At 41.0% G+C, this 72089-nt stretch overlaps 2 protein-coding genes across 5 annotated transcripts; one reads left to right on the forward strand and one right to left on the reverse strand.

Annotated features, from left to right (window-relative positions):
* The first annotated feature begins 12824 nt into the window (after positions 1-12824).
* Positions 12825-21439, forward strand: fgf16 (fibroblast growth factor 16). Its single transcript, XM_067598994.1, has 3 exons — positions 12825-14730; positions 16408-16511; positions 20166-21439. Exons 1-3 carry the CDS (start codon positions 14427-14429, stop codon positions 20409-20411), a joined length of 654 nt encoding a protein of 217 aa, XP_067455095.1. The 5' UTR covers positions 12825-14426; the 3' UTR covers positions 20412-21439.
* Positions 21440-25538: 4099 nt separating this feature from the next.
* atrx (ATRX chromatin remodeler) lies at positions 25539-56382 on the reverse strand. Of its 4 annotated transcripts, none has more exons than XM_067598996.1 (34): positions 56172-56382; positions 54878-54939; positions 54700-54749; positions 54470-54591; positions 54291-54371; positions 54019-54119; positions 53786-53853; positions 51209-53373; positions 51048-51120; positions 50201-50346; positions 49932-50102; positions 49686-49800; positions 49474-49573; positions 49013-49189; positions 47776-47917; positions 47548-47657; positions 47108-47254; positions 46814-46991; positions 46290-46427; positions 46019-46194; positions 45812-45929; positions 44329-44459; positions 43969-44063; positions 43703-43839; positions 42314-42464; positions 42118-42218; positions 41156-41264; positions 40430-40607; positions 40038-40229; positions 31450-31599; positions 29584-29700; positions 28374-28469; positions 28078-28206; positions 25539-27153 (listed from the first exon to the last, which is right to left on the reverse strand). In XM_067598996.1, the coding sequence occupies exons 2-34, from the start codon at positions 54932-54934 to the stop codon at positions 26929-26931; spliced, it is 6246 nt and encodes a 2081-aa protein (XP_067455097.1). In that variant the 5' UTR covers positions 54935-54939; positions 56172-56382; the 3' UTR covers positions 25539-26928. The 4 variants fall into 4 exon arrangements, with proteins under 4 accessions (XP_067455097.1, XP_067455098.1, XP_067455096.1 ...); XM_067598997.1 differs by having other exon boundaries at positions 56165-56382; XM_067598995.1 differs by lacking the exon at positions 56172-56382 and adding an exon at positions 55331-55431.
* Between the last annotated feature and the right edge of the window lie 15707 nt (positions 56383-72089).

A 72089-nucleotide genomic window follows, 5' to 3' on the forward strand; every position in this document is an offset into this window, starting at 1 on the left:
TGTAGTACAGTATTTCTTGTTGAGAGGAAGCTGGTCCTGGAAGTGACCATATTGGTTAGGGTAACCAAGCTGCTCTGTTCGGCTCTCTATTGGTGATTTAGTATTTTAAAGTTTACCTTTGCCCAAGAGACCCCTTTTACATGATTCTTGTTTTAAAACAAGTCAGCTGGAAACATTGAAAAGGCAGCTGATAACAGCATTTTCAACTAACTCATTGAGCTAACATTAGCTTTGCTAGCTAGCTAGTTACAGCTGATAAAACTGCCAGCGACAGTTATCATTTCAAAATAAGCCTGCATTTATCTACCTCCGTCTGAAATCAAAGACACATTGTAAGGAAAATTTCTAAGAATTTCATGTGGTAAATCTGCCCGCTGTTATCATTGTAAACTGTGACACATAGGAACATAACGCTTGACTGCTGTAGAGACAGTAACTAAGAGACAAGCCACGTCAATTGTCATTCTGGGTTCTGGTTGGAAAACATGTTATGCACAATGAATTTCAAAAGAAACTAAAGTAAATGTTAGTCAAACAGATGCTTCATCGACACTTTTCTGCCCTATTCTTTTAGTCACTTCGGCTCTGAAGAAATGGCAGTTTGTGAGCAACACCTCTTTCTGAAGCACAAAGGTCTATTTTTGGTCCCTCTCTTTATATACAATACTGCCTGCAAGTCCTCTATGAAATGCAGCTGTTGCCTTTACTAGAGCTGAGAGACCGTGATAATTAATAACCTCACTTGTGCCTCACACGCAAAAGCCAATAAGAGCACGTTTAAAGTCAAAATACACACAATACCATGACAAAGAGTTCCATATTTCAACCATGAAGTTGCTGTTTTGGTCGGTGATAGCCAGAGTCTCTGGTGTGGCTGGCAGCGAGGGGCTGTTGTGTACTCTATGATATTGATTATGTTCTAACTTTCTGGAAACATGAAATGCAGTCGATGATATCAGAGAATGATTTAAAAGGGATGTTGTCAGACTTTCAGAACGTGACAAGGGCGGAGAGAGAGACCAAACCACTTGTGGACTTGAGTGTCCTTTTCAAGTTTGAGAAAACAAATATGCACACATACACGCAAGCAGAAAAAATGCAGAAAACATACACATGTACCTCATCTCTATGTCTTAAATTAGAATGTTGCTGTTCAAAGAAACCGGCTGCTGTCTTTTCCCACTGACAGATTTGAACCTGCGCCCCCTGAAACCACAAAGGGCATTCAGACTGTGAGTTTGAGTCCAACTCTGGATTGTAAAATAGACTAAAGATGTGAATGTGAGTCCTTTAACCACAGAGAAGGGCCAAGAGGGCAGTGCTGTTTAGAACAGCCTGATCTCACAAAAATACGTGAAATGACCATGACCTCTTAACACTGCATTGCGTGGCGGTGGTGTTAAAATTACGTGCTGGTAACACGGAAACAATGCCAATGGAAAGTCAATTAGGATCCATTGTTGAGGCAGACACACAAATATGACCCAGAGAAGTGACGCAGTTCAGATGGCGTCCAAGGTGACAAGTGTCCATTTTCGGAGGTGGCAGTTTGGGTGGATGGCTAGATAGATAGGTGGCAAAAAGTGGCCTTAGTGTCACATTTCTAACTGCGAGTCGGGACAGTTTTTTAAAAACCGTAACTATGATTTTCATGGTGTTTACTGTAGCCATGACAACCACGTTTCGAGTGATCATTTTAACCGAAACCATATCTTTCCCTAACCCTAACTACGTGGGTTTTTTGTGCCTAAACCTAACCAGACCTTAACAGCGTTGCCACACCATAAAATACAATTATTTTTAACAGTGAATTGTAATGGTTTTGGAAAGCACAGACAAATACAGCCTGATCTCACAGAAATACATGAAATGACTACAACCTCTTAAGGCACGTAAATTTAACACGTTACATGCCACCACCACGTAATGTAGTGTCAAGAGATCGTGGTTGTTTCACATATTTCTGTGAAAACAGGTTGGTTTAAAACATGCATTCAGCACCTAACAGCCTGAAATATTTGTCCATTAGATTTATTGTCATTGTGAAGAGGGAACCGTTTAAAGGAATAGTTTTGGGAAACAAGTTCATTTGCTTTCTTGGCGAGAGTTAGATGAACAGATTGATACCACACTCATATTTGTTGTTCAGGTGCAGCCAGGAAACCGCTAGCTTAGCCTAGCATAAAGATTGGAAACAGGAAACAGATGGCAGGCTCTGCCCAAAAGTTACAAAATCCTCCTACCAGCACCTAAAGCTCACTAGTTAACATTGTAATTGTTTGTTTGATCTGCACGAACACTGAAGTGTAAAAATGAAACATCCAGTACATAATCTCCTATAAAGCCACATGCTAAGCTAAGCTAACCATCTCCTGACTATAGCTTCATATTTAGCCTAGATACAGACACGTTATCAATCCTCTCATATAATTCTCAGCTAGAAAGTGAATCAGCATATTTCCCAAAATGTCTAATTATTCCTTTAATAACTGGACTGACTGATGTTTGCTAATGCCTCCCTTCAGTGCTGTGCAACAGGAAACCAAATGCTAATTCATGCATAGCCAGTTCTGCTGGTGTCTAAACGTATTTATTTGTGCTGATCAGAAGTGCTGCAGAAACACTGCACACAAACACAGTGATGCCAAGTCTCTTCTGCAGAATATTAAACACTTACATAAGGAGTGGACAAGGGCTCATGGAATATAACAATGACTGTTGCAATCATAATTACATAAATAATCAATTACCCTCCTCAGTCTTTTAGCAAAGTTTTCGTTATGTCAGAAATTAACTTAACCTAAAATAATACTGATTTATTGCATCTGCATGGTGATCTCATGATTTTGCTCATTGTATATCAGTTTAACTTTAGTTGTCTTTTTTGTGAGATGTCTTTATAAGCACAATTAAGTTTTTTTTTTTAAAATCTTGTCCACACAATTCTCTTTTAAAAAAATATTTCATGTTTTTTGTGTGTGTGTGTGTGTGTTTGTTTGTTTGAAAGTAGTTTGAAAAAGTTGATAAATAAGCTTTTTTAACTTCTCATGAGTTGATCCATAATTCCATAAAAAATATAACCCTCTTGAACTATTAACCAAACCAAGTGCACCATAAAGACACTGTTCAAAGCAAAATGGAAAAACAGAGCATAACCAACCGGTAAACCAAAGAGCCTTTTGTTCCACCACGGTGTGTCTGATAACTACGTTTATCTTTGCCCACATTTTTCCCCTTCTAATCCCCTGCACATTGACTCAAACAAGGAAATGAAAACTTCTTTTTGATTCCATAAATCCATTTGGCACATAAACAAAGCCTCCTCTCAGTGTGTGATCCCAAAGAGAGGCAGCGCCTCATCAAATTACCACAGCTATTCATATCTGCCTTTCCTCTACTGGAAAGATTTAGGTAGAAACCAATCCCATCTTTCCTCAACAATCTTCAGTCTCTCTTAATTGTCCACGGTTTAACCACTGGATTAAATAGCATCAGACATACAGCCACCAGGAGTGAGGTCAGGCATCAAAGCTCTAATAAATCTAATAAAATTATCCTTAACATGCAAATTCTCCGATATTTCACCTTTGACTATCTTCTGTGCAGGAAAAACTTCATGTTTCATACTTAAAATTGTTGTTTCACTTATTTTCTTTGTTTCCTTTTCTCCATTTATTGCTGCCTTGTTCCCATCGCTGCTGTTTTTTAATTGTGTTGTATGAAACCAAAATAGATTTGGACCTCAGTGTACAAAGTTTAATTGTGAATTGATTCCAACCTCCTGTACATTGAGACAAATGTCTTGGAAATGGAAATGGCAGAAAGAAGCTTTCAATGCAAACTTAATAGCAAATTTTCCAAACCAGACAATTTCCCAACTGTTTGGACAAATTATAAACCTGCAAGACTCAACAAACTTTTACAAGATGTCCCAAACCGATGTTGGCGTTTGCAATTTGTATGTAATTAACGCTATTACATTTTTAAGCCAACCAGTATTGAATTTGAGTTCAACTTGTTTTGAATGAAAATTCTACCTCTGGCCTTCATAAGCTGACGACGCCTAGTTGCTGTTCCCCAGAGAAGAAACACAATCAACCAGTGTTGTCCAAAGATAATCAATGGAATTACTGTGCATGTCATTTCTCATAACAAGTAAAAAGTAAGAGGGACAAGTAGCCGTGAACCAAGTGAGTCCACAGTGACTCTGCAATAGCAACAAGCAAACACTCTCATCTCAGCTTGGCTTCACTTGCTGACTCCCGCTTTTTTACGAGAAAAAATACTTCATTGTGGCAAAATTATCTGAGGGCTTTTCAGTATTTGTAAAATAAGGAAATGAATAGGAATGAAAAGAACAAAAGAAACAAAATAAGTGGTTATCAATCACAATTTTGACACATCCTCGGCTTATTCAGCATGGACAGCCATAAGGTTTTGTAAGAATTCTTTTCTGTGGGAGTTGTAAGTTCCTGTGAGTTTGAAGACAGTGAGTACATCCTGGTGTCCTGCAGGGCTGAAGTTTCCTCTTGCTCAGAAAATGTATTACCTTACTTTAAGAGACCTACAGCTTAGCACAGTATGACTGTCTCATTCATGTGGCAGACTGACATTGAAGGGCGAATCATATTTGTTTAAAATTGCTTCACAACGCTATGAGGCCCATAGCCTGATGTTAAAAACTGTGTGTAATCAGTGCTTTGGCATTGTTATTCCATCACTGCAACAGGCCAAGGGCAAAACACAAACATGTACATTTTTTTCTCATCATGTGAAACTTAACAAACTGAATACAAGATGGCATTTGTGTTTGTTTGGCTGCAAACACCTAGATTGATTAAGCCTTTGTATGAGAGTTGAACAACAGGTGTCTTTGTGCATATAAGGCTGCAGCGGGCAGAGAGAGGCCGGCGCTTAGAGTTTCACTCTTTGAAACTGATATGGGTGAGCTGCTTTTCTCAGGCCTAACCCCAAATCTGCCGTTGATGGACAGACCACCCAACACTCCGCTCTTATAGGCGCACAGTGGGGCCGCTCGCAGCAAAGGCAACCCCCTGTCATTCTCCTTTGGGAAGGAAATGGATCAGCCGACTGTTTGTCAAGTACACTGTCAGGGTCTCCTTCACAATCAAACGGCCAGATTTACCAAACAACAGCATTACACTAATGGAAAACCACTGAAATACATGCAGTGCTTTACAAACCCAACCTTTACATCGGCCTCAAAAGGGTTGAAATGTGACAGCAGTGGCACCAACACAAAAAAATGTTAATTCCGCGCTCTTTGCTGAAGCACAGAAGGCAAGGCAGCTTTTATATAAAGCATGTTTCATACACAGAGGTAGATTCAAGATGCTGTACAAAGATAAAGCAACACAAAACAACACCATTGAAAAAGGTAAAATCTATATAGAAATAAAAAATAATAATTAAAGAATAGAATACTAGTGTAAAAGAATAAATAAATGAAAAGATTAATAATAATTATAATAATACAATGATGATAAGACCTTTTAACAACATTTAGTTAAAAGCGCTTGAGAACAATAAGGTTTTCAGTCTGGATTAGAAAGCTGCAAGGGTTGGGGCATTCCTATGAAAGGTATCTTGTAGGGAGAAAAAAAATAGGACGCTGTGATCAGTTAAAGTAGAATCCCCAAAGATATATAACATTTTTATGGTAATCTGTCTTCTTCGCCTCTCTAGTGAAGTCCATGGTTCCTCTTTTTCACTTTATTGTGAGACTTTATAGGAGGTTTCTGCCCTGTATTCTGATCAGAGTAAAGATTCCCCCAGGACATTGCAGTGCCAGAGCTGAGGATGCCAGAGCCATTGGTCAGAGGCAGAGGGCCGGGGGTTAGCCTCACTGGGCTGCTCAACTGACAGCGCCTCGTCGCCAAAAGTGGACTCAGACTGAGACAAAAGATTCACGCCCATCCTCTTCTTTCCAGAAGGATCCTTTCCCTGAAGTATTCGTGATCAGTCACAGGTCCAACAAAGCCACCAAATACACTCAAGTCTCTGCCTGTTCCTAAATTATCTATAACAATAGGCAGATTTACAGCAAATGGTCACATATGCTGAAACAAATTGGCTCTCTTAAAAATATGAGGGTATAAGTGGGAATTTGGCTCTCTGTATCCCCTACATTTTTGCCTCAATAACAAGAGGAAAGACCTGAGAACAGCCAAATGTTGCATCAAGTCCTGAGCCAAATCAAGCTGCTCTACCTCTTGTCCTGGCACATCAAACGCACTATCTTCTTGGACACAACCCCTCCATCTATATTTCTTCCAGATCGTTTTTTCTGTCAGTGGACATGTTGCTACATACTCAAACTGTGCGCCCAGTGAGAGAAAGGATACAAGTTGTGTTTGGCTGGTGATGGGGGGGCAACCCTGTGAGTCCAAATCCCAAACATATGTTACCCCCTCGCTGGATGAGATCTGAGATACTGATAACTTCTTTCATGACTTTCCTGGGGTGAGTGCTTATAAGGGAACTCCTCCCCAATTAAACTGGGGCCCAATGTGTCTCTCCAATCAATAAAATGGGAACTGGATCGAACAGCTCAGCCAACAAACAACACTATGTGAGCCACGCAAATTAAAACCCACCCTCAAGCAGACAAAAAAACAATAGCTGGCCTCTAGTTTATGCGGTTTGTGTCAAAAATAAGAACATAATCTCTATCCTTATGAAAGCGTGAAATGTTACAAATATTCCAAAAGCTTGAGTTAAGCTTTAAAACTGACTTTCTTACAGTGATGTAGCATCTCTGCTCTGAAACGGATCAATCCATTGCCACATAAGTCATACAGCGTATGAAACAATGGGGCTGTGAAGAAATTAAGCTCGTGATTAATTTTTCTCTGGACATTTTTGTCAAAACGCTTACTTCATCCTACACTTTGTTCATTACTCAAACACATCTGGCTGACAGGTGCCCCGTCTGTTAAACGTTAAGTAATTTCATTCCAGCAAAGAGGAGCAAATGGAGAGGAGTGGAGGATAAGGTACTCTATCTTCTATCTGTGATGACATCAGAGCTCTGAGAGCTTGTTAGAGATGGAGAGTTAGTTGCTCGGTTTCTATAGACAGTAATCCAGCCCACCGCTGTCAGTGCCCTTTCAAAGCACTGATTACTCCATTTCCAAGGGCCTAATCTCTGTAAACAATCTCTGTTTTCATTATCTTTTAAACTGATTAGCCCTATGAATATAACTTTCCAGCGCTGGACTCAGACATAAAAAAGCCCTGCCATATTGATGCCAGCTGTAGCTGCATGACCTTACAAGAGAAATAAAGCTGCAATACAAACACAGATATAGGAGTGGACTGGGAGGAACATATGTGACTAAGGCATACTTGAAAAGTATGACAGACGTTGAATAAAAAAAAAATATTTCCTGAGGGAAAATCTTTAACCTGCTTGTGGTTTTGCACAATTTGCAGCTGGATATTATAGTCAAGACCTAGGAATAAACAAAGTCTCGACCATTTTCTCTCAGACTGGATTGACAGTTAAAACACAAAAAGATTGCTCACTATTACAACTATACAGTATATTATCTACAACTGCAGTGTCTCTTATCTTTTTCTCTGCCTTTCTATCTATCTTGATATCCTTCGTGCCATTGGAAATTAAATATTGCTTCCACCCGATCCTTTTTCTCTCTCCGCTTTCTGGACAAAGTGAGGTAACGTTTGCCAGCACATGTCTCCATCTGTTAACAAACACTTCCAATATGTTGAGAACAACATCTTGGCCCTCAGTCTCCTCCATCAGGATGTGATGAACGCAGTGCACCTGTCTCAGCCTCCAGCCTTGTTTCTGGCAGCGGAGAGACTGCCTCAACCTAACAACTATTTGCCCCCATAACATCAAAGACGGCGAGGTTGAAGACTTCACATGAAAACAGTAAGTTTCTGTGGTTTCTTTTCCATTTTTGCCTCCCAATACAAATCATCAACAATGAACCCACTGCCCCCATTAGTTCGTTTGGCGTTTCCTCATTTGCCAAAAATCACTTTAAGTCAATTAAAACGTCTCTGGTACAGGAACTGCTTAACGTCATTGAGCACGCGAAAGACATGCCTTCTGTTAATCCTATTTGGTAAACAAACTTTAAGCATTCTCATGCACAGGCCCACACAATCACCCTGAACTGTAAATCACTCTAGACAGTAAATTACCTCCACTAATATACCAGATCTGAGCGTTCACTTGAGTCAACAACAGAGGGGAGAATAACAGCAAAACTACGTCAGAAGCTGAAACAGCCTTGATTACAGAAACTGAGAAAGAACTCATCCAAACATGCCAGGGGAGTCAGCGAGTTGGACTCAGCTCTGCCTTCGCATCGTGACACGCAGGAATGTTTAAGAATGAAAGCAAAAAAAAAACAAAAAAAAAGGGGACGACCTGCGTCACCCTGCTCTGAACTCCCCGCTTTAATTAACTAATGAATCTCCATTTGTCATAGCGTGACATTGCATGATTCTGAGGCAATCTGAGATGTTGGCTGAGCTCTGTGAAGGGGGAAACATCAGCACCCTCTACTGACGAGCCGGCCAGCTTCAGGGCCCCAGCGGACTTTCATTTCCTTTCATTTACATGAAGGTTGCTTGTCTAATTGTCATCTTATGATAATGCTGCCACTGAGCTGCCTTCTAATGAGGACCAGATCCATCCTCTGAACTTGAAACCTCTGGGCTCTGTTTTGAATCATTTAAGTCACTCTGCCTGTTATTAAACTTCAAGTATTATGACAATTATCAAGGGGATGATCCTAAAAAGTGGACAAAATAGACACTTAATTTACGATTTCTAGCAACCACAATTTGGCTCCTGCCCTTAAGCTCTCTCAACTTGATAGATGAGTTAAAATAAAATGAAACAACTCACTTTACAAATGACTTTACTCAAGTTGTGCAGCTAGCAAAGGCCATGCTGGCTAAAATGCAAAGCATTTTATATCATCTCAAAAGATTAGTGAGAAAGCAAATATAAACTCAGATTCCAGGAACGGTTATCATTATAAATCCTTCCCTCCCACATCTGCTTGGACTGGAGGGGACAATAAGTCAGTGTAGCAGGTAGAAATTTCAGGGATATATTTGGCTTTTCTTTGAAGGGGAATGACTAAATATAAAGTGTGGGGTAAAGGTTTGTGTCAGCACGGAGATATTCTGAGATACGGGACGCCTGGCCTTTTTCATCTCTCTGTAACTGAACCTGCAACAGTATGTCACTGTCTCCTCAGTTAAACAAATTAGAGCATTTGATTGATCAAAGTTTATATGAGAATGGGTATTTGATTTCAAACAGTAAATGGGGAAAGAGGGAGGAAGAGAAAGAGGGGGAATGCAAATGTATAGACACAGGCAGAGCGAGGGAGCAAAAGCGAGGGAGGGATGAAAGAAGAAAAAAAGAGAGAGACCGAGCAGCTGGATTGCCATGTAAATAGCTGTGCAGATAGGTAGGGTTGGGCTCCGTGCCAAAGGCTCTACAAAGGGCTCCTAACATCTGTTTGAGGGTAGATTCCTGCTCTGTGTTGTAGTAAGAATAATAGTCTCGCTCTGAGGGCCTGTTCCCTCATCAGACAGGATCATGATCACGCATATACACTCTCCAGTCTGGGCTCTAACATCAGACCGCAACCCTTCAGAGCTGTTATTGCTGTTATTACACTGCACCTCAGTCATCAGTGTGGACGGACAGGTGGAACACTACTCAGATAGCGAGGGTTTAGTCATGAAGCAGGAGCAAACTAATGTGAGGCTCATTAGCCAACATCACTGCCTGTATAACCCTAAGTCCACTCATTGATCAATCAGTGTCTTTGATAATGATCAGAAGAAACAGAGAGAAAAATGTTGAAAAATCATGCTTGTATTATGGCAAATTAGTAAATTTACAATGGGAAACATAGCATTTATCATTACAGTTTCATATTCAAGTCAGCCAGCAGATGAAAACAGCAAAACCACAAGTTTGGGGTACAAATAATTGACAGCTAAACCAAAATGTTGGCGATAAAGTAAAAAAAAAAATCCTACTAAGGTTTCCCCATTGAGTTAAAAAAAAAAGAAAAAGAAATAGTGGGACATCTCTGTTGTCATGTCAAGGATCTTTTTTCTTCTCCCGAGAACATATGTAAGTAATTTGTACGACAAATGTTGGTTTTAGACTGTGTTCCTTGCATACGAGTGGCTTCTCGAAACCTGGGGGGCTCCATTCGTTAGTGCTTGAAAGCAAAGCAAACTAATTAATTAACACTCTCTTTACAGGGGGCGGCCAGGGAAAGCAGGCGCTGAAATGTTACACCATTACCTAAATTCGCATGCATCTGTCTGTCCCCCCCCCCCCCCTTTCCCGGTGTACCCTCCCACCCCTGCCCCAGTGCACACAGCGCCCTTGAACAAGGCCGAAGGACCACCTGCGTGAAAGAGGAGACCCTCTCTGTTATGTCTCTGCTAGGGAATGAAATAACACGGAATCCAGCTCTGCAAATAACTCACAGTGAAGATCATTTTCCACATGCTGCTTGACAAAAGGTAAAATAAGAACAGATGATATCCTTTCTCTTCTCTCTCTCTCTCTCTCTCTCTCTCTCTCTCTGTCTCTCAGGGAGTTTGTTGTAGCTCCGCTCTGCAGCTCCACTCAACAGTCCTCACATTTTGTTGTGCTGCTTTGCTAGCCGGGAGACGCAGGGGTCTGACCCGTTTAGTGGCCTTGTTAACCGGGTGGTATGAGATACAAGCTCTCGTTCCTAATAGCCACTGACATTGAGTCAGCCATTTTTTTTTACATGCCCTCACTTGGCTGAGGTTAAGAGGGGTTTGAGGAACCTGATCCCAGATCTGATGATTACGTGTGAGGCATCAGGAGCAGCAGGAGGCCTTTTTCTAAACTGGGCATCCATCACGGGAGAGGGAGGCTGCAACTGGCTCCACTTCAACCAGTGCCGCACTGTGAGAGAGATTTTGGGGGGGGGGGGGGGGGTCTCTGTTTCAAGACATTCAGAGGCAGAAGATGGCATTTTTTGAACATCATGTTGAGGAATTTACACAGATCATATGTAACAACATCACAGCACATCCTTAAATTCCTTAGCTTAAAGGAATAGTTCCATATGTGGCTTTTTCAGCTTCTTGCCAAGAGTTAGATGAGAAGATTGATACCACTTTCATGTCAGTTAGCTTTTAGCTTAGCAAAAAGACTGGAACAGTGATGACAAGTCTCCAGGAAGTTACTGCACCGGGCCAGGAAATAGTCTGTTACATAACCCAAATGAAACAGACTAAGCAGCTAACCAGAAACAACAGAAATGAAGCTAACCAGCTGCTGGCTGCTGCTTCATATTTACTATACAGACTTGAAGGTGGTATTAATTTTCTTATCCAACCCTCGGTAAGAAAATGAATAAGCAAATTTCTCTAAAGCATGCTCCATAATCGAATCAAACACATATTTGTCTGCTTTATTTGTCCAGGCGGACCTTTGCTAACCCCTCTGAAGAGGACGCATATGAAGTTTGTCTATTCCAAATAAACAGGTGAGGCACTTATTAGCCTCCAATTCAGACAGCGAGTGTAACTTCATTTTCAATTTGGACTCTTTCTGTGACTCATGGGAGAGCAACTTCAAAGCTGTAGCCATGCACTTGAGGTCATTATCTTCATTTCTATATCCTCCGCAGGTTCTCAGCATATGGGAACATTTTAACTCTGGATTTGTGTGTGTGTGTGTGTGTGTGTGTGTGTGTGTGTGTGTGTGTGTGTGTGTATGTGTGTGTGTGTGTGTGTGTGTGTGTGTCTGCAGCCATAAATCTGCCATGTCAACTATAAAATATGGCTGACCAGCAACAGATGTAGTTGTAATAGCTACCAAAAAAAAAAAGAAAAGAAATCAAAATTTACCACCTTTAGATTTTTATACTAACTCCTAATCGCCATTAAGATTGATTTGAGTTTTGTGTGCAGGAGATAGACAGAGAGCGAAAGTCAGAACTTGCTCATGAGAGGGGAAGAAGAGGGGGTTGGGGTGTTTCCTTTTAATTTTCTATTACTCTGCTTCACTTGCTCTATCTCTATCTCTCTCTCTCTCTCTCTCTCCTTCTCTCTTTTCTTTAATCTCTCTCCTTCCACCCTTTTAGCTGAAACGAATCCTCCTTTCATCCTCTTCTGCAGCGAGGGCCCTGGTGTCTGTTCGCACAAAGCCTGACCATCCCTGACTCCTCGTCAACCCCTTTGCCCAATTCATCAAGCGGAGGCCCATGGGCATTCATCACCCCCACCACCTTTCATATCCCGCACCAGCTGAAAGCCACTGTCCCTCCTCTGACTTCAATGCAGCCATGACACACCCGTAAGATTTATAGCGGCATAATTAGTAGCAGTGAAAAAGGCCTGCGTGCTTTGGAGGGTCAATCATACTGTATCCCACTCTGAGGAGCTCTCAAAGCCCAGTCACATCTGCTTCAAAATAGATTGCGCTGCCACCACAAAAGTTGATAAATTAGCCCAAAAACAAGGAGCGACAAAATTCATCAGTCTGACAGTGACATAAAAAACAATGATACATGCTTTGTGTGATTTTAACATACTATTTGTCACCATTCGTGGAGGCGAGAGACTGTCATAAATCCCATTTCTCCATAACTGCTGCTTATGATGAGCAGCTCTGAGGTGAGAACTCCCCCTCAGGACGGGGGTTTCCGAAAACAGCTCGAAGGAGGTCTAAAATAACATGCCTAATAGTTAAACGGTGTTATTGATGTAATCATGCCCTCCCCTCCCACCCGTCCTGCTGTCACTGACATCTCAAGAACAGTGAACTAATTAAAACACTCCTGGAGTTTGTTTTCATTTCGATCCTCACAGAAGTAAAGTCTTCACCAAACAGCTGCGTTTTTCTTTTTTCTGTGCATCCACAAGTTGGGACCTGTTGCCCCATTGTGCACAGAGGAGATACAAAATCCCCATTCAATCATAAATTACACCTATTATTCATTATTCCTGTTGTGGCTCACTCTTTGCTCTCTTTCATGTGCATGATGGCACAGCTCGCCGTGCACCTGAAACATCAAAATGCTTGACATCCGTGGAGGTGTTTCAGGTGAGAAAGAGGTGGAAATGTGGCGTTGACTAAGACAGGGCTTTTTTTTTTTTTTTTTTTTGGACCATGACGGTAAAGTAGTTAAATATATGCCTGCATATCTTTCCTCTCTCAGTGTGTGATGCTTACTCCCCTGTTTTATGTACTTACATAATTACTAAGCAGCAGAACATTTGTGGGTGTGTGTAGAAACTTTGCAAGTCAGAAGCAGCGATCAACATTTTGGATAACCTCATTTTTTTTTCTTTATACTGTGAAGATTTATGTTATAAAAACACACTTAGCTCCTCTGATGACTCCAAAAGTCCACACAGTCTCTGCACCAGTCAGATTTGATGGTGCACGTCATCAGAAGTTGGATTTTCCTTTTTTTTTCCTTCCTTCCTTGCCAGTAGTACAAGTGGTTAAGCTGCTGGTTTGTTGGAGCACATTGCAAACGTTGTGCAGAGGGGCGAGGAAGCACCTGCTTCCAACAAGGAGGTGGAGAAAATGCTCTCATGAAAACGTCCAACTGCAGTGGTTGGCACTGACACTTGTGCAGGAGGTTGGATTGCTCTGAGATTATGCACAGGTTATTGTGATAATCTTGTTGGGAAACGATGGTTTGCGGTTTTCCTTTTTTTTTTTCTTTTTTTTTTTTTGTTTCCAGAAGAGGTGTGACCAAAAACCAGGCAGTATAAATTATGGATTCCCTTTGTGGTGGAGTGGTTGTTACAGTTTATGATAAATGTAGCTTTTCGGCTTTCTGTCAGCTGCCATTTGTGTTTTAACAATGATGGTCTTTGCTTCTGCATCTGTGTCGCATTTTAATGCACCACAAACTGTTGCCAGAGTTTCCTGCCCCTGGGTAGGCTATGTGGTTTTATCAGAGAGCCTCGGACCGAAATCAGGAGCGCAGGAGCTATGAGAAGATACTTCTGGACTTGGATTTGAGAATAGATACAGCTTTCTGAGAGGGCAGTGACAGAAACGTACAGACAGCGGCATCATCGGTAGTAAAAGTTGGATTGAAAGTACACATTCAATAAGGAAACTGATGCGCGTAAGAAGGGATGCCAGCCAGGCGTGGCTTGTGTTTGAATATCCAATGTGAGAATGCGTGGGGAGTATGTATATAATAGAGTCTTTCCATCTGATAAACAGAGATATCAAACTGGTGATTATAGCAAAGGACGATCAATAAACTGAGAGGACTCCGCTTGATTTGGAGGAGCACGGCGCGCTGGGTACGCTTTGTGCGTGCATGGACCGGACTTCTGTAAACTTTTTTCCCCTCCTTGAGTCACCGTAGCCTACATTTTAAATGCCTTCGCTTAATTTGACAGCTGTGCACACAATGGCAGAGGTCGGGAGTTTTCTGGGGGCACTCGACTTGGATTTACAAAGCTTTCCTGCACTCGGGAATATGCCCTTACCGGAGTCTCCTGTAGGGTTGAATGAGCGGCTGGGGCAGATTGAAGGGAGGCTGCAGCGGGGGTCGCCGACGGATTTCGGGCACCTCAAAGGGATCCTGAGGCGGCGGCAGCTCTACTGCAGGACCGGCTTTCAGCTGGAGATATTCCCCAATGGGACTGTGTATGGGACAAGACAGGACCACAGCAGATTTGGTGAGCGTATTTCTTTATCATTTACTTCATTTATTGATGTGAGGCATCTCAAATATTGGATGATTTTTCACATTATTTACCTCAATTAACAGAAACAGGTCCAGGCTTTGGTTTGATTTAGCCTACCTTTCTCAATTACTGACTATAATTGAGGTAGTAAATGAAGAAGGGTGAACTGTGGCCTCCGGTATAATCATCATCTTGAGGCAAGTAATTATCAGTATTTCAAAATTTAATTACCGTTTTTGGTGATTTACGAGGCTGTTTAATACTTGCTGTCACTCTAAACCTGTTGAAGTGAGTTTAATTAAGAGGCTTTTTCCTGCCTCACATCCCCGGTGGATACTCGTTCGTGCGTCACCATCACCTGGCGCGCAGGGAAGCAAAGCCACACACACCTTTCTCTGGCAATCCCCGCTGCGCGTGGGGCACAGGTGTCTCTCCTCAGCGGCAAACAAGCAGCGCGTGCGTGTGTACGTCTCGCGCTCACAGATAAACAAGGAGCCAGCACAGGCGTGTGTGAGTGCGCGCGCGCCCGCGGCTCTGGAGATTTGTGCCGTTAATGTAAATGGAGCGAGGTGCGGCTCGCGGGAGAACGATAAACAAATGAGGTCAGAGGGCAGATACGCACATGTCTCGCGCCTCATATCCATGCAGTCATCTCACAGGTGCAGGCCGCCTCGCTCGCTGCGGAAAGAGCGGAATAACTCTAAATTAAAGCATGACCACTGCGGAATTCAGGGAAGGTTTAATGTTCAGACTTCAGCCAAAACAAGCCGGTTTACAGGGATGGGTGGTCCTCGTGTTTGTTTCTGGCTTCACTTAGCTTTAAAATGCAAGGTCTTTGTCAGAGCTGCAAGGAAGACATGGCTTTGATTAGAGGGATATGAAACACACTCTTCACCCCCCAAAAATTAGAGGGATGTTCTCTGTCATTCTCTGGCATCAGATGAGGTCGAGGAGATGGGGACCAGGTGGCTGTAAGCTGGCCTCTGCCAGCTGGATCCTCTCTGACTAACCTCTGCATCACAACAGCCAATGGCTTTTAATTTTACCGGTTGTTTGCCTGCCTTTGAAGTAGATGTTCACTTTACTTTAACTTCCTGTGAGTCAGCAGTCCCCTAAACATCTTACAGTTCAGCTTCATAAAAGTGACTTCTTACTGCATAAGTGTGGGAAGCCTCAAAGACAGGATGAACACATTTATAGACACCGCAAACTATTACAATAGACAAGAGTGATGTATGTTACTGAGGCCGAATAAAAAAGCAAGCAAGAAATCAAAGAAATCTTTCACTTGTGCTGTTTTGTGTCCTTTCCGTTGTAATCAATGACAAATTGAGTTATTAAATGTCTTTAAAAAGCATTTTTTCAAATGTAGAATGGATTAGCAAGAAGATGCTGGGTTTTATTTGAACATATAGGAGTAAAAGAAACAAAAAACACACTGGAAATTGGACACAAGATGACAATGAACAACTGACAGAGCAGAATTAGCAGGAAAACAAACATAAATAAAGCTTTCACTCCCAAAACCAGTTCACCAGTGCACAGTTTGACTGGTCTACTGCCAGATAAATGGAGGCCAGTAGCAGCTGTACTGCTGGCTGTTTCCTCCGAGGGGGTTTACAGTGTGTTTGTGGGACTTCCCTGACTGGTTTGTGTGTTTGACCTCAGGTATCCTGGAGTTCATCAGTCTGGCAGTTGGTCTGGTCAGCATCAGGGGGGTGGACGCTGGACTCTACCTCGGCATGAATGAGAAAGGAGAGCTCTATGGGTCGGTGAGTCAAACCCCTCCTTTTCATTTACAACCCCGCCCTCGCTGTGCAGCCCAGGGTCTCATTCACAAGTCTGGCACTTAGTACATCTGATTTGTTTTACAGAACACACTATTTTCAAGCCTTTCTCAGAGAATACAGTTCAGTATTGAGCTCTCAAAATAAAAAAAAAGGTTTTCAGGAACAGAGAGAGAGTAGTCATCATGGGATTCAGTTTGTTATCAAGGTTCTCGTACGTGGCAGATGGGAAAACCCACAGTGAGACAAAACAAGTTTGTTTCTTTTACAGAGTCTCACACTCTCCATCTCATATCTCCCTCTCCTGCTGCTCTACTTCAAGCATGATGACCCAATAAATTAATAAAGACAGTAAATCCAGTAAAAGGTGTGGATTTTTAGACCAAAAGCCACACTGGCAGTAGCAAAGAAAAGAGAAAATAAATCTTTGTACTTGTTTTCCATGTGAAGGGATTTAAGGAAAAGCTCCAAGATCCACCACACATTTGTTTGCAGCTTTAGAAAAATGATTCCTTCAAAGGAAATTTCTGTCATGGCTCCCCGAGCCACCCAACCCCCAATATAACTTGCATAGCCTATATGTACACAAAAGCTTATCTGTTTTAACAGTTTCAAATCATATTATATCATTACATTATATTATATTAGACTATGAAGTTAAATAATATAGAATCATTCTCAATCACTCAGAATGAAAGCCAACAGGTGCTGTGCAGACTTTCAGATAAATCATTGTACTTAAAATAAACAATTGACACAATTGAATATGTTCATTTTAAGCTTGTATTTTAGATGTTCAAGGAAAAACAAACAAACAAAACCCCAAAAAAGGCTGCAGGCATTTTAATGGGACATGTTAGCTGCTGTAGATGTGGAGAGAGAACAACCTGCAGGTCTGACTCAACTGACAGGACGTCTCTTGTCTTGTTTTCATGTTTCCAGCAATGAGAGAACCACATAACACTATTATGAAATTGGGAACATGTAATACCACAGTGAATGTGCGCAGACAATGATGGATATCCATCTTATACAAGCAGTCAAAACCTGTTGGTTAAGTAGTTTTGTCGGCGGATTCAGAGTCACTTGTCTCTGTGTTGAGAGGTGAGATGTTTCAGTATTTCTTTGCCCTCACTTTACCTTCTCAAATCTCTGTATTGCTGCTCTGTCGCTCACTTTTTTTTCTGACTGCTGAGCTCCTGCAAAACTCCAAAGCGGGAAATCATGTTGTGTTCCTATGACAACTGGCAACAGTGAGTTGCATATTAAAGTAATAATATTGAAGGTTTTCATCTAAATAAATGTCTGTTAAGTCACTACCTATCACCGAATGAGGTAACACAATGGTGATTGAGTCTGTTGCCCACTGATGAAAGCCCTTGCAGTTGCAATATTAAGAATTGGGTGTCAGTGGCAACATTCCCGGGAAAAAATCGCAAGCAGCGCACAGTTAGTGATGCTTTTTCCATCACCCAGCAGTGGTTGGACTACCAGAAAGGGTAGGCGGAGCTAACGCAGACTCGCTCACAAACTGCCAACTGATTGACGTCACACAGGTAACACTGTTTGGATCTCTGGGAAGTGAGATCCAAAAACACACCTGCAATTACTGCTTATCGCCATGGGTGCCGCCAAAGAGAGCGAAAGAGAGATCTTCAAGACTGTTACTTTAAACAGAGTTTTTAATACAGTGATTTTGATATTTATCTATTTTGTTTTGATGAGTTCAGAAATGTGACATAATATGTAGTTAATTTGAACAATTTCTTTTACGGTGAAACATTATTTTTAAAAAATCAAATCAAATACACACAGTGGATGAACAATGATATGATTAATCTCTTGGCCCGTCCTCATGCACCCACTTTGGAAAGCACCGCTTTAGAAAGCAAGCCAAAGTCCTTATTTAGCTTTGAGATATGCAGAAATATTTACATATTTTCCGAAAGCGGTGACAGGAACGTTTGGAGTGACTTTGGATGTGTGCTGTTATTACCTCTCTGTGTACAGCTGGACTTTAAACTGTGGGGTTAAATATAGAAGAAATGTGTGCTTATACACGTTTCACAGTAAATGTGGCTTCTAAAGAATTCTTTTTTTTTTCTTTTTATTTAATCCTGGCAGCCTTTTTCTCACACTGGATTGGTATCTGGAGACAGAAAGAGGAAAGGAAAGAGATAAAGACAATGAGGGGGAAATATGCGAGGGTTACATGTATCAGGTGTCCCAGGGCATTACCTGAGGGCCTCTCAGCGCTCAGACCCCCCCACCCCCACCCCTCCCGGCTCTGAACATTTCGAACAGAGGCTACTTTTAAGCACGGTCATTATGTTGAAAGTGCAGATATTGTTACTGCGTGCTATCAGAGTCTGGCATCCTGAAGCTTTGACCCTGGGGGAGGGGGCGGGTGATGGTGGGATGCAGTGATTGTGGGGGGGGGGTAATTGCACACCTGACTGAGTCACCTGACTGACAGAGGGAGCGATGTAGACATGTCTGTCTGAATCTGAGAGGCCAGGAGGTGGAGGAAAACGGGGGGGAGGAACTACCCGCCAGCGAAACTGGGTAACAGGTAGAAGGGTGCTTCCGTCCCACAACCACCAGACCTTGACGAGCTTTTGATCCGATGAGGATTGTGTGTGTGTGTGTGTGTGTAATAGGATGGAGCTGGCCCAGTCATGTGCCCTCAGGGTTGTGTTTACAGACAACAGCTTCACCACACAGCCGCAGCCAAGCAGAGCCTGACAGCCAATCAACAAAATTGCTGCTGGAATAAAACTGAGACTCTTGCACAAACACTTGCTTTAATTCCAAAGTGTGTTAAAGGCTGATAGTGACGAATCACGAACATTTAGGGGGAAAAAAAGTCTAAAAAATAAGAGAAAGAGTGTCCAGGAGGGAGTACAGGAAATAGTGACTGTTTGGGACCTTATTCACAACTCTGTACTACACACGTCACTCTCAAAAGAGGCTCATATTTGGCTTTTGGTCTTCACGGGGATACCCTGAGGACACTCCTGAGGTTTGGGCCTCTTGCAGAGCAGAACCAGCAGCAGGCGTTGCAGCAGAGCAGCCGTATGACTGACTGGTCTTGGCAGGGAAAGCAGCTTCAACCATGATGTCTCTTATTGTTCTCACACACTCACTCAGCCAGCACACTCTCACCTGCTGAACCCGCAGCCATCGCTCATGCTGCGCTGTCAAGGAAGGCAGAGACTGAGAGCTGCTCTGTGTGTGTGTACGTGTAACAAAGTGAGAGAACGAGGGAAGGTTCTACGCCTGCTAGATGTTCATGTTGCATCACAGGGAGGGAAACAATTCTCCATGCACAGCAAGAGGTTAACAGGTCTGAGGAGTGAAAAGCTGCTTGTAATGACTTCCCCTCTTCTGGCATAATGATCACCTGCGTAAATGATACTGGTTCATTTCAGCTTTCAAGTGCAGTCCAAAATAGTTAATGACATACACACACTTGTGTATCAGGAAGAGTGGAATCTGCATGCAAAGCGGCATCATCCATCTCAATCATAGTCTCTTTAATCTTTTTGGTGTTGCAAATTTCTTTCATTTTTTTCTCACTGGGTGCCGTCTGAGCAGGACTTCAGCATATGACTAATATGTTGTTTTTCTCTCCTGCAGAAGAAGCTGACAGCAGAATGCGTGTTCAGGGAGCAGTTTGAGGAGAACTGGTACAACACCTACGCTTCAACTCTGTACAAGCACACAGACACGGGACGCTTCTACTACGTGGCCTTAAACAAGGACGGCTCGCCCAGGGAGGGCGGCAGGACTAAAAAACACCAGAAACTCACTCACTTCTTACCCAGACCAGTGGAGATTGAAAAGATCCCTCAGGCATACAGGGACCTTTTCCAGTACAGGTGACCAGTGCTTATACTTGGAGAACTGGCTAGAAGAGAAAAGAAAAGAAAAGAAAAGAAAAGAAAAGAAAAGAAAGAAAAAAGAAAAGAAAAGAAAAGAAAAGAAAAGAGGAAGCGGGTTGTGGATATTTGGGACCTGGTTCAGAACTGTTTACCCTCAGCTTCCCCTGAGGTCACTGTGTTTGCGCCTTGGCTCACTACCAAGCACGTACAGCACTGAAATAAACATTGTGCATGTTCCTGGTTGTCGCTTCATTGCCTCTGCAGTGGACTTCAGAGAGGAGAGAAAAGTTATCCTGTAAAACCACTGTGGACATGGAGAGAGGAGGCCGGACTCCTCAGGCCCGAATGACTGCCCAGCTGTTGGGGCGATCAAATCAGGTGCCATGTTTTCTCAATAACCACTTTTTTTTTTTTTAGAGGTAAATGCGTAGATACCGAAGCGACACGCAATGACAGATGGAGTCATGGCCCTTGGCGGTTTTGAGTAGCACTACGCTGGTGGAAAAAAAACAAAAGAATGGTTGCCTATGAGACCACCAAGAGACTTTTAGGGGCGCCAAATGACGGAAAGCACTGCAGACAGTCATGGTAATGTAAGAGAGGAGACACATTCCACATACAGAGAAAGATGGGAGAAGAAGAAGGGTCAGGAAGACACAGACTACGTGGTACATGCATGTTAAGTGACAGTTTGAGATAGTCAGGTACTGAAGAGTTTGTAAGAAGAATGTCTGTTGAGTTAGAGAGCTGGACTTTTATTAAGTCGTCTTTAAAATCAAAGATGAAAAGAAGGGGATCGGATCTCTATGATGAATGTGGGATTTTTGAAAGAGCACTTACTGCACATCCCCAGTCCCAGCTGTGGGCTCACTTAGTCTCCTGTGTAATCATCTAATGAGTCTAATGATCACATTCATCACTTTTAAATAAAATATCAAGCAGTCGTGTAGGAATTGCATGCAAAACAAGTGATAAAGCTCGGGACAAAAGCACTTCTCTGACTGTGGTTGTAAAGAATAAGTGATGGGTTTTTTTTAAAAAAAGGACGGTGACTTGTAATGTTCAGAGTGTCAGGAACATTATTAAAAATGCAAGCAGCTGAGGTGTACATATGGGTGATCCTATTTATGAGATGTACAATATATTTATTTTCTACATATAAAGTATAAATATAAATCTATATATTTATTTATTGCAAAGAATTTATTTTGTAATGAACTTGAAGTTATCTGAACTGTAGATTCTACTGAAATTACACCAAAAAACAAACAAAAAAATATGAAGAACTGCAATGAACATGACAATAAAATTGTCCTGCTATCGAGAACTCATTGTGAGAGACTATTTTTGCTTGGATAAAATTCTGATGTACCAATTAAAACCACATACAGAATATATGTGAATGTTGCATTTCTTTCTTTTCACTTTTCTCAGTTAGGGGCGTCTGTGTGCGTCTGTTGGTTGGTTTCTCCACCGTCAGACTGAAATATCTCAACAACTGATGGATGGAAACATTCATAGTTCTCAGATGATAAATCCTACTGATTTTGGTGACTTATATGACTCTAATGTCACTGTGATATTTTTTATTTTTAGTGTAATATCTGGATAATCATTTTTCATCTAGCACCAACATCAGGATATCGATTTGCTACATAGTTTGGTTTATGACCAAATACCTGCTACACTAATGGCATTCCCATCAGCCTCAGTTATACTTTGTATTTGGTGCTAATTAGCAAATGTTAGCATGCTAACACATTAAACTATTTTGGTGATCATAGTAACATAATAATAGTCTTGTTTAAATCCTTATTTTTACAACTGTATTTTAACTATTGAACTTTAAAAAAGCTGGTGGTACAATGTATTTGTGAAACATTTTTCCTTCTGAGGACAGAAATGAATTTGGGCTTTGCTGATGTAAGAACTTTAACTTTATTATTATTAAAAGACCTTAAATGTAATGTCTTAGAACCACGACCACAATGCATTTTGAGAGAAAATTGGGTAAAAAGATACAGCAGATTCTTTTCCCAGAGGAGAACATCCATGTAATCCCATGCCAATTTGCCCTCATAAACCCTTTACCAAGTAATGTGCACAGCCCCCCTCTGTCTCCATAAGGTCTTAGTCAGCCTACATCCACCGTACAAAATCAGATTCCTTATGCAACTGGATCCCGACTCCTAATTGGCTTTACACATCAGCATGGATTTAGGGCAGTGATTGGTTGTTCATTGCAGGGGCCTCACAGACTCCACTATAGTGTAGTCTGCACTGAGGCCTTTTCAATGGACAGAAACAGCTGCCTGCTGCACAGAGAACCAGCGGGGATGTGCCGCAAACCTGGAGTGGTGGTAATCTGGGGCTAAGAGGGGATGGGATCAACATTTCAACATCTGCAATAGTTGTAATGTTTCTCCACTGGCAGATATCTGTGAGCTGTGAGAGCAAGCTCCCCTGGGGGGAGGGAATGGAAAAGTCAAAGACATGCAGGGGAAAACCCTGGCAGACTGAGAAATGAAAACAATACCGGGAGAGGGAAAAATAGATGAAAGATTGAAGGGAGAAGAGAGTGGGACAAAAGGCACTTAGTGCTGTGAGTGTGAAACACAGGGACACTGCATCAGGATGTACCAGCTTTGTTCTTTCCAACTGATCACTTTACACAAAACCACCGTCTCCTGTTTATTAAATATATGACTCAGATGTAGCCTGAATGAGATTTTAGGTATCTACAGGGACACTGTATCAGTATCAACATGTATGTCAGTTAAATAACAAGAAATAGTTTAGAAATGTGTTAATGTAGAAAACAAATGTCTCAATTTTATGGTTAGTCCTGCAGAGAGCACTGACAATTTTATTTTTACTGCCCAATGTCTCACTCAATATATCTTGGTCACAATTTGTTAATAATCAATTTTATCAAAAAATGAACATGGGCCAATACATAATTTAAGATTTTTTGAACTCTTAAAGATCCTCTCCACATATGTTTTAAGATAAAAATACTCTATGTTGAATAATAATTTGTGTGTAATATGGTTTTTCCACAATTATCTTGTTAAAATCCTTAAAATGACATTTTCTCCTTCTCTCTTATTAAAAATTCCATCTATGAATATGCAAATATGTGTCCTTTTAAAAGTTGATCTGCTGGACATAAGATGTCTCCTATTTCACTGAAAAGTCCATTCTCAGTGTTACACTGCATTCACAAAGTATTCAGACTCCTTCACTGTTTTCACATTTTGTTATGTTGCAGCCTTATGCTAAAATCTTTTAAATTAATTTTTCCCCTCATCAATCTACACTCAAAAACCAGAATTTTAGAAATTTTTGCTAATTTATTAAAAAGGAAAAACTGAAATATCACACTGACATAAGTATTCAGACCCTTTGCTACGACACCTGAAATTAAGCTCAGATGCCTTCCATTTCTCTTGATCATCTTTGAGATGTTTCTACACCTTGATTGGAGTCCATCTGTGCTATATTCAATTGATTAGGCAAGATTTGGGAAGGAATGCACCTGTCTATATAAGGTCTCACTGCTGACAATGCATATAAGAGCAAAAACCAAGCCAGGAGGTCGAGGGAACTGCCTGCAGAGCTCAGAAACAGGATTGTGTTGAAGCACAGATCTGTGGAAGGTTACAAAAAAATTCTGCTGCATTGAAGGTTCCCAAGAGCACAGTGGCCTCCATAATTCTTAAATGGAAGAAGTTTGGAACAACTAGGACTCTTCCTAAAGCTGGCTGCCAAACTGAGCAATCAGGGGAGAAGGGCCTTGGTAAGAGAGGTGAGCAGGAACCTGATGGTCACTCTGGCTGAGCTCCAGAGATCCTGTGTGGAGATGGGAGAAACTTCCAGAAGGACAACCATCACTGAAAAATTCCAGCGATCTGGGCTTTATGGCAGAGTGGCCAGACGGACGCCTCGCCTGCTGGGAGTTTGCAAAAAAGCACCTAAAGGTCTCTCTGGTTGGCCTCAATTCTAAGTGTCATGTCTGGAGGAAACCAGGCACCACTCATCACCTGCCCAATACCATCCCAACGGTGAAGCATGGTCGTGGCAGCATCATGCTCTGGGGGTGTTTTGCAGTAGCAGGGACTGGGGGACTGGTCAGGGTTGAAGGAAAACTGAACGGCACAAAGTACAGAGATATCCTTAATGAAAACTTGGCCCAGAGCACTCAGGACCTCAGACTGGATGAAGGTTCACCCTCCAACAGGACAATGACTGTACGCACCCAACCAAGAGCCAACCAGAGCTCTGACTTGAACCCAATCAAACATCTCTGGAGAGACCTGAAAATAGTTGTCCACCGACAGTCCCCATCCTACCTGACAGAGCTTGAGAGGATCTACAGAGAAAAATGGCAGAAAATCCCCAAATCCAGGTGTATAAAGTTTGTCGCGTCATACACAAGAAGACTTGAGGCTGTAATAGTTGCCAAAGGTGCTTCAACTAAATACTAAGTAAAGGGTCTGAACGCTTATGTCAGTGAGATATTTCAGTTTTTCCTTTTTAATAAATTACCAAAATTCCAAAATCCTGGTTTCACTTTGTCATTATGGGGTATTAAGTGTCAATGAGGGGGAAAAAATGAATGAAATGATTTTAGCATAAGGCTGAACATAAAAAATGTGATAAAGTGAAGGGGTCTGAATGCACTGTATGTGCACTAGAGGCCTCAAGTTTCCACACTGCTCTTGTATAAGTTGAAAACTGGCCCAAACTAGTCGTGATGTCGCACAAATTATGCACGTATGTAAACGCTTTAAACTTGATTTAGGGTGAGCAGAGAGAAACTTTCCCTCTTAAGCAGATGAAAACAGCCTTCAGGTGTCGAACTCTGCACACATCATTCTGCAGTGAAGCTCAAACCTTCAACTGAAGGGACAAGAAGCACATTTTTGAGTGGAAGGGGAACTTTATCAATAAAGGTATGAGGCTCTAATTACATTATCATGCAGGTGTATAATAAAATCTGTTGAAGACTAAAAACAATAAACATATAATAAACAAATCTACCAACATTCACTTTTATAAATTCAGACAGTGCAAAATAACTAAATTGTTACACACTTCTTAAAAACAAATGACTCAAAGACAGGAGTTGCTCAACCTTTTGGTCACTTTATTAAATGTTATAGTAAATACTTATCAAGATAAACGCAGATCAAATCTGATGGCAAATCATGTTGGTGTATTTGCTAACATAAGAACATTCTTAGGAGGGCAAAAAAGTTCGTCTACATTTATGAAATACACCTTGTGCAAACACAGGAGCCAACTAGAGACAACAGGTGTCTCTTCATGAGAAATGTTCACATCCCTCATGATTAATCGCTACACCAGTTTAAGCATTTAGAAGCGAGAATGTGCCAAAGTAGAATACAGGTAGTCTGGGGCCTTTCTGGGGGGACTCCAGGTGTCACAAAGCAGACGACACAAGTCAGCCAGATATAAGAAGATTTCCCTTCTTTACTCACACCATCAAATCCATCCTGAAAAACACACATTTGAAACTTCGACAGACAAGTAAAGGGAATTGGTTTGGGCCCTGTGTTACCGGGCTGAAGTGGATCGTGCTTTGTGAGACCTACTCATTCACCCAGGCTTGGGATCAACACAAGTGGAACATAAACAATGAACAGGACGCACAGTGCTATGCTAGACAACACGTGACGATGAGAATGATGTTACAAAAAAGGTCATAGGAACCGGCAGGCAGTTTTGAACAACACAAGCATTCCATTACCATGTTCAGCGACAACTAATGTCAACACTTAAAAGCATAATAGAAAAAATTTAACAATCTCAAATCTCAGAACTTTACAGAGCATTTTTTTTAGGAAATGAATATAAGGCCATACTTTTTTCATTATTTTTTTTCTGTTTTTGTTCATGAATTTTTATTCTAACTCCCAAAAAGAGCAGGACATTGCAGCAACCACAAATGTCTGCTTTGCTAGATATTGGAGGAGGAACCTACCGAGGCTAATACCATGTAGAGCTTTACATTATAGAGTCCTGTCACCAACGACAATGGTCCCACTCAGGTTTAGTTAGGCTTTTAAAACAGTATAAAAAACTGAGTTTAAATAATAAGGAAACCCTCTTTGAAGGGGAAAACAATACAATGCTTAAAAGCATTGAGGGTAAAACTTGTTTATCCTTAAATACATGAAAAATGAAGATATAGAACTTGAATAACATTAAGGCGGTATATACATTTTTATTTATGTTGAGAATCCTAATAGACCCTTTCACACAGTCATTTATACATTTTATTCCACCTTCTCTCAGTGAACTACAGAATAAAGGACTGAGTCCATGCCACTTGAGGACCCAGTGGACAGCGGCCTAGTCTCAAAACTACTCCACCCTCTGCTCGGTGCACCGGTTTGCTTTGAGCTCTTAGCCGTCAGAGAACAGGGCCTTGCTTGGACTGGGCCACTGGGAGCTGGCTAGCTGAGTGGTGGTTGAAGGAGGGTCCTTCTGACCTACAAGCCCTTGGAGGGCCCAGGGTTTTTGCCCATGGTTTGATGGGAGCCCATGCCGTGGAGCTGCTGATAAAGCCCCAGCAGGTCGATCTGGCTGAGCCCGCCGCCTCCCATCATGCCATTCTGCAGGGCGAGCTGGTTTAGGTAGGTGGCCTGGTTAGCCATGGCCAGCTGCTGCTCCTGGACCTTCCTGTTGGTGATCAGCTTCTGCACGTACATCATCAGCTGTGTAGAAACAAAGAGAGAGACCGTTAAAGTAACTACAACATGACTTCTACAGTGAAATAACTACAAGCTCAACATGTATCCAAAGCACATCTGAACATGACAGACAAGAAAAACAAAACTATAAACAAAATAAAAATGGCCAAATAAGACAACATCTATTACAGCCTGATAGATACAGGACTTTAATGTCCGTGCTAATATTGATATTTGAGTTTTAAAAATCCAATGAGGTCAGATATCAATAATCTTTACACAACCCATAACATAAATAAACATTTCTGATATGGTTCCCTTAAAGTTAATTGAGACCATGAAATGTACTAGGCAGAACATTTTGCAGTTGAAAAATGAACTTGTCAATATTTCTGGTGGAAAAACTTAATGAAAACATTGTTTCAAAACACATCTTTGGCATAAAATCACTCAGTCTGATGTAGAAACATTTCACGTTTTTTTTTTTTTTTTCAGTTTTATCCAGACTTTCAGCTCTGTGTAATGATTGTTTCTTTCATCTGTTCACACTGCTGCCTCAGTGTCACTCTGGCTGCCCTGGTGAGGAACACAGCACTACATTTGATGCTAGACAGTGCAGCAGTGTCTCAGATTTATGTTATAATGTGATTTAAACTGTTGTCTTTTCCTGGTCTTAAAGGATACATTACATTTAGTTTCTGAACTGATACTGTTCTGGTGAAATGGACAAATACTAAATGCTTGGTCATCATATCCATGTTACTGATCATTTATTTAACATTTCTCATGTGTACATGTCTCCATCAACAATGTTATTTAAAAATGTTTCAGTATGACCTAGTTCTATCTGCTATCATTTAGTTTTCATATTACGCAAAGTGTAGATTTCTGGTAAAAAACCAGCAGCTGATGTTGTTTTAGTGATCAGTTACAGTGCCTTGTTCTTACCGTCTGCTGCCTGGTGAGAACGTCCCTGTAAACAGCCTCTCTGCGTTTGAGCTCCAGCTCCACGCTGGCCTGTCGTCCCAGAGCCATAGACTGGACCTGGGTCTCTGTGAGTGAAGGGTTCTCCTTCCACTGTGGGGGGGACAGTTCATGCAGTTAAATCTTAACCACCATCACAACTGTAACACCTCTGTGTCTATCATGTTCCAGTCTAGCAGTGACATATAAACACTCTCCACATTAATAAAATATTATTTTACTAAAAACAGCTAACAAGATAATCTGCACTGAACACTCACCACTCTGCCAATAATGTCTTCAAGTGACTCCCGCGGTAAATTCTTCAATGCATTTGTTGCTTCAATGACCTTCTGCCGGCCCTGGTTTATAAGGTCCTGCACACAAATGAAGACAGAGAAACACTTGAGGCAACAGGCAGCTGAGCTCAGATTCTTTTCAGCATAAGCAGTAAAGTTAATAGTCGAGACTGTGGGCATTAAATTGAAAATATTACTACTTGTCTTATGTAGTACATGGATGATCTTTAGACCGGCATTACTCCAGAGATTTGAGAGACTTTTGAGATTAATATTGAACAAAATGAATAATGTAAAAAGGTAGTAACAAACCTACAAAGAATCATCACCAGCTCTGCAGCTCTACAGAGATTTCTCTCCTTGTTTTGTTTTTACGGCCCACAGATTTACTGTATCGTAAGCTCCACAGGCAGCAAATTCCAGCGAAAAAGCTGCATTTGATCAACTCGAACAACAAATGGCAAACACATAAAGCTAGCATCTAGCTGGTGAAGAAAGTTGAGCATTTAGCAGCTAAGGACCCTGATATTTTCCTCTGGAGGAGGTGGAAACCAAAACAGAGCTAAAAAAGGAGAGTAAATATTTGATTTACTTTCATAAGGACACTACAGACATGACTCCAAATGAATGCTAATGTCCCTCTGTGTGCTGATGGTGAAAGTAGGCAACACATTAGCAATGACCACTTTGTAAACTATTGACAAAACAGTAGCTTTGGATCCTTTAGCATGCTTTGATGATTTTCCTCTCCACAATCTAATGACATCATTTCCTCTACAGGATGATGCATCAGTTACTGACTTAGTTGATCACTATTTTAAGTTTCTATAAAATTTGTCTGCTTACAAAGAAACTTCAAAACAACATAATGAATCATAGATGACTTGCCATGGTTACAAGAATTGAAACCAGCGTACAGTATTTTTACCAATTTATCATCCTTATTGAAAAACAAAAACTGCCTTTGGACATTTGCACTCTCTTTGTCAGATGTGCCATCGTGTATAAATAGCTGCTGCTCCAGACATGAAGTATTACAAACTGTTAGGTGGAGGAGCAGGGCAGAGCAGGGCTCGTCGGCTACAAGACTGTTGTCACAATTAGCGGTGGGGTCTGAGGAATGTGGGGCGCCATGCCGTGGGGGGAAGGAGGGGGAGGCAGGAGAGAAGGGCATGTGGAGCTCATTACTTACCTCCAGCTGCTGGTTGGACATGGAGGCCAAAGCCGCCATGTTGTAGGAGAAGTAGCTGGAGGTGCCCATGTCCATCTGGGAGTACGCTGTCTGGTAGTTGGTCCTCATGGACAGACCCTGAGAGATGAAAGAGGGAGACAGGAGGGATGGAGCGAGGAGGCCGAAGCCCCCCGGCATCCGACAGAAGAGCAGGATTAGTATACATCAATTAGGTGGGTGTTAAGAGTCACCAAGGGCATGATGGGAGAGATTGTATGCCATCACTGCGGTCGACCACGGACGACAATTCATGTTTCCCCATCAACCTCTTCGCACAGTGATGGTCCATCTGTTCACTTCATGTTTAGAAAGTTCACAAGAAAGCTTTCAACTCTTCCGACATATTAGTTGTTGCCAGGTATTAGCCTGCTCCTCTTGTATTAAACATGTGTGTGAGAGTAGTGACCTGAAGTAAACAGTCTTGTCCCAGTAAAGGCCAGCAGGATGCTGATGTTTGTGTGTAATTGAGCCTCTGCTGCAGATGGTTTTCCTGTGCCCTGTAATCTGGCCATCCGGTATGTAGGGGTGTGTGGGTGTGTGTGCGTGTGTGTGTATTGGGGGCCTGTGGGGGTCTTTGGACCTGGTCAGAGACAGGTGTGCAAGCCTAAACAGTACAAAACCACAAATGCACATACATACACGCACACACGCACACACACACACTTTTGGGTTTGCTATTAACAAGCAGCCACTCTTGGAACAGCATCCTCAGACACTCAGTAGACTTCATACATCTTCAGACAGACAGACAAAATCGAGACTTTACTTCATTTCCAAAACTCAACGTCTGAAACTAAAATTTATGACATGAGCCTCTCTAAGCTCTGTACCGCGCTGAAGTCATCCCAGTGAGACCGAGGGCTCCCGGGTTCAGTTTAGTTTTGGGCGCCTGATCATGTTCTCACAGTTTTTCCCATTTCCTGAGTTGCAAATCTGATATTCATACACATAGCTTTTCCTGGCCACCACTGGCCAACCCTTAAGTTGTGAAGACATTAGCAGAGGCAGGGTTACGTTCCAGTTGCTTCTCTTGCAAAGCTCGGAGTATATACAACGTGATACTGAGCAGCCTGTCGCAGATGAAAGCGGCTACTCCTGTATCTTGGTATGACAGATTGCAGTGATGCGGACGCGACTGAAATCCTCACATTTGACCTCAGCGCCACTGTTTTCCCTGCGACTATGAACCCTCTGTTCTCTTGAAAAGCAGAGAAGCTCTGAGGGAAAAGCCTCTTAAGGCGCACAGAGGGCAGAGAGGGGAGAGTGTGTTGGAAAAATAATCATTAGAGTGAATTAGAATCTAGGATTACACAGGGGGGGAGAGGAGACCTGCTCCTGCTCTCTTACAACATCAACCCCCCATATACTTCTTCAAATAAACCCCGCTAATTGCCCATTGATTTGTCCTACAAAAAGAGAGAAGAGAAAAGCAGAGAAGGGGAAGACACGGAAAAGTCAAGTGTAACACTGACAGAAGACGAGTTCCTGACCCTCTGTGGATGCAACAACTCACAGTAAGCAGCACTGACACTGCTTGGACAGCCTCAGTGGTTTGTACAGCAGATCACCGGCCTGCTGCAGGGGTAAAGCAACCATCGCAAGAGTAGAAAGAGACCTTGTCATCTGCTTACTCTGAGTGATGAGAGGATTATACGGATCCAACACTAGCTCACACATCCTGACCAACAAAAGCTTGGTCTCACTAAGCTCACCTTGCCACTTAGATGTCACTCTAAGCTGAGTGCTGTATGTGCCTGCCTTTAATTTTGGATCTTTTGGATATGCCTTTGTGTGTGTGTGTGTGTGTGTGTTTTTCTCTATGCTCACCTTCTTCTCTGCTTCGTACTCGGCCCAGGCAGCCTTGCGATCCTCCTCGCTTAGGGCTTCCTCCTCCTTGTGGTCCAGCAGGGAGTCGTGTTCGTGATAACACGCAATCTGGTCCTTACTGGATTGCAGCATCTCGGCCAGGAAGGTGTCCTGCAGCGATCAGAGTGAAAGAAGACAGAAAAGGGTCTCAGTGGATTTTAGGTTATTAGAGGGGAGGGAAACACTGCTCTGAAGCCACCTGAGTAATAAAAGGTTATATTCAGGATTTGCTCCAAGCTTCAGACAAAGTTTTTCTGCAACACATAATGCTGACATCACATCTAGAGGCAGGTGTTGTTGCTGAGGTTGTCTGAAAACACAGAATTTGGACATCGCTTTGGTCTGAAGAGCATTCATTTGGCCTGCAGCTAGCTGTTTTGTATTCATACTGGAAACACGCAGCACAAGTTAGTACGTGCACACCTGTTGTGTTACTGTGGAAAACAATACATGGCCTCAATACAACCTCATCTCCTACAAAAAAAACAGTTCAGCTCTAATGTTTGGATTAAAAAACAAAAAAACAAAACTTGGATTCGCCTGTAAGAGGATTAGAAGACACATAAAAACCAAACAAACAAAATAAATAAATAAGTGAAGGTTTTTTTGGGACTCTGGTTTCCATGACTACATTGTTATTGAAAACAATACCTGAGTAAAATTAAGAGCGGGGCCAGACTCCGCTCACACAAACATGGTTTAAATTACTCTCTCTGTGGCACGTTTGCTTTTCTTTGTCTTGACTTAGCTTTACATTAAACTGGAACTTTGCAATCTGGAAACGTCATGCAAAAGTTGCATCATTAACCTCCATGCGGGCCAGTTTTACAGAGGGGCTCTGCTCTGCTCCCTCCTCCCCTGCTCCCTCTCTCTTTGAACGGTGACAATGAGTGTGAAGTTGCAAACAAAATTAATCATAGATGTCACTGGCGTTAAGAAGGGGGGAAAAAAAAGGAAGAAACATCAAACTATAAAATGAGACAGTGATTGCAAATCTGTATTGAATAAACAGAAAATAAACACCAGGCCAGACGGAGTGAAACTGGATCCCTCAAAGGGGAGAGCTGCAGGAAAAGCACACAAGGCCCTATTTTTAGGCCTCCAGAAAGTGACAGATAAGGTGACTGAGAAAGGTAGGAGCAGAAAGGGCCGCAGAGCTTCGCACACTCAGGACCGCTGGACCCAATTGTGCTCCTCATTGACACATGTTTATGTTTCCCAGCCATCGCACTCAATCAGGAAAAAACTAGGCCACCCCTGAACAACCAGACATTTCAGAGCAGCAGCGCAGCCAGAGATTCAACTGCTGCTTTGCTCTCTAATTAGGACATAAAAGCACTGAAGAGCCTGATGGCCTGACTAGGATAAAAGGCATCCATCGTGGTATATTCTGCCAACATAGGAGAGTAAAAGGTCAAGTAGAGGTCAAAGTGGATGACAGCACAGGTACATAGTAGATACAATATACATGATTTTGGGCTGCAATTAACTATTTTCATTATCGCTTAATCAAAGATGTATTTTCTTGATTTCTTGATTATTTGTTTTGTCCACAAAATGTAAGTAACTACTTACTTAATCTGATCAAACAATCCAAAACCAGGAAATACTCAGTTTACTATCATGTATGACAAAGAAAAGCATCAAATCCTCACATTTGAGAAGCTGACAGTTAATCACACAATTAATCGGTTATCAAAATAACTGACTGATTGATGCAGCTCTACGTGATTTTGACTGCACTCTATGACACTATACAGGTTTAAAGTACAAGTCTCACAATGAAGATGATCCAGTGGTCACTCAGAGGTTCATCAGTGCTACTCAATTTTCCACAAAAGTTGTCTTTTGCATGATGGAATCACGAGTCTCAATTGTTCCAAATCAGTTTGTGCAATGTTTTCGCATAAGCTTGCTGTTGATTCCCACATAAAGCAGATTGGTGGGGGATTATTTATAAGTCAATAACAACAAAAGTAAACTCAACAAGAGCTGGCTGCCTGTGAGAAACACCCAGGCCGCTCACTTCATCTGAAAGCCATAGCCTTGCTAGAAAAGAACAGATGTGATAATCTAAGTTTTCTGTTCATGCTCTAGTTTACTGTCAACTACTAAAGTTTGAGTTATGCATACAAAGCTGCAATCTGTTGAACATGTGGAAAGTGTGTGCAGGTTTGATTCAAATGCATGAATGAGTAGCACTTCTGACTGTCGACCAGGTAACGGGTCAGTGGAGCTGCAGGTCAAATGACAGTACAGATGCTCCCCCTGGAACCCAGTGCATTCTGGGATACCCAAGTAATCCCCATCAGCAACGGCTCTGGGGTGGTCTGGTCCATCTCCCATCCTGCTGCGCTGTGTGTGTATGCGTGTGTGTCCTGAGCCAGTGCTAATGATTGTGTGTAACCTGACCTGGGCTATTGTCATCTGTATGGAGCTGCATGGTAAAGCCTATCGCTTTACTGCAGGGGAGCAGAAAAAGCGAGAGTGGCTGGGTGGGCAGATGCTCAGAGAGAGAAAGAGGTAAATTACCCAACTCAACTAGACTTGTGTTTTTCCCCCCTCTGTGAAAATATGGGGAGCTGGGTGAGTACTTCTAAAAGGGTGAAATCTGGGGAGGAATTCAGTCATTTGGCATCAGAGAGCGTGTTTATGTGTTCAGATGTAATGATGGAGGTGGCAGGCCATGTCTGAGGAAAAAGCTCGAAGATTTTCCTCAGTTTAGACTAAAGATTCTTAACAGAGTCAGTCTCAATGAGAGTCTGATAATCTCCTGTCTTGATTCTAAACAGCATTTTTGAGCAGAAAGTGCTTTTTATTCAACAACGGGACTCGAAATCTGCTAATAATGCATAGTGAGCTCTGAGCTGGAAGTCTTGGCTTCAGCTGACTGCTAAACAAAGCAAAGGGTCGGGAGAGCAAGAAAACTAGAGTGTAAGCATTGGTATACTAATTCAACAAGGCATCCAAAATGCATGACATTTACCACTGTATGAAGGCCTTTCCATTCTTTCAATCGAGAAAAGAATTTATGCTCTCCTTAAGCCAAATTCTTGTACATGTGTATATTATGAAAATGGCTGACCTGCCAGCAGTCCATAAATGATGTAAAGCAGTTTTCAAACTAGGCAGCTCTCACATCACAAAGATGAAAACTTGGGAGTCGACATAAACGGGCCTCATGTAGACTTTACAACTTGGCACGGGCACCCACACGTACTTTACCAATAAACTTTAGGTGACGCTTAACTGTAAAAGGTCTGATGCAATTAAACACCCGCCTGCATTAATAGCTTCAGGTTCTATGAAGGCAGGATTTTTGGCCGTGTTATCAGATACTTTCTTGAGCTGAGAACATTCTCAACCATGTTAACCCAATTTCCTGCACCTAAACAGCCGCTTATTGTGTTGGGCATGCCACAACAATAAACCTCCACTTAACAGGGAAAAACACCTCACAGGTGCAGGGGGAGAGATGAAAGTCAGCGAGGTTGGAAAGATGGCGACGGTGAACTGACTTTTGATTGGATTGCAACATGAAAAGAAGAGCGGTACAGAGTAAAAATACAGGGAGAGAACAGGAGACAAAAAAATGAAGAGTAGTCTGGGAGTTCTCATATGTATTTGACATGGCTGTGTCTGCCAGAAACTGCTTTTGATGCACAGGTGCGTTAACCATAGCAACAGAGGGGGCGAAGACAGGATCCCAACAGCAGGAATGTGAGTGGCTGAGATATTTGTAATACCTAAACATAGCCAGTCAAAACTCCCTCTCCCCCAGCTGCACATGAATGATACACATAACCCTATTGGCCTGCTCTAAACAGTTTCTGAAGCAACGCACTTAAGTTCGGGCGCTGTGCCTGACAACAAGAGGCCACTCCTGCCCTCAGGACCACGTTGTCTTTACTCCCTCCAGGGCGAGCATACAAGTCAGAGGGTTTATCTTGCTGTCAGTCAATTAACAAAGAAATAAAATCACGCGTGTCACAAAGGGCTAAACAAAGACAATAAACACCACACATTCCTATAAAAACAAGCCTCGGCTAGCAGCAGTAGGGGGGTGAACTTCTACGAGAGCTCGAGCTGGACGAGCAGGTCAGTGGGGATTCGCAGGGAGTCAATAAGAACTGTACTGGGAGGAGAAAAGTCAAAAAATGGGAATTGGTTTCTGAATGAATTTATGGTGACTGATAAGTTGTGCACTAGTTGTAGTAGTTGTCCATAAAATGTGGGAATTGATTAAGAGGCGGTGAGGTGTCGCTCTGTTCAAATTCAACAAACAGCACTGCTCCCCAAAGTCCACCTACTGGTCTGGTTCAAGGGGGATTTATACTTGAAATAAGAAGTTAATGGCAGGTCCAACAAATATAAGTGCACCATATGCTTTGATTTTTGGTTTAGTGTTGGATTTCACCTGTTGATATCACCACTGAAACACTGAACAGATGTATCATACGTGATATTGTGCTTTAATTACATTCCCCACAGTAACTATATTTAAATTTTTTCATTCGCTATGGGATATGAGCAACAGTGGGCTACTCAGGTACATTTATAGTATCGTAGTTAAATCCAGGAAACTTGTTTCTTTACTGATTATAAGACTATCACGGCAGTTGCTGTATTAATGTTTTTCATACTCACTTTGATAGTGAATGAGGTGCATTTCTGAGAAGAGAAGCTTGCTTCATGTTGTGTTCACATCAATCATCTCGAAAATACAAGCAACCCACAGTGACTAATCACAGTTCTTGAGGTCCCTATGTGGTATGTCCATATGCACTGTACGCCCTTCAGGTAGTTACACTTCTGAGGAGACATATTGACTGTGAAGACTATGTGCGTTGGATCTGTGGATACACAGTACCCTTAAAGGATCATTTCGCCGATTTTAAACTTCATCTCTAGCTATACAAAATAGGGATATAGTGTGAAAAACGCTTGCAGTTGTTGCCGATGTTTTCTGTGTTTCTGGGGTGCAGAAACAGAGTAACCCAGACTACTCTTCTGGTGCTTTGTTAAATCTGACTTTATTTTCTGACAGATTATTATATCGGACTTTGCCAACTCTGAGTACGTAACAGCACATCAGCGACTGTGTTACCTGTGTGTTTCTCGTTGTCCGTAACGATAAAAGAAATAGTGTTTGCTTGAAGTTTTTTCACCCCTTCGCCCAAGATTGTTTCCCAAACCAAGCTGAAATGGTTTGAGGTTTTTTTGACTGTCCGCTGGCAGCTTTGGCAGTATTCTGGCTTGTGTACAGCTCTTGGTAAGTTTGCAATGATCAGCATAAGTGACTCAAGTGCGCCATTTGTTTTATGATCCTTGCACACTGGTACGATATATCCAGACTCAATGAGGAAAAACGTTTTGTGAAGTGAGAATAAGCCTCAGTAAAAGAGATATAAAGCATCAGTAGCGGATTGGATGGGACCGCGCAAAATGCATTCTGGTTGTTGTGGGATTCCCCCTTGAGAGCGATTCTACAGCCTTTTCCTGAGCTTCCTCTAGTCATAGGGCACCAATTTCAAAAATAATTGCACATTACTACACAGGTGACCTAGTTTTAAGAAATTATTATATTCACGGCAGTGAAGTTTCCCTTTAAACCCACAACTATAAATCCAGCTTTACGGTAGCAAGGCTCTGTCACTTGTCGGTGGATGTTGTCCAGACTAAATTTTCAGACTGGCTTTGTAACTACAGTACTTCAGCAATTTTTTAAGACAGCCAGTGGCAACATTTTCTATATCCATTTTGTTATCTGGCAGTGTAGTTAACGGTCTCCTGAACATTAACAGACAATGAAACAGCACAACTTGTCTGAAATCTAAGTTGTGGTAAAAGTGGAGGTTAAATCTTTTTCCTACAGTCCTCATGTTGCCCGTTCAAGTTCAAGCAAAGAGAGAAAGATTCATCATATAAACAGCAGAGACACATTCAATAGTCTCAACAGACCAGAGTGCAGCAAACATGAGTTGCTCTCGCTTTTTCCCACCTGCAACAACTCTGTCTCTTGCTGTTACTGTCATTAGTGCTCTCTCCACCTGCAATGCAACAAGCTCAGGCATGTTTTCCGAAGGCTGGCAAAAAGCATTCTGGGAAGTATAAGAAATCACTTACCCGAGTAGAAATACACCGGGAAGGGTGGGTACAACAAAAAAAAACATCACTTAAAACATTCCCATCTAATATAACTCCTGGAATTCACTGAACATCACAGACTGATGATGAATAATGCATTAAGAGTATTCCAGGGGGCATTTTCCTTTAAGGTCAAAGAGATTTCCTACCCCTAATGAGACAAGCATGGTGTGGCTTATTGCTCCAGTCTGCTCCTGTCTATACTGCGGCTTGAATACAGCTTCCCCACATCCTTTCAGTATACCTGACTGGGCCTAATGACCACTGCAGCCATCACCTGCTGAGAGCACATACAGTAAGGTACGCCCACAGCCTGCCAGCTTGACCGACGGTGTATAATGCAGCAACGAGTTCAGAGAAATCAAAGGAGCTGTATAAGATTTGTCCAACAAACCATGAGCCCATTCTGCAAGTGGTCGCATGCTTGATTGAAGTGTGATGAAGAGGAAATGGGTGAGGATGTCTCAGGTTGGGTGGGTGTGGAGTCAAAATCTCATGTCTGGGTTGCACAGACCTTCTTTGTCATTAGGGGGAAGTGCGCCTGCTTCCTTTGTCTCCAATTAGTTTCTCTGAAGAGCAGAGAGACATCTTTAAGAGAGGGGTTTAAATAATGACCCTTCATCAGGCCGGGGAGGCCAGAGGGAGAAAAAGAATAACAACTTTACTGAGTTTGCTTTGAACATTCAGAGGCAGAGTGGCGAGTCAGTGTAACAGATGGCTGTGGGGACAAGATGGGGTTGGTTAACGGTGGATGAGGAAGAGAGTGAGGACGTTGCTAAGGACAAGGGGAAGGAAAGTGGAAGAGAAATGGTAGAACTGGGACATGAATAGTAGGGGACAATGGCAGGTAGAACCCATAGTGACATTAGAGAAAAGACAACTATAGTGGTGTTTTCCCCTCCTACAAGGCTTTTACACAAGAACAAATAAGAGAAATCGTCACAATCAAACACTGCCTCTTTGAGCTGTTTGACCCAAGTGTCAAAGCAATATGCCCTCTCTGGCTAGGAAGACAATACTTCTACGTGTGAAGAGTTGAGACAAAGAAGTGCAAAAATCCCTCTGCTGTGCCTCGAATCACTCTCTCTTTCGGCGCAGAGTGTTGTTGGCTCAAAGTGATGGAGGGTGTCTGACTCATCTTCACATCATTCCAGACGGCAAATTCCTTCCGTAATACCGCAGTCCTGCTGCCACATCATAGTTAACCCCCTGGCCAAAACAGGTCGGCTTGTTAAAGAGCTTGTCAGCCTCTCCGACTTTAATACTGTGTCACGTAAATGTCACTGGGCTCATTAAAGATCATACACATCTAACAGGCCGCGGCTCAATGAACACATCTTTCCTCTTCAAATCTCCAACTGTGCTCCACTGCCCTGTAAGTAGGCGACTCCTGGTTGGAGGAATATGGAAGGTGAGAGCAATGATATCAGCTGCCGGGTGAGTGGATTCATGCAGCGCTCCTACCTGTTAATACCCATGAAGGGAATAGCGATAAAGATCTTTAGGCAGTGTAAATGGAAAACAGATTTTCCATCAAGGTGCAGTGCAAGGCCTCTCAACTGTCCGGCGAAAAAGCCAACCAGTTGGATATACAGTGTTTCTTTTATCCACTCTGTTTACAGACTTCTGCACAGGAACCCAGGTCAAATCAAAACAAAGAGGTAAAACCACTTAAGATGATCTGAATAAACCTAGAGACTGCAAAAAAGGGAAGGAGTGGGAAGGGATGGGAGTGATTCAGAGATCAACAGAGAAGTAAAGGACGGTAAGGAATGAAGAATGAATGAGAAAAAAAAAAAAAGAAAAGTGCAGGTTTATAGCGGGGCAGCAGCTCTGCTCCACAGCAGTGTTGCAATGAGAAGACTATTTAGTAAATAGCAGTAAACAGACAGATCTGTGCAGCTGTGCGGGGTTGGATGGCCCATGTAAGGGCTGTGTGTTCTTATTAAACCCCATGGGGCCCAAACAGTGACACAGCACCTGCATTAAAGGAGAGGAGAGGCGAGTGAAGGATTATGAGAGGAAACGAAAAGAAATAGATGCCGGAAAGGCCAAGCAGGATACAAGCTGGCATTGTATCTAAATAACAGTTTATCACCGAGTGCTAAACTTCAAAAGGAAAAACATACTACTTAGTACAAGTTAGGAAAAACAAGTTTGGCATTTGAAATGGCATTCAGTGCCATGTTTGTTCAGGGAAAAAGACGACTTTATTACTGTTAATGGGCTTCAGCCTTTTCTTCTGCATTTCCTTTAGGGATTAGTCTAAAGGAACACCATGAAACCTCAGTCAATGGTTCGTCAAAGCCCAATTACGCGTCTGATTTATCCTAAATTTAATTTACTAAATGAAGTTTGGTATGGTACAGAAGCATATTTCAACACTCTAAATGCATATTTACCTTAGGGAGCATGGGTGTGGCTTTCTTGCTCTTCTTCTCGGAGGGATCGTCCAGCATGTCCGGCTCAAAGGTGTAGAGCTCGGCCAGTTCGTTCATTGTAAAGTGCCTCTCAATCTGCTGCTGGTCCACCACTCGGTATGAGAGAGACTGTTTGGTTACCTGCCGCTCATAAATCTTCTCCTCCATTGTACCCTGAAGGAAGAAAAAAGTGAGGAAAGCCAAGAAAAAACCATTACAGTCTTACTTAAGCTGTGAGTGTCCAAGAAATCACAGGACTTGGTGGTATAAGCTTGTCTGGCATTAGTAACTCAAGGCTCACTTAAGCCACAGTGATTCCATACAGATGCACCAACAGGCCAACAGATCTGACCAAAATATCCTGACAAGCTTACCTGGGCCAGAAATCTGTAGACGAAGACGGTCTTAATCTGACCAAAGCGGTAGACCCTGAAGATACTCTGGATGTCATACGAGGGATTCCAGGAGGCGTCGAAGATGATGACCCGGTTGGCTGCCACCAGGTTGATGCCGAGGGAGCCAGCTCGTGTCGAAATGAGGAACAAACGGCCTCTGGGAAAGTATAAGAGAGTGGAAGAAAGGGAGAGAGAGGAAGGGGGGTTGCTAAGAATTATGTAATCCAGGATTATACAGGTCCAGCATTCCTTTAGCTGTAATATGCACTATGAAAGTATCAAAATTCTGAGCGGTTTGGAAAGTTTGGTTTTATTGAGTGCTTAAGTGTTGCTTAAGATAATAAAAGGCACCCGCTGAAACAATTAGTTGATTAATTAATTAGTCAATTAACAGAAAATTAATTAATTGGCAACTATTTTGATAATTGACTAATTCACTTTTAAACCAAAAAAGCCAAACATTACCAAGTTGCAGCTTCTCCAGTATGAGAATTTACTGCTTTTCTCTATTTTATATCACTGTAAACTGAAAATCTTGGGGATCTTTTGGACTTGTTGGACAAAATAAGATATTTGTAGACGTCATCTTGAGCTCTGGGAAAACGCGATCAACATTTTTCACCATTTTCTGACATTTACATACAGACGAAAGGATTAATCGACAGTGAAAATAATAGCTAGTTGCAGTCCTAAAAGGCACATTACCTCGTGTTACTGGGGTCATTAAACTCTTCCGCCCACTTCTTCCTGGTGGTGGCGTTAGTGGAGCCGTCCAGACGATAGTAGTCAATGTTCCTGAACCACTTGCCTTCACCTTCACAGATACATCACAGTTAAGAAATCTGCTATGAACTTCAATGTCACTGTCTACGCAGCACAAAACCTTCAATAAACACACGTGTCACCATCAACAAGGCCTTTTCCTTGTCAAAAGGACTTAGTTTGGACACTTGCAGACAGCAGATAGATGGTTGTGTTGGTTAGAGGCCAGCCATATTTAGCCTTCAAGATGGCTAACCCCCCTACCAGCCTTCATACCCAACATTTCAGTATGTTTCCAATTACAGCACTGTGATCTTTTCATTACAAATTACAAACCCTTGAGCAAACATTTTTTTTGTGGAATAAAAAGTCAAGGTCTAATCATTTTCAAAATGAAAGTAAAAACAGCTGCTGAAGTTTAATTAGGAACATGACCTTACACCAGCGGCGGTGTGTGTGTGTGTGTGCGTCTGTGTATGTTTAAGGGTAATAAGTACACCAGCGTGTACAAGCATACATGTTGCATGTGGGCTGTCTTCGGAGTGTGAAACCTGCATCTCCATATGAAAATACTTCTCCAAAATATAATGTTAGCATTTTTTTTTATACTTCAGTTCAAAGACTTGAAGTGTAAAACCACAAAAATGAACCTCAGACAACTGGGCTCCTCCAGCTCCATAAGTCAGAGGCTGGCTTACAACATTTTCACATTTCTTGGTGATTTTAGCACATCACGAAACCAAGAGCAGCCTTTCAAATCATAACATTCAGTGGGAAGCTGATCATATGAGACTGTAGGATCATACAGTAAAATAAGGTTAACAAATTCACAGGGATGTCAACTGAGTACAGTGAGAACTTCTTGAGTAAAAGAGAAAATGTGTGACTGCACTACAAAAACTTACCTTTGTACGGAGAGGGCTTTTCTTCTTCTTTAGCTCTACAAGCCAGCTCCAGGAAATCCTCGATCAGGTCCAGAGAGATAAGAGACTGACTGAACACCAACCTGAGGACAGATAAGAGGATACACTGGTGTCACTTTACCACAGCTCCATTTCACTCTGTGATAAACCCAAACACTTTCTTTCCAGACCCTCTTACACTTTCTCTTCTACTTCCTCGGCCATGCGCAGGATCTCAAAGAGGATCACCATCTTTCCAGAGTGTTCCAGGATTTCGGCATCAGCCTCGGTGACAAACTCCTTGTGCCAGTCGGGGGTGTTACTCCCTGGTGCTGAGCCGCTGCGCGGAGCTGTTTGTGACACGAAAAAAGATAGCGTTCAGCCTCAAGTCAGTGCAGTCTCACAAAAAACAACAAAACTGTAACAAAGACAGCCGCAAAACTGAGCCTCACTATTACCTCTGTCACATTACAGCTGCAGCGAGTGCAGATGTTAGTTGACAAAGCAAGAATGTCATGAAAAATGTTCCCTTTTATTCCGTTTTTCATCTGTTGGTACACTCAATCAAGATCTTCATGCATGCAGCCTTGATTTTAGTTCACTTTTGGGGTAATCTATTTATGCATTTTAATCAGACACCGGCTTAGTTCTTTAGCTTTGTGATTAACACTATTTTTTCTCTTTCCAATCAATCATGTGTATTTGTTGATCTGGGTGGCGACATGCTGCATACAATTGCCCTCACAAGGATAAATAAAGTTGTGTTGAACTGAATATTCATTCATCACATTACATATGTAGTAAAGGAACTGCTTATTGTTGTTGTTTGCCGTTTCATCGAACTTTTGGCTGTCAGCTTAACTGATTCTAAGTGGAAGGATACAAAACTAAGCTTGTATCATTCAGGCTGGCTTGTTGATAATAACAATAATAATAATGATAATAATAATAATAATAATAATAATAATAATAATACATAAAAGTAAGTGATGAAGGTAGAGATGCACCGATCGATCAGCCACCGATCAAAACTGGCCAATTTTCAGCTGATCAGCCATGACCAGTGATCAGCTGATCAGTCTCATATCTGATTTTTTTCGAGTCGAATTTTCACACGATGGTTCACATCGCACACACAGCGGCACAGACAGTAACGTCACAGCCACGCACACAACATATTGTCAGTGTGGAAGTTCTTTAGCATGAGTGAAGAAGACACAAAGCTCGCAATTTGTAATAGCTGTAAGTCCATTAATGAAAACTTCGAAAAATGTTTTTCTGTGTATTCTGTCAATCATAGTTCTTTGAAAGACAGAACACATATGAAGAAATAAATTATTTCTTTCTTATTAAATTCTTATAAAGAAAGAAAATTGGAATCAGCAGGTCAGACTTTCAAAAAAAAAAAAAAAAAAAAAATTGGCATCGGCCAAGAAAATTGCAATTGTTGCATTTCTAGATGAAGGGTGTCACTTGAATTTCAAATGTAGGGGAAAGCTATGGTCACAATACGTACAGTTCTGGTCCCTCTAATACCCAGCTAACTACCCATAATGCCTCAAGCATGTAGTGAACACACTAGACTTACGTTCCTCTACAGGCTCTACCCTGGGTCGACCCTCTCCGTTGCCCCGAGAGCTGGAGTTCCACTCCTTGATGACCTCCACATCATCACTATCCGAGTCATCAGATCCCTTCTTTTTTCCCTTCCCCTGCTTCTTTTTCCTATTAGGAAGGAGGAACGGTGGAGGACACGGGGTCAGCGAGAGTAACAGATGGAAGAGAAACGGGAAGTTAAATGAGTGTCTCTTTATAAATGTACAACAGGGGAACTGGAAGTGAATCTTATTTTACTTTTTCTGCTTCTCGTCCTCAGAGCTAAGACTCATGGAGGATTCTTCTGTTTCTGAAGCGATGAATTCCTCCATGCTGTCCTCATCGAAGAAACCCTGCAAGAGAGCGGACTCGCATGAGGCTTGACTGTTTGGTGATATAGGTCAACCAAACACTGAGAGTTGGATCGTGGGTAGTAGAAATGATGCATAAGGGAAAAATTCTGCCGCAGTGGCGATATGTGTGTTGTTCTCCCCTGCTGCATGACCTGTCAGCAGTACGTTTCTATTGTTTTCCCGCAGTGTGTGTGATTCCTGCTCATGTATTCCCAGTTTTTGAGTTGGTGTTTAGTGTGGTTCAGTCTTGTCTTCCCAGACCTACCTTGTTTTCTTTACTGATGTAGTCCAGCTGAAGGCACCAGGGATGGGTCCAGATTCTGCTGAGCATCTGGAAATCCTGGAAGAGTTTGGTCCCCGCGCGGCCCCGGCCCCCCTCCAAAGCATTCCCCACACCTGCACACAAGGGAAAGAGTTTGAGGAGGAAGATGGATGTGTTTGCCTTATGTACCTGACAGCATGCCCTCAGTCTCTTCATATACAGTAAGACTATTATGGAAAATGTGGAGCAACAAAACTCATTGTTGTCTGCCTATAGCCGCCCCACCACGAGCAAGCTGTATTTAAGTCATTTTTTTATTTACATGAAACAAATTATACCAAGAAACAAGCGTCAACCAGTCCTCTGACAGTGATGTGGAAACTGACCAAAACAGAGTCAGTTAAGGCATCAGTATGTTTCAACCAAAGTGCGTATTAACACCTTTGCCTTCGTACAAACTAGTTCGTTGTGAGTCGAAGTCGGTTCGATCAGCAGCTTCATGAACTGAAGTGAGTGGCAGCTGCTAAAATGTTATCATTGTATTTGCTCTGTGTGCTGGTCTGCTGTGACCCAGAGAGGTCTGAAGTTACAGTAGGTTTTACACAGGCAACACACAAGTGGGGAACATTTGGTTCCATTCAACCCCTGCAGACTGACTGGTGGTCTGGGGTCCAAAGACACCACTGTGGAGGTCCAGAGCCACAGTCACAACATCAGCACTGTGCCCTGTGGACAACCCGGCCTAATGAGCCACAGCACATACCACCAAACTCTAACCCCCCCCCAATCACTCCTCTTCTTACATACCAGCTCTCCTGCTCTTTGTTTTCGCTTTTGGTGTAAAACCTCTGGCAACCCCCCTCCCTCCAAATTTCTTTCCTTTTCCTTTATGCCCCCACATTCCCCCATTTTACCCCCCACCCTCTGTTCCCTCTCTCCCAGAGCTCTTCATTAGGGAGACGTGGGAAACTGGGCTTAAACCCTGCCTGCGGCACTCTGCCAGCTGCCACTCTTACACACACACACACACGCACGCACACATACACGCACACACACATATATCCTGGGCCACATTCTGAGAGGAAAGTCCACTAAACGACTTAACAAAGCAGCACAAAAAAGTGAGAGAACAGAAAGGCCTTCCACTTATCTAAAAAACCTCGTCAGAGTAAATGACATCCAGTTAAGAGAGCACTTTTAGGAGCAACAAGACTCCTGCACAAGGATTTAGCCTCGTCCTAGACTACGCATGTTTTCCAATGGAATTCTCAATTGAACTTTGATTTAGTCTTGGACTGGACTAAATCCCTGTCTGGACAATCAGACTTGAGACTATACAAGCCTTGCTAGCAGCCCCTAGAGGTTCTGCTGCTCCTAGCATCCAACCAGATCAGAGTAGTTTGAAAAAGGCAAACAAGTGGCAACGTCAGCTTCTGTGCAACAAAAAAAACAAAACAAAAAAGGTTAATTAGAGCATGATTCTCACCAGTGAAGTGCTCCAGGTAGTATCTGTAGAGTTTACACTGGATCGGAGTAACTCTGATCGACAGCACATACTCATGTTTGGGAGGCAGGAACTTGGTGAGCGCTGTGTAATCTTTCCTCTGTGGGAAGCAGAAATAAATCATTATTTTTAAGCAGATGGTAACCAAAGATGTCAAAGAGAACCTGAGCCGACACGCCAGAGTGTTACCTGGACACAGCCGGCCAGCATCTCATAGAGGATGTGAGCTCTCTTCTTCATGATACGGACATCGTGTGGTGTGGAGTCGGCACATTGCCCGTTCTGAATGGGATTGATGAAACGATTCCTGAACTCCTTAACTGACCCAAGCAGGTTCTCCTTGATGAAGTTCACCATGCAGTGGTCTGGTGGGGGGGGGGACAAAGATCAGAAAGTTTTAGATATATCCACATGTCAACTATCCATCTTTCTGACAAAGATCACACTCAGGCAGTCTCACATTCTATGAGGTTGTTCTGCAGAGGCGTTCCAGTCAGCACAACCCTCCTCCTCGTCCTGATGGAGTTCATTGCTCTGGACACAGCAGACGCCTCGTTCTTCAGGATATGACCTTCATCACAGATCACTATGTCTGGACCTGAAAGCAAAAGAACGGTGGAGACAAATCTATGAAAAAAAGATCGCTAGTGACTGTGAATGATGTCTTTTGAGATATCTTATGAATTTATTTCACACTAAAAGCTTTAATAATCAATTCTGATTTATTGTCAACACCCATTATATTTTAAGCCAATTTTAATGTGGCTAATTTCAGGTAACAGTCTGAGCAGATCAGTCCTCGACTGTCACAAAACAGATCAATCATTTTTAAAGACAACAGAAAGTTAGAGTGGCCTAAATCAAAATATTTTTCTTCTCACAATCATGAAAAAACATCTGTCATGCACGAGAGAATATTTTTTGATTTTGTCCACTAAACTTTCAGTCTGAATACAATCATGGAGGCATCACACAGCACTGTACCTGGATCTACTAGAGTCTTCTGAAAGGTCTCTTTGAGCTTCTTGCTCTTGATGTTTCTTCCCTGGGTCAGGTTTCGGTACATCTCATAGCCAATAATCATAACACCCCCAGACTCGTGCCATTGCTGGAGGGCATACCCTCGCTCCTGTGCCTTTTTCACTGTGGCCAGCTCTATCACCTGTTGAACACACCAAAGTTCAATAAGTCTATCTTTCAAGAAAGTCATTAATCAGGGGTTTCATGAAGAGCTGTCACATAGGAACAGCTCGAAAGGTTACAAAAGCGACTCATTACCTCTAAACTTTCATCATCTTTCATTCCCATTTGCCACTTCTCAAACTCGTTGAGCCAATTGAGGACAGTGTTCAGGGGACAAACCACTAGTGCCGTGGTGAAGTCGAGCTTCTCACAAAGCAGCAAAGTATGAAGGAATGTCACCACCTACAGGACAAAAAGAGAACTACAGTTACACAGTTGCAGTGTGACAACACTGCTTTGCAACAAACACAGTTTGACAAGATCCACCCAGAAGTATCCAAGAAACTATATTCTTACAGTTTTAACAGGGAATTATGCAGGTTTGTGACACCTTAAAATGCTGCAAAGGCCAATTGGTGCAGTTTGCACAAGACTGACAGTAACTTAAAGTAAAAGCGGTCAACCTGAGGCGAGTGACCTTTGTTTCAAACAAACACCTAAGACAACAGGAAAACATGACGCTCTCTCCTCCTCACCTGCAGAGTTTTTCCCAGGCCCATACAGTGGGCGAGGATGCATCCGGAGCCGGCAGACTTCTCCATCTTCTTCACAGATTCACAGCAGCAGTCCCACATGAACTGCACCCCTGAAACAGAAGACAAAGACAGAAGGGCCAATATTAGTCTAGAGCATCTCAGTGTTTGACATACAGGCTTGTGTTTGATAAATCACTGCTATGTCCTATTGATTTACTTTGTCCTTACCGTCAACCTGGTGAGGTTTGAGCTTGGTGACAAGGTTCCTGTGCACCTGCACAAGCGGTTCCTTGGTCTCTTCATCCTCGTCCAGCACCAGCTTGGTGGTGATGGGACAGGCCACCTGGGAAGACTCCTCCACCACAATCGTCTGAAGAAGGACCAGGGGCAGGGAGAGAGGAGTCACATGAGAAGATGTACTTTTGAAAGAAATTCACCCATCACTTTTAAGAAGAATACATGCGTATAGTTAGGTGTCTGACGATGTTCTTCACATCATGGGGATAAACACAAAACTACGTCTGTGGTGACGGAAAGCTTTTATCATTGCAACAGCAAACTTCTGCTAAATGTCCAAAAATGCTTCATGAAGTTCATCACATCCACTAGTGCAAGATAATGATTTAATTTCTTACAGGCAGATATTAATTTTTAATTTGGACTATGAATGCAAGCACAAATGCCCTAACCTAGCTCAGATATCTTGATTAAGTGACAGTGATATTAGTGCTCAAGAAATTTATTGTCATATCATACTTGCCCACATGTTTACTGTTCAAGATCATTGTTTAGGCTGTTTTGCCCTTGACTGCATACTTCTGGCTATACGTTATTTGTACAATCACTAGTTCTGGATTTTAGGTGAAGAAAGCCTAATGAGACTAATGCATGGTTTTTAAATTTTAACATGTCAATCCAAATGTATTATGCACTTTAATTACCCTACTGGCAAACACATGCCCCTCAGGGTAATTAGAGACTTGTTGCTTTTAAAAGCTGAAATATTTCAGTAAATACTGCGTTCTATAGTTGCAGAGCTTTCATGCATATTAGATAGTAAACTCTATTCACACAGACTTATGCCACTCCATCTGTCTGTCACACTTCACAAGTAGATTTTAGGTTTAATTATTTCAAGCAAGGCCCTTAGTGGATTCTCCAACTATTTGATCTGACAGACACTGAGCCATCAGCAGCAAATTAGACCATTATCAGTCTGTCTAACTCACAGTTGTTATGTTTCATCCACTTGTATATAAACAAATGCAAAGCCAGATATTAAACTCCTCTACCAACAAATGTTCTGTGGGAAATCCTGAAATTGTATCACAGTACTGAAAGAGGTCTTGAGCTTTTTACCTGGTGTGAGTTTTATCACCTAACCCAGGTGTTGAGAATGTAACAGCTCAGAGCTTTAAACATGCAGTCCGTACTTCAGATCATCAGCAGGACATTTCATTTTTACCTCTCTAAGTTTCTTCCTGAGTGCCTCTCTTTCCGATATACGTTTCCTCCTCTCCTCTTCTTCTTTCAGAGCATCCCTCGTCTCCGTCCGCAGCTTGTCATCCTTCAGGATTTTGCGGATCTTTTTGCGCCCTTTGCGGTCCTCTCCATCTTTTTCGCCGTCATCTTCCTCTCCACTCTGTGGAAATGAACATTAAGTTCAACTCTCTGATCTTCAGCCCTTAGGAAAAAAAATGAATTTCCTATGACCAGTAGCCCAGTAACCCTATGATTAATTTGTACCCTCAATAATCCTCATAACACACTCGAGGGGTGAGCTCAAACTACATTTTATGTGTCATGCATGACTTAACTAGTAAAGGTTATGTGGGTCCGTCTCCTGCACCTAGCAGTCCTGCAGAGGAAAAAATATATACTTTGGACACTTCAAGACTACCACCATGTGCACTGCATTTTAAACACCTTCTCATTGCTGGAGGACGAATCCTGAACTTTGATCCTGCGTCGCTTCTTCTTCTGCTTGTAACTTCTCTGTTTCTCCTCATCCTTCTTCTTTGCAGATCTATAGACACAAATTAGAATTTGTGTAAGCGAGAGCAGCAGGAGATCAATCCCGATCCAATGGTGGTGACATATATTACTAACAGTGACTGGTTGGAGTTCTTTCTTCTTACCTGGTCTTTCGACGCTTCCCATCGTTTTCTGAATCACTAAGCTCCTCGCTTATCCCCGACTCTGCGCTGGACGCTGACTTCTCAAAGTTGGAGTCTGCAGCGTCATCGCTGTCAACTGCCAGACAAAAAAAAAGACCAAGAAACATGAGTCACTTGCCAGTCTTACAGAATTTTGAATATTTATGTCCATATATAGATGTAGATATATTGTGTACACATACAGCAAACAAAAAATTAAGAATTAACCTCTCCGCCCTGTCTTCTTCTTGACCACCTTGCTCTTCTTATCTTTACTGGCAGCTTTCTCATCTCCTGATTCACCCTCACTCAGTGAGAGTTTATGACGGAGCAACTTGTGGCGTCGGCCTTGCGTCTTCACTTCCACGTTGGAACCGGAGTCTTCTGAATCATCGTTATCTTAAAAAAAAAAAAAAAAGAAACCAAATAGTTCGACAAAATACACAATAAAAGAGGCATGACTGAAAACGACTGTCGATTTATCAAATATATGCTACCTTGCTCCTCGTCTTCATCATCTTCCTCTTTTTTGACTTTCTTGGAGGACTTGTCTTCGTCGTCTGCATCTTCATTATCAGAGGAGCTCTCTGCTCCAGAGGAAAAGTTGGACTTTATTTGGGCAAGAAGCATTTTCTTTGCAATTCTTGAGGAGAAAAGGAAAACAAGACACAAACACGGGGGATTAACATCAATAACATAATAAAGTGCTTTTACAAAATTATCTTTGTGATGAAATAAATCAGTGGAAACACTGGAAATGTGTTTATGTTCAAGAACAGAGACTTGAATTTTCAGTAATTGCTTTCATGCATTAATGTCAGTTATCAATAAACTAATAATGGATAATCCTTCCGGTAAATGTAATTGGAAAGTTAACATTTACTCACAAAAAGAATTATAAGAAATAAAGTGCTTTTCTGCATGTGCAATTTATTATAACTACACAATTCACCAGTGGAATATTAGAAGACTGAGTTAATAATCTCTCTTAGGTGCTTGTGAATGGATAACTGATGGAAATGCAGGAAACCTGTAAAAATATCATGATACCATGACATTGCTATGGCACTATTTGGCAACAGTACAGATAAATTGGGATAAACAAGGGAGAAATGTTCCCGAGGACACATATTCTGAAGTATTTCAAGAGCAACCGCACTGTGTTTGCCAAGTACTGCAGTGCTGCCAGCAGCCACACATACAGCTAAACATATTAGGCTAAACAGCTCGACCTGAAAGACAATTAAAATCCACATTATCCTTGACGATACAATGAATACTCTTAAACGGTTGTCTTTATAGTGAGCCAAAAAGTATCTTTGAAAGTTGTTATTTTGTAAGTACCTGTTCTCAGGATCATCATCGTCATCATCTTCACAAACTTGAGAAACTTCCTCTTTGCCATCCACTTCGTCACCTTGACAACAACATAGCACATGTGCCGTTAATGGGAGAACACGCAAGTCATTAACAAATAGTTCACCAAAGATGCTGAGACAAATTACCTGAGGACTGATGGAAATTCCCACCGCCCCCCACCATGTTCTCTTCCACAATGGGTTTGATCTTTTGCTCATCGCTGTCCTCTCCGGAGTCACCTTCAGCCTGCTGCTCCTCCTCATCCTCGCTGGTGGATGACTGCAGCTTGGAGGCAGCTTTGGGGCTCCTTCCTTTGCATTTCTTTTCATAAGACCTTTTGTGAATCGACGCCTTCCTTTCAGGTGAGTTTTTGTCTTCCTCTTTTGCTTCATTCTGTTTCTTCACGCGGCTGGATCTCCTCTTCGCTGCGCCAACTTTACTCTTTGTCTCCTTCTCTTGGTCAGAGTCGGAGTTGGACGAGGCTGATCCATTCTGTTTCTTTTTCTTGGACGACTTCTTGCCTTTGTCTGAATCAGAGCTTTCAGACTCCCTTTTCCGCTTGGATGCTTTGTCTGTATCCTGTGAAGATGTGTTGTTTAGTTTGAATAACCGCTTTTTTGCACTTGTGCTTCCCTGTTCCTCATCTGTACTGTGGCCTTCTGCAGCTTTCTTTAGCAAGATGTTGGGAACTTCATCCGAATCAGAGTCTATTCTCTTTTTCTCTGACAAGGACGTCTTGCTCTGCTTCCCATCCTCTCTTTTGGTGCTGCTGAATTTCTTGGAGGACTTGGACTTCCCCTTACGATCTTCCTCTGACTCAGATTCGGACGAGTCTTCCTTGCACTTATTCTCAGCCTGCTTCCTCAGTGGAGTGGTCTTCACTCTACTAGAGCGACGACTTGGTAGTGGGCTCTCTGTTCCATCTACTGTATCAGCGGTGTTGTCTTTCTTCTCTTCTTTACACTTTTTCACCACCTCTCCATCTTTTTCTTTGTTTTTGGACCTGGAGGATCTTGACCCACATGTCGTCACGACCGGCACAGGAGTCAGTTTAACTATGAGGTTCTTCACCTTGGGCTGCGGGCGTTGAGAATCTGATGACGTTCCATTTGACTTTGTATCAGTGTTTCCGACCGCATTGGTGTCTGGAGTCTGTGAGAGCATGGTGGGATCTGCAAGACTCTCCACCATCTGGAAAAGCTCCTCGGGAACTGAAGGAGGAACAGACATAATGTCCTGATCGAGGGACATTTCACCAGTTGACATTAGCTCATCACAGACTTCAGTTTTAATTGTCTTTTTGGTTATATCAATATCTGTTTGGCTGTCTTTCATTTCAACCATATTTGACGCTTGATTATTGTCCATGTCCTGCTTCTCATCCGGCTCCTCAACTGCATCAACCTCCTCGGCTACGTCAGCCTCGTCGCCTGCGTCAGCCTCCTCAGCTGTGCCAATCTCGTTGACGGTGTTAGCCTCGTCGACTGCGTCAGCCTCCTCAGCTGCGTCAACCTCATCGACTGTGTTAGCCTCATCGACTGCATCAGCCTCCGCAGCTGCGTCAGCTTCGTCAAAAGCGTCAGCCTTGTCAAAAGCGTCAGCCTCAGTAACGGCATCAGCCTTGTCCGCTGCATTATCCATGTGGTCGTTTTCTACAGGTGGCACAGCATTAGTGTTTTTTTTTACAATATGTTGCCCTTCGTTGCCATTTTGCAACTCCATGTTTCTGAACTCGGGCTCCAAAGCCGCCTCCAAAGCACTGTGGGCTTTTTTCAAATCTGCAAGTACGGCCTTGAAGGCTTTCAAATGCCGATACCTGATAGCCTTATCTCCCTGCTCCTCAGCTGCCTGCTGGATGAACTGGATGAATGTATTGTTCAGACCAGTTGTAGTTTCAACAAGTTTTTTTGCTTTCTTTATAAGTTCTTTGGGTAACTGCAGTTTTTTGTAGGAGAACGTCATGGTCCCTGAGCCCTCGGTGTGTTCTTTCCCATTGACAACTGCTTTGTGCTCTTTGACTGCTTTGCTCTCGTGTCTCTTGCTCTCTCGTTCCTCGGTTTTATCCGTTTTCCGTTGCTTGAGTTTCTCATGTTTCTCGTGTTTCTCATGGTGTTGTTTTTCCATGATGCCGTGGCATTTGGAGACCAGATCCTGAAGGGGATCTGACCTGCAGACATAGCAATGCCACTTTGAGTTCTCATCAGTAATGGTTGACAACTCCCTTCTGCCCAGGTTGCGCAGGATGCACTTCTTGCAGAAAGCATTGTTGCAGTAGTCACAGCAGATGAGCTTGCCCCCTTCAGCACACCACCTGGGGAGGAAAAGTTCAGAGTTAACATAGAGCAAATGAGGTCTTCAAAATTAGGTTTCCAGAATATTTTGGGTAAAGAAAAATGTAGGTCAGAAAAATAAAAATCTAAAAGAAATGAATACCAAAGAATTAAATAGTCAGAAATACTTTTCCATTATTTCATTAACTAGTATTCTCAGAAAGGGCATTCAAATCCTTGGCTGCCTTACAACCAAAAATAAGCTTTTATATGAATTCCATATTTAAAAAAAAAAACATTTTGGCAGAACCAATGTAATGTTTTTATCTTTTGAATTGTCCAGTCACGCCTTCAATGTTATAATTCACTTGACATTGCTTCTGTTGTGTATCTTCTTGTCACAGTAGGTTAAGAAACCAGGTCATTTTCTTGGTCTTGTGTAAAGTTTCGTACCTGCACTGCTCATCCATCCCATCAGAGTCTCTGCTGATGTCATCACTTGTGTAATACTTGTAGCATGACTAGAGGAAAAGGATACAATAATAATAATAATAATTATAATAATAATAATAATAAGATGATGATGACACACTAATACAGGAAGAATGGAAAGACTGAAAAAATCTGTGTGGGACTCATTGTAAAAGCTGTGAAAATACTGTAAATATAGATGTGGAATTTCTTACCTTGCAAATAAGTACTTTGAGCGCAGGATGCTCATACACAGAGTTGCGCTGAAACTGGTTTACTTGTTTTCCACAGGCTGTGCAGTTTACCAGGGTATCATCTGCGGTGAAGAGCAAATAAAATCACTTTTTCTCCACTTTGTTTACACTGAATAAATCATTTATTACCTTAATGCTATCTGGTTCATTTACATCTAAACTTTGCCCGGCTGTGAACATCACAATACAAAACACAAAACATGTTTAAGGTATAAATAATGAAATAAATGTACCTTTTTGTTTCTGTTTGAAATCCACTCTGAGCTTCATGGCACCTTTGTTTTCATTCCCAGCTGGCCTCATCACTAAAGTGCCTTCAGACAGAAATAATTCAAATGTCTCAAAGTCAGCATCCTATTCAGCAACAATATCTTGATCAAAACATTAAAAAAAAAAAATCTATGGTTCATACCTTTAGATGAACTGCCCACATTACTGTCTGAAGGATTGTCAGAAGTGCCACCTTCATTTTCACTCTCTGCTGAGGTGTCGGATTCATTCAGTCCAGTGTGCTTAGCTACAGTAGTGGGCTTCCTAAAATGTGCAAGCACAAAGTCTTTAGTGTTTGCGAGCATGATAATGCTTCTGAGAACATGTAACTGCAAAACAATGCATGCCACATGTAAGAAAACTGCTTCTCACCTCTTGTTGTGAGAAGAGGAGGGCTTCATTGTGTCTGTTGAGCTACCAGGCTGACGAGGATACAAGATCAATTTTAATAGTTTTGAAAAACAAATCAAAAACTGTACAATATGTGCCTTTCAGGTCTAATTTCTTTTGTGTATACAAAATGTGACTACCAAAAAGGTTGCACACTTACCTCCTCTGCGTTTTCTGCCATGTGGTCTTGGTTAGATTCAGAAGAGGCCAGACTCATTTTACCTACAGAGAAAGTCAAGATTTGTTTCATGTTGAACAAATCCAATGCTGCACCATGTTGCAAAAATCAACAAATTTCAGCTTTTCTTAAAGAATATTTGATCATTTCTTAAATGTACAGATCTTTTTTTCACTACCCAATACATTTGCATTAACAGAACATATCTATGTGAATTATTATATTCATAAAATATGTTCATGACTGATTAGTTTCCTCCTGATAGTTACTGGCAATGTCAAAGGTTACAGACAATGTTTGGTTTTTTCTTTGTTGTCTGTGAGTAAGACACCAACAACACAGGACTCCAAATTCACATAACAACGTTAATAAACTGCACAACTGCACCGTTTGTGTAATTTACAGCAGCACAATTAAAAGCTGAACATTGCCTACATGGTTTTACGGGCATCTATTTGGAGCACAACACTCCCGAGGCGGAGATACGGCTGTTTATTTAGCCGTTTTGCGTCATCATAACGTGCTGATTAACGCTGGATGTTTGTGAGATGTGTTGAGCGATAACTCGGTCCTGTCAGCAACAAACGGGCCAAACATTTATCCAAAATCCCGTGTCAGTGGAAAAAGAAAGAGTTCACTCGGCTAATGAGCAACGCACGCTTCTGCGTTTGCAGCTCTGAGGCGCTTCTTCATCCTCCTCATCGCCTCCGTTTCCATGTTTTCACAACACAAGACCTCCTGACTATCCGGGGATGCCCAAGTTCATGCTAGTTTAGCTGCTGCCGTTGATGCACGACTACTTATCTCCAATATCCTGCGTTTCCCTAGCAACCATACAATCTCAGCGGTGCATAAAAGGTCCAATGCATGGACATGCACTGAAAAATGCAAGCACAGGCCTTCCTTCCCTTCCTCTACAGATACCATGAAGGCAGGAACCAGCTCGCTAATCGCAGCCTGGCACTACCAGCTAACTTAGCATCCAAAGTAGCAGTGCAACCTTATAAGCTATCTATACCACATGCAAAGTAACTGCGTTGTTTTACAATAAAGTGCGTTTTAAATGACTCTGCCGCTCTGACAGCCACCCCGGGACACGCACATGTTTATCTGAATCTGCGTGTGCACGAACCTGAGCATTGCCGGCTGCGCAGCTAATGGCTACAGCTAGCCGAGCATGCTAGGTAGCAATAGGCAGTAATGGGCCGGCGGAGGTAGCATAGCAATCAATGCACAATTAACTTGTCTAAACAAGGGGATTAAACTGACCTCCTACCTGCTGTTCATCGTCGTCATTTCTCGATTTACAGAGGCACGTTTTATTTTGACTTTAAGTTGTCCGCTTCAGCCTCATCTACAGCTTTTCCGATGGTGTGGAAACAAGAATAGCCGCCGAATACCGAAGCAACTCCGGTCAGGGGAGACAAAGCGAAGGGACCATCTTGCCGGATGGCTGTGGACGCAGTAAAATGGCGCATCTAGCTTAAACCCTGTGCGCTCTTTCATTGGCTGACTGCTGCAGGTGGTACAGTGTGAGGCGCGCTTTTCCCTGCTGTTTTGTTTCTTATGCAATCCATAAAACACCGCAAGTTGTCAGCAGAAATAGCCTAGTTCAATCCCACATATTTAAAAAGTTTATTGCCACTTCAGTTATACAAGTGCTATCATGTGAAATACTTTGGCTGAGGGGCTCCATTAGAGTAAAACAGTAAAAAAAATATATATGTACATGTATATGTATATAAAGCAAGCGGCAACCTCTGGGGCTGTAAAATGAAGCCAATGCGGAAGTGCCAAAAACTGCAGTTCCTTGAATGGCCACTTGAGGCTGGCTCCAAAATCGAGTCAGTCCCCATAGACCCCCATGTTAAAATACCAAATTTTACAGCAGAAATAAACATGTTTACAGCCTGGTACAAAAAAAACGGTTTTGGTCTCTATAGCTAGGGGGGATTTTTTTACAACTAACTTGTTTAAATTTTATTAAGCTATAAAGTTATGCATAATGAAGGAGATGGCTGCTTTGAGTCCGCCAGCCGCTAGGTGGCTCGTTTCAGCCATTCAGCCCGCCTCTTTGCCCATTTTTGATTAGCTGGGAGTTAGGCAGCATCACACACTGCCAAGATGGCGACGGCTGGAGCAGCTCACTTTGAGCTTCAAAACCGCTCTTCAGAAACCAGAAATGGATTATACACACAGCAGTTATTGCACAGAAGGTTGAAAATATAATGTAAATTGAAGGACCAGTGTGTAGGATTTAGTGCCAACTAGTGGTGAGGTTACAGATTGCAACCAACTGAATACCCCTCACCCTCACCCCTCTTTTCCAAGCATGTAGGAGAATGTATGGTGGCCTTGAAACTCGCATCCAGCTCGTATAATATATCCATGCCCTGCTCCCTATGTAGATATAAAGGTGTCATTCTGAAGAAACACAAAGATTCTTATTTTCATGTGATTATACACTAATTAAAACATACTTATGAATATTATGTTCCATTTCTGCCATGTCAGTTCTGCTAGATGCCACTAAATTCTACACACGGGTCCTTTAAAGCTGCAAGCAGCGATTAACGGGCCCTCGTCCCCCAGAGGAGGGAGCGGCAGCCGTGACATCGCTACTGGAGGTCAGTTGACACAGTTCTGAATTTTCAGGATTATTGGACAACATGTGAATGGGTAAAATATCATTCTCTGTGTCCAGTACGTGGTGCTGGAGATGACATTGAAAATTGTGTATAGGGGTGGAGTCAGCTAAAATGAGACACTTGAGACCATCAAATAAGCCATGCATGAGATCTAATTATATTTTTTATAAACTGTTAAATATCTGTTAAATATTTATTTGTTAAAAAAAAACATGAAAAAGTATAATTGTTTTGGAAGTGTGAGAGTTAGAATATCAGGTTCCCTCTTGAGCTAAAACACAATGTTCCGGTAAAATGGGCCAATATGAAGAGAGAGCAACGCAGTAATTTCAGCTGAAATCATTTTAATTTTAACAGTAAATTGACACTAAATATTACCTTTGGTGTGCGATAGTAACAACACTGAAAATACATTTCATGCAATAAAAAGTTGAACAATTATTTCACTGAAAAATGCATTTAAAAATGAACTGATCATGTTTTATGGATGTGTGTTTCTGCGCATTAGTGTCTTTGTGTCTGTTTTGTGTGTGCGTCTGTGTGTATGTGTGTGTGTCTTTGTGGGACTGTGTGTAGCTGTGTGTGTAGATGCATGCTTGTGTCAAACATTTGTCAAACATTTTGTTAAAAATGAGAGCATCTTTGATTTAAAAACAAAAAAAACCCTACCAAAAAGCATTAACATTTCCTGTAGGTCTTTACATCTCATCCAGTCAGGTCTTGTTAGGTCTTGTCCTGCGTTCCTTTCAAACACAGTCTTTGCAGATGTAACCATCATCATCACTGATGCCATTATCCTCTCCACAGATCTCATGGTGCCTTGGGTTGCACTGACAACAGCACACTCAGTCCTCCGTGGCCTTTGGGTCAATCACATCCCCATACACTCTCTGGCAGGCCGTGCAGGGGAATTTGCTACTCTTGCTTTGTTTCCCTTTTTTTTCTTTTTCCTTTGGTTGTTTTTTTGTTATTTTTGGTAGTAATGTAATTGATGTGGTCTATGCTTGTTAAATGGTAGTTGGGGAGCTTGGTCATTATTCTGAGGCTCCTTTCCCATTTTGTAATGGGTATTAGCTCACTGAAGGTGACTGGTCTTGTGCTGACCTGTAGAAGACCTGGAAGTTGAGGGTTGTTCATCCTCCTCCTGATGGTTCGAGGTGTCTTGCTCAGGAGTGAAAACATGGAATAAGGACATTTCCATATCCTCCTGATATGTGATAATCAAAACTTCTTTAGAGACAACATCCTCACTGAAAGTCAAGATTGGTGTATCCTCTACCATGGGCAGAACTCTGTTTAGGGAGCTTCTGTCCTGCCATCCTCCTTATGCATTTCTGTCCCTCCTAATACCATTTCAAACTTTTAAAAATGTGCTCTCTCACATGGATGCTGGAGGGCATGTGTGGTGTGAGATGGATAGGCCATCACGTTCACATTTTTGGCTTTCATCTGTTGTATGATGTCCACATTGTAGATGTGCCTACTGTGGTCATCCACCAGGAAGACATGGGGCCTTGGGTCATCTCTTAGCAGCTGCTCTGTTAACATCTTACCCCACTCCAGGAACAGATCACTGTTTATCCAGTCGTTGTCAGAGACCCAAACGGCACCATTCACTAGGCAACGATAAAGTCTCTCACACATTAGTCCTAGACCTTCCCTTTAAAGATGACCATTGTGGGACTAAATGTACCAGCTGCACTGAAGGCTGTAAGGACTGTCGTGGTCTCTCCTTTCTCCCCAGCAGTTACCTCTACACAGGGCTTACCCACGTCCCCAGCTACACACGTAGCGTAAAACTGGTGTTGCGGGCCAGACTCATCACAATTCCAAAGATAAACCTGTTTTGTGCCCTCAATTTCTGTGTAACGTCTGTGTAAGAGTGTGTGTGTGTGTATGTGTCCCATTTTAGCTGAACATCATGGCCCGTTTTAGCTACCTGATTAAGCTACAATGGGCCAGTACCTAAAATGTCATGTTCACTCACCATACAAATTCTCTGACATACTTTATGTAACACTCTGCCCCACCCACCTTAGCAACCTCAGACCAATCAAGACAATTGTTGTGTTGTAGCAACAATGCAAGATCAGTTATTGTAATTGGCTTTAAAATTTTAAAGGGCTATGACGATCACACCTTATCTGGCCCATTTTAGCTGCCTCCACCTACATTTGATGCACTATGTGTCATTTAGGCTTCACTTCCTGTTGCAAGTAGGTGGTGTGAGTTATAAATGCAACAATATAGTTACTGGAGCTTTCATGGCATGGAATATACATTTTTAATCAATATTGGACATTGCATTAAGGAGTTAATTATCACGTCCTTCAATAACTGTCTGCTCGGGCAAATCTGAAACACATAACGGGTTAGATGATGTAGTTGTTGTCATGCAAAGATGTGTAGCCTAAAACTTGTCACCCAAAACTACGACCTTATCCAGATCCTTTGAATTCCATGAAAACACACTGTCAACTGTATGTTTTGCCAGGTCAACCAAGCATGTAGCCATAAACTAAACTCCTGCATATTTAAACTGACGGTTCCCCTGATGAAATGATCCTCTTACATATCTTATGTTACCTCTAAAGCTGACAGAAGTGCTTTCCTCAAGCTCTGTTGTAACTTCAATGTTTTCACCATTAATAGTGTAATTTGGTTGCACTACTGACACTGACTTGTTTTAAATCAATATGACATCTTGTACTGTCGAAACAACTTTACCTGCCTTCACAGAAATGCTACTAATGCCATAACATTCTTTTTTGATTTGATTTATTGATTGGGACAGTGTGCAGTTTTAAACATTAAAGATGCAGTGCACCGGAGTTAGCTTGAAGCTAATTTGCATCCGTAGTCCCCCACAATAAATACATACAACAGCACAACAACAAGCAGTACTAAGCAAAAAAAAAAAAAAAAACACACACAGAACACGCCATACAAAATACAAAACACAAAGCTACACACAACAGCACATCACCTACACCAACAATGTCAATTAGAAATTAATAATGTAAACTTGTCAAATTAAAAGCAAGACTACCTGCGCTAATGAGAAGACCATAGATGGAGTTTAGACTCAGTGGTCACACAGCTGATTGGTCTTTAGTAGTTTTTTTAATTTGGCCTTGAATGTATTGATTGAAATACGGTTCTTCATATCATCAGGTAGGGCATTCAACTGAGTTGTGGCTTTCACAGAGAAAGCTGACTGCCCAAATGCAGTGCGACGAAATGGTATGGTACAGTCTTGTATAGAGGATATTCTGTAGGATCTAATAGAACTTACTGAGCAAGTGTACACAAAGTCACATAGTGGAGGAGAGGCAATTTTATAAACTACACACATATTTGAGAATAATCTAAAATTCTCAAAGCTCAGTAAATTGTATTTCTCCAGTACCCTACAGTGATGGAAATGCATTGGCTTTTTGTCTAGAGTTTTTAGAGTTTGTTTATATAAGGACTCAAGAGGTTTTATGGCTATTTCTCCAGCCTGCCCTGCATCCAAAGAGAGACAGTTTCTAATATGTCTAAAATTTGCTAAGTTGTACTTTATGGTTTTAACTATTTTTTAACGTGTTTCTTGAAGTTCAAATTTGGATCCAGTATCACATCAAGATATTTAAAATCAGTAATTATGTCAATTTTTTCACCTTTGATAAAAATATCAACATTAGGAGATAAAGAGTTAAAGAGTTCTGTAAAGAGTTCTTTAGATTTGTAATATGAAGCATCAGGTCATTCAAACATGTGTTAAATACTGCCACAAACATGTTGATACTGGATTCCAACCCAGATGCATCACGTCCCACAGTCAACTGCTACAAAATAATCAATTTGATGAATGATTGCACTAACTGCACCGTGGAGGTTCAACAGATACATTTCATCCCTAAACAAATGTTCTTGCATCAAGTTCTTGTGTCAAGTGACTTGACTTGACTTAGCTACATAACCAGCCAACCTGCTCCAATATAGGCCTACCTACTCGTAGGCCTATATCGTCAACATCTGTCTCTTGCCACGTGCACACAGGAGCAATCACATGTTTTATAGCTGCCACAACACTGAATGCAATCGATGCATTCATATCCATAGGCATTCATTGTTTTGTTTTTTAGATTTCTAATTTATGCTGAATTAACAGTGACAGTGGAATAGGTTTGCATGCTCAATTCACAAAACACTTTGTGGAACTCTTCAGTGGATTAGTGTTTGCCGCTGTTTGGGCTTGTCATTAGGCAGCTAAATACCAACTGATTTACAACTTTTCAGCTCTATACCTGCTATTCAAGCTGATCACCTGAAGACAGGTGAAAATGTGTACATGAATTGCCCTTTCAAGCAACTGATATCCACTTCAATAGACAGTCAACCTGGAAAAACACCCAGAGAAATCTTTTAAAAAAACGCATGTGCAGCCAAAAGCACCATATTGCTGCTTTTTCTCAAGATGTATCAAAGTTTCCCCTCATGAGTGTGGTGGAGAACTTCTGGACATATGATGTTGGCTTTGTGAAGACATCTATCTCTTATTTCAGAAGCTTAATACAGAAGCTCTCCCTCTTTCTCTGTTCCTGATGCTCTACCTCCATCAGTTTTTGGAGCTATCCATGGTTCTGATGGGTTTTTTGACTGTAAGTCACCTCCAAAACACTAATCTGTGTGGAATAATCTAACCTTACATTGATTAAGTAATAACAACAAAATTAATGGTGTATTTGGGTTCCGAAGTAAAGAGCAAAAACCATTTTGTTACAAAAACTTTTATACTAACTTTTTATGCTCTTCTTTCTACATTTCACGCTACATATTTTTCATTTTGTTATGCACATTATTGAATTTATACATGTACACATGTTGAATTAAACAACAATGAGTCAAAATCATTTCTTTTGTTGTTGTTTCTTCTGTATATATATTTTGTTTTATATATATATATATATATATGTACAGTGTTGCTTGAAAGTTTGTGAACCCTTTAGAATTTTCTGTATTTCTGCATAAATATGGCCTAAAACGTGATCAGATATTTACAAAAGTCTAAAAAAAAAATTAGATAAAGTGAACCTAATTAAACAAGTGAGACAACAAAAAATAATTTTTCATCTTTTTTATTTATTTATTGAGGAAAATTATCCAATCTTACACATTTGTGGGAGGTAAAAGTATGTGAATCCTTGCTTTCAGTAACTGGTGTGACCCCCTTTTGCAGCAATAACTTCAACCAAACGTTTCCAGTAACTGTTTATCAGCTCTGCACATCAGCTTGGAGGAATTTTAGCCCATTCGTCCTTACAGAACAGAACTCAGGGATGTTGGTGGGCTTCTTTGCATGAACTACATGCTTCAGGTCCTTTCACAGCATTTCTTTAGGAATAAGGTCAGGACTTTGACTCAGCCATTCCGAAACATTATGTTTCTTCTGCTTTAACCATTCTTTGGTAGAACGACTTGTTGTTTAGTGTCGTTGTCTTACTGCATGCCCCACTTTCTGTTAAGCTTCAGTTCACAGACAGATACCTTGAGATTTTCCTGTAGAATTTGCTGGTACAACTCAGAACTCATAGCTCCATCAACGATTGCAGGCTGTCCTGGTAGCAAAGCAGGCAGCAAAGCAGCCCAAACCATGATACTACCACCACCTTGTTTCACAGATAGGATAACGTTCTTACGCTGGAAGGCGGTGTTTGCTCATCACCAAACAGAACACTTCTCATTCAAGCCAAAAAGTTTGATTTTGTTCTCATCCATCCACAGAACATTGTTCCAATCACCCTCTGGCTTATACATGTCTTCTTGAGCGAAACGTAGACGGCAGCAATGTTCTGTTTGGAGAAAAGTGGCTTTTTTCCTTGCAACTCTGCCATGTACACCATTGATGTTCAATGTTCTCCTGATGATGGACTCATTAACATCAACTGTAGCCACTGCAAGAGAGACCTTTAGTTTCCTAGACATTACCCTGGGGTCCATTGTGGCCTGCTACACTATCACACGCCTGCTCTTGGTGTGATTTTTGTTGTTAGACTACTCCTGGGGAGGGTAACAATGGTGTTGGATGTCTTCAATTTGTATATGATCTGGCTGCAGTCAACTGGTGGAGTCCAAACTCTTCAGAAATGGTTTTTAACCCTTTCCAGCTTGGTGAGCATCAACAACTCTTCTTCTAAGGACCTCAGAAATCTCCTTTGTTTGAGTCATGACACACTTCCACAAACCTGTGTTGAGAAGCTCAGAGTTTGATAGTGGAGACCAAGATTTCTCTTCTTTAAATAAGGCAGGGCCTCCCAGACTCACCCTTGATTGTCATCCCATTGATTGAAACACCAAACTCTAATTTCCCCTTCAAATGAATTGATAATCCTAGGGGGTTTACATACTTTTGGCAAGCACAAATATGTAACATTGGATCATTTTCCTAAATAAGTAAATTAACAAGTGTAAAGTTTTTGTCTCATTTGTTTAACTTATGTCTCTTTATCTAGTTTTAGGACTTGAGTGGAAATCTGATCATGTTTTAGGTCACAAAGGGTTCACAAACTTTCAAGCAGCACTGTATATATATATATATATATATATATATATATATATATATATATATATATATATATATATATATATATATATATATATATACATATATATATGTATATATAACGATTAAATCAAACATTTTTCATCTCCGATGTTTTTCATTCTGTGCATACTTTAGCTATACAAATTCATCTGCTTCAATTCAAAGTTGAGTCAAAGGCACATATATTAATTTTAGCCAATTAAATGGGTGTTTGATGTGGGAGTAAAATAAGACATCTCTCTGCTTTTGTCGGTGTAATTTTATGTTTTTATATCATGTGTACTGAAGCTGAGTTGACATAATGATGCCACCAACTGAATGTCAAACTAGCAAATTCATTCTGGTTTGCAACGCCACATTTTCACGGTTTTAGTCAATTTAAAATATAATTAATAAATAAAATAACTCACCTTGCTTCACACCAAATTGAGTTGTCTGATAGCACAGATCCAACTTGGGAGCAGGAATCCTGTTGGCTTCCTCAGAGTCAAAATCTCGCAGCTCCTTTAGTTATCTGGAGTATCTGGTCTCTTGTGTTTTGCTCAAATGGCGATAAAATGAAATCCTCTAAGGACAACACAGGTATTTCACCCAAATTTGGTGGGTGTGGCCAAAAAAGAAGGCGTTAACAAGTACAGTTAAGATTGTCATGTTCTAACATGTTAGGTATAAAGAAGTACACTCACTTTTAACAATGCTGCAGACAGACAAAAAAAATCCTGTTTCCTTCAAAATAGGACACAAATAAACTGACATAACACAAAGGTGTGATGCAGTTATTTTATTTAGCGGTAAAAAAAACAAAACACTATTTAAACCATAATACACACACAATAAACCACAACCACAACCAACTACTTGTGACTACAAAAATGCCACTTCTCCTAAAACTCAGATGTAAACCGTCCTTCATGTACAAATTGCCAAGAATCTTCTTCTGCTGACAAAAAAAATGATTTTTGTATGTTTAAACACAAAGTTGGCCATTTATGTACAACACTATTCCAACAAGATTTGCATTCTTTTATCAAAGTCTTAGTGTGCATGTAATAATTTTCCCTGCATACATTTTTGCCGTTTAATCTATTTTACTCATCACACACACACTCAGTTAGATGAATGAATGCCCTAGCTGTCTGTATTCTATTGACAGTAGTTCTCAAACTTTTTCACATGAAGGACCCCTAAACTAACACTAATTAGACCACGGACCCCCATCTGATAAGATTTTTGCTTTTACATGTTTTATTACAGAACGTGTATGAAACCCATGACCAAAATAGTCATACATTCAGTCATTGTGTTACTTATGGATGGAATTATAGTGAAAATAAATCATTCCCCTTTTCCCTGGACCCCCCTCAAGGACCCCTGGGGGTTCCCCGTCCCCAATTTGAGAACTATTGCATTAAGATACTTCTTTCTTCATTTAAAAAAAACATTGTCTACCTGCATGTAGGCTACTCTATACATAAATGATATTCCCTGTTGCCAGTGGGTGGCGCTATGAATATGACACAATATTGACACTTAGATGTGTTCAGGTTGAGACTCTTATCAAGCATGAGAAATTTGGGACAGACTAGACGATGCACATTCGAGTAACAACAACTTCATGTTTCATGCCGAAACATGCAAATTGACTGGCATGCCACGTCAAGGTGACCTGACATGTCAAAAGGTTTGTTCCATGGAACTATCTGAGAAGTCATCTTTGGAAACTGTTTGGAAAAGAGAAGGCCCTTTCAAAAAATACTTGGCAGGTGATTGGATGAACCATCTGTCTATCACCGTCTTACCTTGTGAGGCAGCTGGATTCGAAAGATCACAAGATCACACAAGCCTGACAAGATGGATTCGTGAGTGATCTCGCAAATCCAGCTGTCTCACAAGGGTGTTTCATGCCATTTAGCATCACAGAGGTCTTTAGATGACACTGACCAAATCTGAAGTCGCTTCGGTTAACTCTCTAGCGGGAGTTTGTTAAAATATACACCTCTAAATGGCAAAAACTGTGCAAAAATTGTATGGCTCCCAGAGGCTTTTTCTGTAAGTTTTGTACATTTATATCAAATTTTAAGGTAGGGCTGGCTTTATCTTGACAGGAACTTTTTTTTTCTGTCAGTCACAGTTTCCTCTTACTAATGTGTGGAGTAGCAAACTCAAAGCTTGACTCAGTATATCTCCCATGTGCCTACACACCACAGAGATTTTGTAATGTTGCAACAGGAAAGAAAAGGTGTTACTACTAATAATAATTACATTAATAATAGCTGCATGCTGGCTCACTGTTACAATCTTTAATGAATCGCTGATTTCATCAATTCCTGTGCTTTTTCTTCCTACGACATGTCAAAATGGCGGGTGTGAAAAGGGTCTCTAAGCATGTCAGTTTCAAAGCTGGCTGTTAAACCAAATGTGGGGGCCGAGCCATCATAAAAATATACTTTATAAAATTTAAGTCACAAATTATATCAATCAAATTAAGTTAATTAACTTAAAACTTTCAGAAAATTTGTCACAAGATAAAACAAACATTTAAAAGTTCACTTTCAGTCATAATTCAATTTTGACCAAAATTGTAATTACTGCGGTTTGGCTTCGTAGGGCAGTTTAGGTATGTATCAATAGTAATATATTAAACAATAATAAACAACTAAACAAAAGTTCATAGCTGTGTTTATGGTTTGGAAGTGCAAACAGATAGAAAATATTATTGAATGAACAGAGGTAACAACAGTTTGTCAGCATATATAGTAAGTAGCCTGTAAAGATATTTGTGATGTTTATGATTTTTAAAGTTTAACATCATAACTTTGATCTTTCTAATTGCACATAAAAGAGAGAGTCTCCCTTTCCTCTGATCATGGGTACCTGTTGGAAAAAAAACTGTTGTGGTGTGAATATTGTGAATGATGTAAATGTTACAGATATAACCTGAAGGTGGGGCTCTTCTTCAAGGGTTGTCAGTTGGTGGTGCAATAGTTCAAAATATGCTACAGCAGAAATGGTAAATGTAAAATGGGGAGATGGGAATGTGTGTGAATATGCAACGATATGAAGTCAAGTTCAGCTACTCAACTCAAGTCAAAACAGAGTTCAAACTCAACCTAGTTTCCAAGCTATTGACTTCTCCAATAACCAGTTTTTATCAGTCAACCAAAGATGTTGCAACATTAATTAAGCACTTCTCAGTTGGGTCTGTTTTAAGGCTGCAACCAACGATTGTTTTCATTATCAATTAATATGCAGATTACTTCGTCGATTAACTGATTGATCGTTTGGTCTACAAAATGGCAGAAAATAGTGAAACATGACTGTTACAATTTCCCAGAGCCAAAGGTGGCATCTTCAGATGTTTTGTTTTCTCTGACCAACAGTCCAAAACCTGAAGACATTCAGTTTATGATCATGTATGACAAAGAAAAGCATGAAATTATCCCATCTGAAAAGTTGAAAACAGCAAACATTTGGCATTTTTGCTTAAAAAGTGACTAGAACAATTAAATGATTGTAAAATCTTTGTCAATTAATTTCCTGTCGATCAACTAATCGATTAATTGACTAATCATTGAAGGTGTAGTCTGTCTTTAACATTACTGGCATGATTGCTGGCATCATTAATCATCATTTTTACTCACATTATTTAAAGTAACATTTCAATTATTTTAAGGTGTATTTAAGTAAAATCTTTTTTTTTTGTCAAAGTAGTTTCCAAGATCAAGAATGAACCTGCACACTTAATATTTGATTTGTTTTATTTTAATACTAACAACACAGTTCTTGAGTATTTCTAACAATATCCACTAAAACATTTCGTTTTTGGCCGAATCACCTAGACTACAACTGAATCTGAAAGATCACAAGATCACACAAGCCTGACAAGATGGATTCGTGAGTGATCTTGCAAATCCAGCTGTCTCACAAGGGTGTTTCATGCCATTTAGCATCACAAAGGTCTTTAGATGACACTGACCAAATCTGAAGTCGCTTCGGTTAACTCTCTAGCGGGAGTTTGTTAAAATATACAGCACCTCTAAATGGCAAAAACTGTGCAAAAATTGTATGGCTCCCAGAGGCTTTTCTGTAAGTTTGGAGATGTTACATCTGTTTACCAAATTTTGTACATTTATATCAAATTTTATGGTAGGGCTGGCTTTATCTTGACAGGAACTTTTTTTTTCTGTCAGTCACAGTTTCCTCTTACTAATGTGTGGAGTAGCAAACTCAAAGCTTGACTCAGTATATCTCCCATGTGCCTACACACCACAGAGATTTTGTAATGTTGCAACAGGAAAGAAAAAGTGTTACTACTAATAATAATTACATTAATAATAGCTGCATGCTGGCTCACTGTTACAATCTTTAATGAATTCGCTGATTTCATCAATTCCTGTGCTTTTTCTTCCTACGACAAGTCAAAATGTCGGGTGTGAAAAGGGTCTCTAAGCATGTCAGTTTCAAAGCTGGCTGTTAAACCAAATGTGAGGGCCGAGCCATCATAAAAATATACTTTATAAAATTTCAATATGAGTTTTCATATTAAAATGATATATTTTGTTATTAGATGTAATTCTTTCTTTCTGTCCTTAGACATTAGAATGTAACAAAAGGTGATGATCTACAATTATTGATGAGAGCTTCGCTGATGAGGGATTAATGAGTAATTTCTTAGTAATAGATGCACCTCGTGGAACATTTGATAGTAAAACAGATAATCTACATGTCATTCACATCACTCTAGTCCTTGTTTGGTGTCTTCCTCTTCTGACGTGTCTGCAGGTTGTGGTCTCTGAGTGTCAGCATTTCTTGTCAATATAAGCAGCAACACTTCGGTGGAGAGTATTCGACTTTTCTTCTCAACCTGACAGTGCTGGCTCACGGTCTCTTCCAAAGACATGAAGAAGGTTAATATTCAGAGTCTCTCACTGATGATGCTGATTGCAATGATATGTGCAGCACCACATGGACAGACAGATGAAAAGACAGACCCAAAACTTCTGCTGGACATGATTCAAGAGGAGGTGGAAAATATTATTCTCAATGAAACGGTAAGAAAACTATAAAACTACATGTTGTTTGTTTGTTTTCTTGTTTGTTCGTTTTATAATATACTGACATTCTTATCTTGTCATAGATGTGGGAGAATAAAAATGTGTCAGAGATACGAACAGAAAATGGTAAAATTTGTGTGGTACGTTGGAAACATTTTACAATTATTTTGATTATTGTACACAGTGGTCTTTGATGTCTAACAGACATTGCAGAAGTAATTTACACACTTTGCATGGAACGTGCGAAGATAATGATTTGGTTGCCATTGCTAATTGTGACTTTCTCTTCACAGAAAAATTTCTTCTGTTGCGCAGAGAAGGTTGTGAATGGCACTGGTTTAGAGAAACTCACCTGTCTTTTGCATCAGTACAACAACATAACTAACAAGGTAAAGATGAATTAATTGTTATTGAACATGCTTTTTAGTCCCTTCTGAAACCAAAATTTAAAAACAAATCAAACATGTTGCTGTGACTCTAAAAGGCATTTGTTGTAAAAATAAAAATGTCCTTTAATGTTCATCATTTTCTGTACCATTTCAGTTCTGTGTTTAGCTAAATCTTTGTGTGCTTAGAATTAAAATTGTTGAAATGATTTTGTTTCAGGAAGGGAATACCAACTGTTCCTTGAACGAGGAAAACAGAGTTCGTCTACACAAAGTGCTGAAAGACATCGAGTATTGTGCAAAGAAGAGGAAAATGAAATGATCACAGGAATTATCAGGAGTGATTGTATTATTTAATTAACACATGTAACATACATAAATTATGTTTATTTATTCTAAAATGTAATGTTTATTTTCTTACATATCCTATTTTTGTAATATTTCTATTTATACATCAATAAATTATAATGTGACAGTAGTTTGTTGTGAAAGTCTTATTTTCTTCTGGCATATAATGTACTATTTATCAATATATACTGTATATAATATTTAGTAATCCATCCTCATCATTCAAGTGAAACTGTTTTCACTCCGTAACAACTGTTTTACACTGAAGAACAAGACTTTTGAACATGAGGCAACTTTTTTAAGACACCAGTGACTTACTGAGGTTACAGATGATCCAGCTGTGGGATTTGTCCTCAAGTGAACTTTTCAAATCACCAGTAAACAATTTAGGAATATCACAATTTAACACTGAAACGCAGAAAGAAAGAGCAACAGGAATGTGAGATAAAACGTGTCAAATAATTTAATAAATAAAATATCCAGGGGTTTGGTGGGTGTAAACATTTGACATACATTATGATACAAAAAAAGTCAGTTTCTCTCTACTACAGACAGACACAACAGATTTCTAATTTATGCTGAATTAACAGTGACAGCCAAATAGCTTTGCATGCTCCATTCACATAACACTTTGTGGAACTCTTTGGTGGATTAGTATTTGTATCTGTTAAGTAATTAATTAATAACAATGAAATTAATGATGTATTTGGGCTCCACGGTAAAGAGCAAAAACCACTTTGTTACAAAAACTATTATACTAACGTTCTATGCTCTTGTTTCTACGTTTTATGCTACATATTCCCATCTTTCATTAAGTATGCTATTTTATTTGTATATGTACATATATTGAATGAAACTTCAATGAGTGGAAATCATTTCTTTCATTCGAGTTACAACAACTTCATATTTCATGGCGAAACATGCAAATTGACCAGCACGCCACATCAAGGTAACCTGATGCATCAGATGGTTTGTTCCATGGAACAATCTGAGAAGTGGTCCTTGGAAACTGTTTGGAAAAGAGAAGGCCCTTTCAGAAAATACTTGGCAGGTGATTGGATGAATCATCTGTCTATCACCGTCTTACTTTGTGAGGCAGCTGGATTCGAAAGATCACAAGATCACACAAGCCTGACAAGATGGATTCGCGAGTGATCTCGCAAATCCAGATGTCTCACAAGGTAAACATCAAGGGTGTTTCGTGCAATTTAGCATCGCAAAGGTCTTTAGATGACACTGACCAAATCTGAAGTCGCTCAGGTTAATTCTCTAGGAGGAGTTTGTTAAAATATACAACGCCTCTAAAACTGTGCAATAATTGCACAGAAAATACAAAATGGCTGACTTACTGGTGGGCTTCGGGTCTGACTCCAAGAGGTTTTTTTGGAAGTCTGGAGATGTTACATCTGTCTACCAAATTTCGTACATTTACATCAAATTTTAAGGTGGGGCTGGCTTTGACTTTGAAAATTGTTAGGGGGCGCTATCGAGCCAACTTGCCACACCCAAGCCCAAGACCCATATCAGACATCAATTTTCACCACTTCTGATGCATGTGCAAAGTTTTGTGAGTTTTCGAGCACAGCTAGCACCTTTTGACTGTCCATCCAAATGTGTTATGGGTAGAAAAGCAGTTATGTGTTTATTAAATGTGTATTATTTAAGTTATTTTTAAGGCTTAAAAATCATGACCAACTATTTGACCTATGACCCCAAAAATATATATGTAGTTCAAAGGCAAAGTGCAGTAAATACAATCTTCGTGTCTTCTTCCTGAGAAAATCTAAATCCAATTTGATTTCTTGTCACATTACATCTGTATTTAATTGTTTTATTGTTTGCATGTTTTAAAAGTTGAAATAGATGAGTAATTAAGAAAAATTCAAGCAATTCTCAAGTATTATTTCATGAAGTATAATCTATTAAGATGGCTTGACGCATTTATTTTAATTGTAAAATGTGTCAGCCTATTAGATACATGCTCTTATAGAACAAAATGAAGTTCCTGCCTTAATAGAAATAAATTATATCAATCAAATTTAGGTTAATTAACTTAAAACTTTCAGAAAATCTGTCACAAGATAAAACAAACGTTTAAAAGTTCACTTTCAGTCATAATTCAATTTTGACCAAAATTGTAATTACTGTGGTTTGGCTTCGTAGGGCAGT

This window comes from Thunnus thynnus, chromosome 9 (assembly GCF_963924715.1).
Source record: "Thunnus thynnus chromosome 9, fThuThy2.1, whole genome shotgun sequence".
NCBI classification, from domain to species: Eukaryota; Metazoa; Chordata; class Actinopteri; order Scombriformes; family Scombridae; genus Thunnus; species Thunnus thynnus.

Bases quoted from the DNA above. Each gene is read 5' to 3' on its own strand.
- atrx (XM_067598995.1), bottom strand. The intron at 44,064-44,328 runs GTAGGTCTGGGA...GCTCTCTTGCAG, and splicing joins ACATCAGTAAAGAAAACAAG to GGTTTCTTCGATGAGGACAG. The intron at 28,470-29,583 runs GTAAGTAATGAG...ATTTGTGTGCAG, and splicing joins TGTCCAACCAGCAGCTGGAG to GACCTTATAAACCAGGGCCG.
- fgf16 (XM_067598994.1), top strand. From the start codon at position 14,427: ATGCCTTCGCTTAATTTGACAGCTGTGCACACAATGGCAGAGGTCGGG. The intron at 14,731-16,407 runs GTGAGCGTATTT...GTTTGACCTCAG, and splicing joins ACAGGACCACAGCAGATTTG to GTATCCTGGAGTTCATCAGT. The intron at 16,512-20,165 runs GTGAGTCAAACC...TCTCTCCTGCAG, and splicing joins AAGGAGAGCTCTATGGGTCG to AAGAAGCTGACAGCAGAATG.